Source organism: Prunus persica, chromosome G1 (assembly GCF_000346465.2).
Source record: "Prunus persica cultivar Lovell chromosome G1, Prunus_persica_NCBIv2, whole genome shotgun sequence".
Taxonomy (NCBI): Eukaryota; Viridiplantae; Streptophyta; class Magnoliopsida; order Rosales; family Rosaceae; genus Prunus; species Prunus persica.
Window position 1 is genome coordinate 37,112,700 of NC_034009.1, and position 66,877 is coordinate 37,179,576.

Genomic DNA, 66,877 nt, shown 5'->3' on the forward strand with positions numbered 1-66,877 from the left:
GCACATACCCTTCCAAACGCACAAGTTCTTTGCATCTCTTCACGCTTACTTCACACAACCAAACAATAATGACGACTCTTGCTTCTATCTATAACCCCTTACAAGCAAAAACGTGAATCTAGTTTCAATTTCATTCATAGTCGGATTGTGATCCTTCGCCATTGAACAAAACAATACATGCCACTCATCCTGGTACGTGACTGAAAAGTTTCCGGCTCAAGATTGATTGTTGTTTTTGGGTTTGATGTGATGTGAAGGGGTGGATTGGGTTCTTAATTGTTATTATTAAGTCGTCTGTTGGGGGTGAGCTTAGATAAATTAATGGAGTGAAGAGTGAAGAGGTGAAGAGGGTAGAATAATAAGATAGGGTAAGGCCAACCAAATGAGTAAAGGCTAATGGCTAGAAGACGAAAAATGGGATTAAGACATGTTGGTTGGTCGGATTAAGATTTTGTAGGAGGCCATCTAGGACACTGACGGAGGGTGACAGAAGCCAAAATCCCTTGGCCCAATATTCTCCCGTCTCTCATTTTTTATGGGTGGGATGTATTTTCCAACACAAAATACCACATCGAATTTGAGCAACTTTTCTATCAAATTTTGTCCCAATTCTGCTTCTAGAAGCATGGATAGTCCCCCCACCTCACTTCACTCCACCCCCTCATTTATTATTGGCATTTGCTAAACCGACATCAATTGGAAGGTCAAAGAAGGGTCAAAAGAGTTTCACATGTAAATGTTTGTGGGCGCAATTTCAAATTAGAATGATTTAGCAATCAGTCATGCTATAGTGATGAGGGTCCTTAGGTAAAGTTTTATCTCTTAATTGTTAGATCATGCTAATCAATTTGATTCAATAATTAAGAGATAAAATTTCATCTAAAAACTATATATAAGATCCTCACTATAGAATTATTTTACGATACCATGCTGAATGTACTAATTAGATTATTGGGTGCATTTAGAATCTATTTTTGGGTTGGGCAGACCCAATAAAGGCCCAATATGTTTTTTCGGAAATGAAAGACCACAGCCTTCTGTTTTTATTTCATGGGATTCTAGGCAGTCTTCAAAAACAAAATTCATGGAAAAATAAAAGAAAAAGATGAAAAAAGATCTTGCCCCAAATTGGACCCTAGAAATCCATAATTTAAAAATGAAAAATATCTCTCTAGAACACTCTAGTTCAAAGTCAAATTTCCCTAAATTCGGAACGTTGGTTCAATTTTATTAGGTTGACTTACAAGAGTAATATTTTATTTTGTGAGCAACAATCTTTCATAAAATAGACATTTAATGGTACCTACAAAGGACGTGATCAACGTGTTTAGCCGTGGACTATCTTATTAATTAATCCAATTGTCCAGCTAAGCTAAGTTGAGTTTGCTTAATATTTTCAAAACTTAGACATGAATTAAGGTCTAATAATTATTATCGTGTCGTGTTTCACAAGCAAAACTGACCCATGTATTGCAAGGGGCTAAATGCCAATCGAGCCAATAAGTTGGGCTATATTCCGCATGATGTTTTGCCTCGAGTCAAAAGAGTGGAGCCCACGGAAAGAGTTAAAAGCAGCCCACGTGAAGAGAGATAATGCTGGACCTTTGCGTTATTTTTCAAACTTGAAGCGGGTCCCGCCACTTGTGCAATTCCAAGCCACATGTTTTGTTTTTGACAGAGGTGATGTTCTGGCGTTTGAAATCCAACGGCAAGAATTTGCTTGCGTTCAATTTTTTCTAATCTATACTTAGCCGCCACCTCTCATCAAACAGCCATGGTTTTTTTTTTTCCCTGACTAAATCTAACTTTAAAACAAAATCAAACAATCCAAAATGAAATCCAACGGTCAAAATATTAATATTAATTAATCTAACCCAAATCTCATATGTCCACTTATTTGTTCATAATTTGTGTGGTTTCCTTTTATCTTTATGAATTAAAATTTTGTTTTTGAAATTTGAATTTTTTTAGATTAGAATGTTTAGAAAAATAAATATGATGTTATAAATAAAATTCACATAAGGAAAATTAATGACAAAAAAAAAAATAAGGGTTAATTATTTTAAAACAATTTAACAAAGTTGCAGATTCAAATTTTGAGTACGCATGTGGTTGGAGGAAAAAACTGTGTGAGTCCCGGTAATACATGAATAGTTATATTTAAAAAGATGAAAATTTAGATTTAGTCTCATTTGAGTTGGAGATGGCCTTAGAAGGGCTACAGGCTGGAATGGACTCCAGCCCAGGGCAAGATTTAAAGTTGCTAGACTTTGGTGCAAAGTTCTACAAAGTTGTCCTTAGTCCCACAATATTAGTCTACCCTTCTTTGCCACATATTCTCTTGGGTTGCTTTTTATCTTTTAATCTAATAAACCAATCAAATTTTGCTACTTCTACGTCTTTTGCCTTCTCTCCATCTCTTCTTCATCTTTTTCTCTTCTACTTCTTTTCTCATGTGCTGCATTTCTCTTTTTTTTCTTCTTCTTTATATTCGGCTTATTTTATCTTCTGCTTCGTTCTCTTTCTCTCTTTGTGTGAATCATTGTTCGTCCCCCTCTATCTTTCTCTTACGCTCACCACTCCTCTCACCGACTCTCTCAACTTTACCTCTCCCGACCCTCCATCTCTCTCAACTCTCTCGGTCTCTCTCTCTCTCTCTCTCTCTCTCTCTCTCTCTCTCTCTCTCTCTCTCAACATTTAGGTTCTAGTTGTTAAATTTTAATTGTTATTGTTAGGTTTTTAAGATTTAGGGTTTGGTTGTTAAATTTTTGGGATTTTTTCTTATGCTATTTGAAAGAAAGGTTGCTTATCTGCTTGAGGTTCCGCTCAAAATATGAGGGTGAGGTTCTCTGCTTCTCAAGGTCAGAAAGGGGAGAGAAAATGAGAAAGGGCTTGTTTTATTTATAAAAAAATACGATGATTTTTAGTTTTTAAATATTTTAAAAGATGTTATGTTTTTATTAATTTTTTTTTTACTTGGAGTCCCCAAAGCCAAGAAAATTGTTAGCCTAACCGTAACAAAATTTCTAGGTCTGCCATTGTCTGCTATTCTCCTAATTAATTATGTAAAAAATTAAGGTGTTTTTAATTTGAATCTGATACTTAACTACAATCTGATGACGTGGACAAACCTTCCATCTTGCAAACGTTTGATACTTAACTATAATCCGGCGATAAAAAGTGATCCATGCAGAATGATAAAGATAAGAAATCTTTTTTTCTTCCGTTGTATGAGCCAAATTACGGTAAGATATAAATGTAATTTCTTAGTCATCAATTAATCTAAGGTCTATCAGTTACAAATCAGCCCAGCTAAGCTTTATACCATGAAACCGCAACGACAATAACTGTTAGTTTTTTTATTTTATATATATACAAAAAGCTTGTTAATTACTCCAAATTTCCAATATGCCACCTATTAAAGCAACTTAGCATCCTCTCACCTGCATAATTTTTATTTTTTATTTTTATTTGTTCCAATGGTTGGCAGACATAAATATATAATTTCCTACATTTTGTATTGTTTGTAGTTGAGACATCGACATAACGCAGCTAGCAGCTCACCATCTCTCCTTTGCTTCCAAGCCATATTACTATATGGAGGATCCCAAGGAACCTGTCTGTCAAAGCTACTTTTTTCTGAAGCCTGAAGAAGCAAGTTTCCTTGAGCTCCTTTTCCTCCTATGTTCATCTGATGTGGGAAAAAGAAGATTCATCGAGATCGAGTGCTCGGAAGAGGACGTGCACAACAAGGTCACAGAGTTTAGGCGCAGGTGGGTAATCTTCATCTCTGTTGTGCTGCAATGGAGCTTGCTTTTCTTCAGAGACCCCTTGGCTCGGACTGGGGACGTGTTCGACAAGTGGCTGAATCTTATATCAGCCAACGGTGGATTGCTCATGTTCTTCATAAACCGGCTAAAAGGTAATTCAGCTCTAATTAATTTTCTTATAATAATATTATCCTTAATTCTCCAGCTTAATGACAGTTTGTGCATGCATGCGGGAGGTTTGTAATTGTTTTTCTGAAAAAAGAAAAACGGACATCATTAAAACCTTTCCGTTTGTAATTGTTTTACTTGATTTGATGGGAGTTTACATTGTGGACTAAACTTCCTTCAATTGATTCAAAAGATGATTAAAATGGTTAAGTGTAGTTATTCTTAGGTTATGTGTTCGAATCTCCCTCCTTCAGTATCATATGGCCACACACACAAAAAAAAGCTTAGCGGAATTGAGAGATTTTTACTGGTCAGTACATACAGCCAAAATGGTGAATGACCATATAGCTCAAGAATTAAAACATTAACTTAATTATGGCAACCAGATGGAGGGAATTAATTATGTGATTTTGTTGCTAATTCTGCTGTTTAATTTATAATTAAATGAGTAAAACGGGCGGGAGTGCAGGAAAGGTGGTGAAGCCAGATTCATTTACATCCGAATTATCGGTGGTGGGAAATGTTGATTGGCGAATTGAATTGGACGACAACATCAAACCTGAGGATACAAGATACAAAGGGGCACTGTCCATGATGGCTGTTAAATGGGCGTACGAGAATGAAGACCTCCTTAAAACAGTTGTCAATGATCACTGGAAGGTATGTCTTCACTGGTTTTTCCTTACAATAATGCTAAATTCACCGAATTAATTCAGTGCTCTTTCTCTTATTCCTAAAAGGATTGACAAAAATTGTTCTTTGTTCCTTTTGATGACGATGAAATTGTTTTTTAAGCGATTAATTAATTCTTTGGAGTGCGCAGATGAAATTCTTGCGGTTTTACAACTGTTGGAATGGTAAGTAAGCAGCAAAACCTTGCATTTTCTTTACACAATTTATATGGTTGTTTTATTATTTTTTTTCCTGAGCAAGAAAAAATATATATAAGCTTTCAAAATGTTATGCAGATTACCTGGGACGAGATTCAACACAAGCTTTCTTGTTCCAAGACACAACGTCTGACCCCAACTTGATCGTTGTGGCATTTAGAGGCACCGAACCATTCGATGCCGATGAATGGAGCACAGATTTCGACATCTCATGGTGCGAGTTCTCTGGAGTCGGCAAGGCACACAGCGGCTTCATGAAAGCTCTCGGCATGCAACCAAACTACACCTGGCCCCTGGAGCTCAAAACAGAGCAAGTCAACGTTGACCAACCTCATCGGTTTGCTTACTACACAATCAGGAAAAAGCTGATAGATTTGTTGCAGGAGAACAAGAGTGCCAAGTTTATATTGACAGGCCACAGCTTGGGCGGGGCATTGGCTGTGATGTTTGTTGCTGTGCTGGCAATGCATGGCTATGAGAGAGAATATGAGTTGTTGATGGAGAGGTTGGAGGGGGTGTACACTTTTGGACAGCCTAGGGTGGGGGATGCGAAATTTGGGGGGTATATGAAGGAGAAGCTACAAAAGTATGGTGTGAGGTATATGAGGTATGTTTACTCCAATGACTTGGTGGCTAGGATACCTTATGATGATAAAACTCTCTTCTTTAAGCACTTTGGACCCAGCCTCTATTTCAACAGCTGCTATAAAGGAAAGGTTACTCTCTCTCTCTCTCTCTCTCTCTCTCTCTCTCTCTCTCTTATTTGGCATATAACGAGTGTTTATGTATATATATGTTTTATGCAAGAAGTTTGTGAGAAAAACATTAGGCTTAATATCACAAAATATCCATAAGGTTAACGAAACTATCAGATTGCATCCTTAATGTTTTTTTGTGTCATTCGTGGTCCTCAAGGTTATTATGTGTGATCACAAATGGTCTTTGCCATTAGGTTTCGTCAAAAACTCTATTAGTTTGCTGATGTAGCCCTGAGGTTCACGCACCTATCACAAATGGTCCCTGCGAAATTTTTTAATTTTAAATTCATAAAATTTGGGTTTTCTTTTTTTAAATTATTTAAAAATATATATTGTATTTTAAGTATACATGACACTATATTATTGGAGTTGTAAGCTCCACATATATACCACATCAACAAATTAATGGAGTTCTTAAAAAATAATTTAAAATTCATAAAACTTAAAAATGAAAAAACCAAGGGTTTAGGGTTCATAAATGGTTCTCAAGGTTAAAATCCTTCAATAAATGATTTTTTCATTTTTAAATTTTATGAATTTTAAATTATTTATAAAAAAAACTTCATTAGTTTGTTGATTTTGTATATATGTGGAGCCCACGTCTTCAAAAAAATAATGTCACGTGTATTTAAAATATAATATATATTTTTAAATAATTTAAATTAAAAAAATAAAAAATTTTACATGAACCATTTGTAATAGGTGCGTAAACCTCAAGTATGTTTTATGATATATACATATGTCAGCAAACTAACGGAGTTTTTGACGGAACCTAACGGTATGAACCATTTGTGATCGCACATACTGACCTTGAGAACCATGAATGACATAAAAAAATCATTAAGGATGCAATATGATAGTTTCGTAAACCTTAAGGACGTTTTGTGATATTAATCCAAAACATTATATACATCTTTACACTACTTATATGACTAACAATGCTAATTAAACATTTTGGTTCGAGCTAGGTTTTGGAGGAGGAACCCAACAAGAACTACTTTAATCCGTTGTGGGTCATACCAAAGAGCCTGAATGCAGTGTGGGAGCTGATTAGGAGTTTCATACTACCTTTGAGAAGGGGTTCGGAGTACAAGGAAGCATGGTTTATGAGAGCCCTTAGGGTTGTTGGTTTAATACTTCCGGGATTGGTGGCTCATGCTCCTCAAGATTATGTCAATCTTACACGATTGGGATCCCTTCCATCACTTGCAAACCCTAATAATATTATTCCTCAAGAAAATTCTAAAGTCGATTGATATGAAAAGATTTATAACAGAATTGTACGTGAAGCTCAAGTAGATGATTGTATTTCCATTTGTGCACAAGCTTTCATGGGGTGTGAAAAAAAAATTAACGTAGTATATAATCTGAAGTCTTTGATTTACATACACACAGAAGCATTATTAATCGCTGAATCCGCAAGAATTGCTTACTAGGGTCCTAGTTATCTAAAAGACTGAACCTGAGGTTTTGGTGCTTCATGCCACTGGAAAACTGCGTTGACACTGATTTAGCGTGGAAATAGTAGCTGCTAACTGCTATACACCATTCATTTATGTTCTGGATCCTCCGTTGTTCGTTTACTTCACCTGGAAAGATATGCAAATGGCTGTCAGAATCACAAAAGGTTTCATATATATAGTTCATTAGGCAGATGCCTTCCCACCCAATATCAGAGGCTGTCATTTCCAGTTAAGCTGCATCAGCAGCTAGTTTCATTGATCCCAACAGTTATATTATACATGGTACAGACCAGAAATTCCACAATTTTCGAAAACTTTCTTACTTCTATGGTCACATTATGTTAAAACTTCATAATTTAAAAAATCAACTTTCAAGAGACAAATTACCTTGTTGTATAGCCCAGTGGAGCAACAGGTGGCTAGATGAGGAGTCAGAAAGCATGGCATGTAAAACAACCACTCAAAGAACCCATCTGACGAGTTATACGAATTGATACAGTTCTATGTGAGGTCCCTGCAACTTGTGCTTGGTCGGTTAACACGGAGCTTCTCATGTCTTGAGCCTTCTTCTGAGCCGATCTCAACTTGTTCATGATTTTATCCATGGATGATGATCTCTTCTTTTCCAGCTTCATCTGAAACAGATTAAAGTAAGAGTCAATATTTGCGGAACATATATACAAGAATGGAAGTCTAGAGAGAGAGAGAGAGAGAAACCTCTAGTTTCCGTATTGCTGCCTCAGCTTTCGCCTTCTGCAGGTTCTCCCAAGCAGTGATTTTGGCTTCCTCTCTTTTAACTCTGAAGAAAGACAACAGGTTGACATTTCAATATTAGTATAGATATGTATCAGTCCACATTTTAAAATATCACATCATTTAATGATATTGATCATAAATCTCTATATTTTCGACTAGTGACAATTAGGCAGGAAATTTGACCAAACAAAAGGCCAACCAATCAATATTTATTGAGATCGCAACGTACTTTTAGTGTATGGAAAAGATAGGAATTTACTCTTTGGTTATGGCATTTTCTTCAGAGTTCAAATCAATCCAATTTTCCATACAAAGTTTTTGACACTCTCAATGTATTTTTCTTTCATCTTCTCAGAAATAAATAATGCACAATGGTAAAATTGCGTGGCAAACATACTTTGAAATGTTCTTCGATGAGTCAGAAAGATCCCAAGCAGCAGACCGAGCGTCTGCATCTTTCTTTTTCCAATTATCAATAATATCAGAGCCCTTCCCAGGTACTCGGGATTTATGTTTCTTGGACCACCTTGTCACAGTGACACGGTCATCTACCTGCACATCCCTGACTTCCAACTTCAAAGAAGGGGCACTCTGTACTTCCACAATAGGCAGGCCCGAGGAACTGGAGGCAGAGTAAGAAGGCCCTCCTGCGGGAGATGAGTGAGTGCTATCATCTGGGCTCATCTGCGTTGCCATGTCCCTTCTTGAAACTGCACGAGATACATTGGTAGCTGCATCCTTGACCCCATCAGGTCCATCAAACTTTTCATCTGGTGTACATGTAAACAGACCAAAGACCATCCAGAAATGAGTACAATAGTTCTAGCAATTGTTACACCAAAGACCTAAGTCCATTGTTCAGGAAGTATATACACATCCTTAACATATTTCTAACATGGTAATTAAATCAGCTATGCTAATTATACATTCATGTAACGAATCCAGTTACTATGACTACGAGAATCCATTGTGATTTACTTGGCTCAATTAAGAAAGTAATGTCGAGTGGAAACAAATATAACACTAACCTTGAGAGCCAGGCAGTGAAGACTGCTGGTCCAGCACCTCAGAGCAACCATGCACACTAACCGAACGGGCAATGCAAGGTTCAGCCCGGGTTGTAAAAGCTCCATTTTGGGCACCGGAGTGGAATGCCAATCCATCAGCTGATATAACACCAGCTGAAAACGGAGAAGCAGCCATGAAATTGCTCACATTGGTCCCATCAAACATGGGCATTGCTGGCGAGTACAATGAGTAATACGCAACCCCAGGAGGCCCAAGTGGACCACTCTTCGATTTTGGCCTCCTCTGGGTCTGCTGACACGACGGCCTCACCACACCATCACCCTGAACCGGACTGAAAATCCACCTCTCGGCATCTTCCCATTTCGACGGCAATGTCCTCCCGTTATTAAACGGCAACATTGAAGCCGTCGTATTCTTCCGACCCACGTTGGTAGGCGCCGGAACTCGCTCGGAGCTCCAACCCTTCTGAACTCCGAGACTCGTGTTCCGGTAACTCGGTGTACCGGGACTCGGGAAATTCCCCGATTTCCGAGACGCCATGGAACTCTTCTTTATGTTGCCCAGTCTCGGCGAGGAGACAGAGGCATTGTTCAAATCCAAAGAAGCTGGTCTCGGCCTGTCTAGCTTCTTCGAGAAAGCTTCAGATCTGGAGCGCCGGTCCTGGCATTCTATAGAAATACGAAAAAACCCAAAAGGGTGAAGCTGAGAGCTCAATCTGGTTCGAAATAGATTGGACTAAAATGGTTTTTACCTTTGATGGCCAGAGAGAAAGAGCTCCTAGCCGAATCGAGAACTAAATCCGAGTCAGTGTCTTCCTTTTGAACTGCATAAGCTCGAAGCCAAAAACAGTGAGCAAGTGAGAGTTTGAAAATTGAAAAACTGAGCAAAAGCGGAGAGGAAAGCGACGTCGTATGGTTTCTGAGCTGTACCTTTGGCCTTTTCTGCTTTTGTGGAGAGACGAGAGTGTTTGATGCTGCTGGTGTGGAAAGTTAGGCGCCTGCTCGGATCTGGATCGCGATCTGTACCGCTCGAGCTTTCTTCAACGTGGTGCTCATGTGCAGCCGAGTTCTGCATCACTCAAATCATACATCATCAATCCATGTGCATTCATCATCATCATCAACATCAATTTTACAGAAGAAAGCAATTAAGCATGCAAATCGGAAACTTGAAAGGCCGATTCGGCCGGTACCGGAGAGATCTCGGAGTCGTGGTCAAAGGCGTCGGAGGCGAAAGAGCAGCGGTCAACGCTGGCGGAGGCTGAAGAGAAGAGACTGAAGTTTGACTCGAGGGTGAAGATGACCGAGTCGGGGCTTGCGTCTCGGACTCCGAAACCCGATCTGTGCTCCGGCATTTTCACTTACATATCGCAGATAAGAAGAAACAGAGAGAATCTGAGAGTGTGAAATGGCGGGTATTAGAAGTAAGGGAAGGGAGAGTTGTTTATTTATGGGATTAATTAAGGCAAATCACGTTTAAGAGATTTTGTTTAACGAATCCAAAACACAAAGATGAATTAATTAAGGTTGGATTTTGATTAATTATGCGACTTTGTTTTTGTTCATGATTCATTTCATCCAAATAAATATAAGCTTATCCAAGTGTGGGCTCACTCACTGTGTTTGCTTTGCGCCTTTTAATGTTTGGGTCGTCGTCCTCAGTACGTTTGACTACGAGAAAATGATAGTAGTTAATTATAGAGGGAAAAATGAGACTGGATGTCAGGAACTGGGTCCGGGTGTGGGGTAACATGGACTTCCGGTGTGTAACTTTTGAGTGACATGGATTTTGAATTGTAATGATACAATTGACAAATCAATCATGTTCTTTTCGGTGAATGAATTTCACAATTGATTTTAATTTTCCCGCCCTTGATAATGTTGTCTGATGTGAGTAAATTCCACATTGAGAGAATGTTTAAGGCTTGCATTATATTGCATAACATAGTAATTTATGTGTTGTGATTTTTTTACGTAATTGTTATTTGGTTTTAGATTCAACGACATATGTGTTAGATAATTATTAGTCTTAAATATTTAAACTGTCAAAGAATGAGCCAATAATGTATATTAAGCTTACACCTTTCCGTACGTGCATGCTCATCTACATGCAGAGACGCATACCAATAGAAATAAAGAGACGAACATATAGATTTCCCCTACCCTGCACCAAAAAATTTAAACTATAAAAGAACAAGTCAATAATGTATATCGAGCTTATAATATGTGATTTGTAATACCTAATAATATATGTTGTTACAATGGCAAAGCCAGGATTTCATATGTGTGAGGGCCTCTTCCAAATTATAAAGAATAAAAAATTCGAACTCACAATACATACGAAAAAAAGTATATATATATATATATATATATCAAAATTTCACAAACTAAAAAAAACTTAGGTCCCTTTATGAATTCATATCATATATGAAAAAATGTTATTTTATGTAAAAAATATTGACTAAGTATGAAAAATGATTTTTTGAAATAATCATTTTCTCAAGATAAGTTTTGGCGGCTTTTATTTCTTACACATCAAATAAGAAAACTTGATTTTATGGGATTTTAGTATGAAGTATACATTGACTTAATGAGCCATCATTTTTAACATAAATCGTATTTTGCACTAAAATCAATTTTTCATATTTTGATTTGGTAGGAATTTGATTTTGAATCTAAATAGGGGGTACTTCCTTATTTACATTGTAAACTTAAGTAAATGGAGTAATATAAAAATAAATAAAAGTAAAAGGACAAAGACTTAAATGTTGAAAATGAAAATAAAGTGATCTGTACACCTGAAATCACCACCAGCTGAGTAAAGGATTGAGTGGGGGCTCGGGACCCCACTGATCCCAGTGTGGCTTCGCCCCTGTGCTGTTAGCACATTAGGTTGTATAATATTATTCATAGACGCCCTTCAGGGACGGACCCTAAGTTTGGCTAACTTGGGCTATACCCTAGGTGGCTTTTTTTTTCCGCCCAAAAAAAAAAATCATAACTCACCCAATTTAAATAACCTAGCCTTATTTAATTCTCCTCATTGAACAAAAAAAAAAAGAACAAAGAACTCACACACAACACAACACGTAGAAAAAAAAAAACGTGGTCATTAATTCTCCTCATTTAATTTAATTAACGTAGTCAATAAAAAGATAAGAAAAAAAAAAGAATTCACACACAACACAACATGTAGAGAAAAAAAAAAAGAACTCATATACAACAGGAAGAAAAAAAAAAAAGGAAGCACCCTGCACTTGCACATAGAGAAATAAAAAAGAACGCTCTTGTTGCTGGTGCACTCACCTTCAAGACTCAATTCAAGTGAACCAAGTTCATATATTCGTGAGTTAAGCTTCTCTTAATTTGTTGATGTTTTAATTTGAGGAATTTTTTGGAGTTTATGAAGTATCAATTAGGATTTGCAATTGAAACTTATGAATTAAAAATTAGGGATTTGCAATTGGGGCTTATCAGTTTTAGTTTATGAATTATCAAATAAGATTTGTAATTGATTTTATTGTTCTTGCTTATTAAATAAGAAAAATTAGGTATTAGACATAATTATCTTTACTAATTAGTATTTGAGACAAACAGTATTTCTGTTTTGGTTTTAATACCAAGGAATTGAATTTTGTTTTGGATTTGGCCAAAGTGGAGACCCAAATTCGTTGGCCTACCTTACATTAATCACTGAAGGGACAATTATACCCTTTTTATTTAAAAGCCTGACCTAAATTCATTGCTCTCTCTCTCTCTCTCTCTCTCTCTCTCTCTCTGTGCAGCAATGATGACCACATCGCCATGATCTGCGATCATCGATCCAAGATCGAGAGGTCGATCTGCGATGGAATTCTCAAATTGCTTGACCCGTGGCTCATCCCTTTGACATTCACCGACGACTCCAAGGTCTTCTAGCTCAAGATGAAAGACATTGTGATTGCTATCTTGCCGAGTTCAAGATTGATTGACTTGCGGCTCATCCCTTCGAATAACAAAGATTAGAACATCCAAGGTTCCAATCTCCAGTTTTCGTGTAATGTTTTTTTTGTTAATTGCTCAGATCTTGTGATATTATTTTCATATCAGACTTCACATCAATGTCAAGCCCTGATAATCTTATGACTTGTGTTTTTCTCTCTCTTTGTGAAGCTTATGAAATTTGTTATTTTAAGAAATATTGAACTGATATGGATGCACATTTAACTAGTGATGTTACTTTTGTATAATTTTTTATTTCTATAGAATTTCAGTCTTGTTTATGGTTGGTGTTTTCTATCCCTTCCACATGTTCACCTCACACCTTTTAATGAGATTATCCTTTTCTTTAGCCAGTAATGGCTAGTCATTGCTCTGATAAGTAGGGCTCTTAAAGTGTATCTTCGGGTACAGTTATATATGAACTATCACTTCCTCTTCCAATTTGCTGTCATTTCTTTTAAGTGAAAGTGGCTTCTCAATTGGTCATTTGTTTCTATGAATTGCTTATTAATTTTGTATGTAACCTTCATGTTAGATTTTGCACGTTTGAATTTTCAAGGCTTTTACGCTGCAGTCTTGGAGAAAGATGATTGTTGATATCTGTAGCATCAATCAGGTAGTACTGAAATGAAGCTGTTTGTAGGGAGTCGATTTTCCAGTTTTTCGTGTAATGTTTCTTTTGTTAGTTGCTCAGTTCTTGTGATATTAATTTCATATCAGACTTCACATCAATGTTTTGATCTATTGTTTAAATCTCCACCTTGCATCCTTACTATTTTAGTCGTTGATATCTATTGTCAATGGTATTGCAAAACTTTTTGGTTTAGCTTTTTGGTGCATGGGTTTGAACTTTTTGATTTGGAAATGGTATTGCAAAACTACATTGTACAGGTTCTGCATTGTAGTTTTACACAAACTGCATTGCAGTTTTGGAAACTGTATTTCAGTTTTCATTTAATTACAAATTAATTTTTGTTCTTTCCTTGGCCTTCAACCTCACCAATTTGAAGAGTAGAGGTTACCCAAATGAGGAATTGAGTGGGCAAGAGAAGAGTAGAACTACCCAAGAGCAAGGGAACTCAAAATTGGACTTTCGGAAACTGCATTGTAGTTTTCATTTAATTACAATTGGATTTTTGCTCGTCCTTGGCCTTCAACCTCACCAATTTGAAGAGTAGAGGTTACCCAGATGAGGAATTGGGTGGGCAAGAAAAGAGTAGAACTACCCAAGAGCAAGATAACTCAAAATTGGACTTTTGGAAACTGCTTTGCAGTTTTCATTTAATTACAATTGGATTTTTTGCTCTTTCCTTGGTAGAGATACATTGGAGGTTTTGCCTCGTAATCCATAGGTTGTTGGTTATTGAGTTGTTAAGCTAGTGTCGATTTGATTCCCTTCTCTTTGTACTTGTGGAGTTTGCTATCTAAATTATTTAGTTTGCAGCAATGCATATTTCAATTTTGTTTTGTTTCTAGCTATATTTTCAATTTCGACCTGGAAACTTGAGATCATATTGCGGTTCTTAGGATAGAGATGCTTGTTGTTTATGACATCATTGTCATATGATATTTTGCAATACCATTTAAGCTTTAGTTCAGTAAAATTTTATACAAGTTCTGCATTATAGTTTTGCACAAACTGCATTGCAGTTTTGGAAACTGCATTGCAGTTTTTGTAATTACAATTGGATTTTTGCTCTTTTCTTGGCCTTCAATCTCACCAATTTGAAGAGTAGAGGCTACCCAGATGAGGAATTGGGTAGGCAAGAGAAGAGTAGAACTACTCAAGAGCAAGAGAACTCAAAATTGGACTTTTGGAAACTGCATTGCAGTTTTCATTTAATTACAATTGGATTTGTGCTCTTTCCTTGGTCTTCAACCTCACCAATTTAAAGAGTAGAAGCTACCTAGATGAGGAATTAGGTGGGCAAGAGAAGAGTAGAACTACCTAAGAGCAAGAGAACTCAAAATTGGACTTTTGAAAACCGAAAACTGCATTGCAGTTTTCATTTAATTACAATTGTTTTTGTAGCTGTTTTTGTTTTTGTTTTTGTTTTTTTTAACATAATTGATATCTACATTATATTTTTGTTGCAGTTTCTGTTTTTATTTGCAGTTTTTGTGTGAATAAGTGTTGAAATGCTTTTTATTTTTATTTTTATTTAATAAAACATTGATTGTTTATATAAATATTGTATAATTGAATAAATATTACAAAATCAAGTTTGGTGTAGTGGTTTGTGAGTGAGTCTTCCACCTTTGAGGGTCAAGGTTCGAGTCCATTCAATGACACAATCTTTTTTTTAAAGGTGAATAAAGGGCAACGAAGTTGGTCATCTACAGACGGTGGCAGGCGATGGCGGCCAACGGTGGTGGTGGCAGGTGGCAGGCGATGGCGGCCAACGGTGGTGGTGGCAGGTGGCCGGCGGCGGGAGTCCGACGGTGGTGGTCAGCGACGGGCGGTGGCGGCCAACGGTGGTGGTGGCAGGTGGCCGACGGCGGGAGTTCGACGGTGGCGGTCGGCGACGGGCGGTGGCGGCCAACGGTGGTGGTGGCAGGTGGCCGGCGGCGGGAGTCCGGCGGTGGCCGGCGGCGGGAGTCCGGCGGTAGTGGCTGGCGGCAGAAGTCCGGCGGTGGTGGCCGGCGGCGAGATATGATTGGCTAGATATGGACATGTGGCATAGTATGCTTGCCTTAGAAGGAGTGGCATTGTGTGTAATTTTGATATGTTTTAATGATATTTTTGTAAAATTAGGTACCACAATTTGGTCTTTTGCCTTATGCTAATTAGATGAAATTGTATTACTATCTTCCAAATTAGTAAACTATATTGTGTTTTAAAACTAAAGCTCCCTATTAAATAGGTGTATTTTTTTTTTTTTGGTGTTATCAATGAAATTACATGGTATTGTTGAGTTTTCTATCTACTTAGTACCTTTGTACGTAAAGTAAATTTAGCCCATCCCATTTTGAAATCCTGCGTCCCTTCATACATTTGTGAATACTGTGGGATTCACCTTTTGATATCTCCTCATTTGGTTACAAATCCAAGGTCAGTGGTGGTCATTATCGTTGAAATTATAGGAGAGTTGATGTAAACCAAGCAATACAATAATACATACAACCCAATGTCACAGATTAACAGGACGAAGTAAGAAACTGTTCGCTTCTTGTTTATTATTTGTCACAGCAAAAGGCAGCTGCGGGTTGGCACTTGGTAGCTATATCCAACATCTTTATGTCCACATCACCAACCAAGGTGACCCATATTTTATAGGCTTATTTATTGTAGTGACCCTTGAAACTTTGGTCATATCTCACTTTGATTCTCAAAGTTAAAGTGGCTCACTTAACCTTATTGACCGTAATTTTGTATTTCACTTTGCTCCCACCTTTATCTCATTTAATAATTCTGTCAGTTTGATGATGTGACATAGTTATTTTAGTCTTTTTATCACAAGAGATGATGTGTCACATAAAGGGCCCACTTTTTTTTTGTTTAAATAAAATAAAATAAAAATAAAAATACTTGTTTAATTAAAAAAATATATAAAAATAGAATAAATAATAAATAAAAATCTTTCTTCTTTATGCCTCTCCATCTCTCTCTCTCTCTCTCCCCCCTAAAACTAACCAAGGCTTTCCAACAATTCTCTCAAATCAAATCATCCCCAAATTCCAGCTTTCAATCCCCACATTCAAACCCAAAATGCCCTCATTCTAAACCTAAATTGAAACATATTTACTCCAAATCAAATGGACAGACCTTAAATCACTAGCTTTTTAAATAATAATTCAAAACAAAAGATAGAAAACCCTGTGGACTAAGCACTCCGATGTTATTTCGTCCATCCACGCCCATGACGACAACTCCGTCGTTGCCAGCGTTGATGGGTTGGTATACATTAGGTCAGTGGACGAGACAATCAAAGTGTGGAAGAGAGAGCAGACGTTGCTGAAGAAAGAGGGCGCGGTGGCAGCACTCATCGTCAACGTCTCGGGCTCGATCATGTACTGCGGGTCCTCTGACGGTATGGGTTGGTATGGTTGGTGGTGGGTTTGGATGGTTATGGATGATGGTGCGGTGGTTGGTTGCAGAGTAAGGAGAAAGGAGGAAGGATGAAGCCATTCTTTGGGGATAAGGATTGATATTTTATTTTATTTTTTATGTTGTGGAAATTGGAAGGAAAAAGCATAGAGGAGTGCAGTGCCAAAGCCAAGATTTCATGTGTTTGGGGGCCTCTCACAAAATATAAATAATAAAAACTTCGAACTTACAAGACATCAAAACATCAAAAATCTTATTGTCTATATTGTTAATTCATTACAATCATAATTGTCCTTGATGAGTTTTCATATTTTGAAATCGTTGCATAACAACCTCGTAATCTATACTATTAAAAATGTCTTTCTCAATATATGCAACCAAGCAATCATTCATCCACAAATCCCCCATTCGATTGCGTAACCGATTCTTCACAATATTCATAGCAGAAAATACTCAATCCACACTTGCAGTCGCAACAAGTAGGATTAGTGCTAGTGTCAGAAGCAAGTACACTAGGGGTAGATCTGATCTTCTTTTGTCTCAACCATCTTTTGCGCAAAGATCAGTAATTGATTCTTCACAATATTCATACATAAAATATTTCCAAATCCTTTTCCTTTTGGTAATCTACACATAAATTGAAAGACCCATTAAAATCAATAGAAATAAAAAACTTGATAATATAATTAGAATTTGAGAAAAAAAAAACTCACAAGCAACTGGCTAGTATGGTTGTGTTTATGACCTAAGAAAAGAGAAAAAAGCTTAAGTTTATTGATTTATATAAGAAGGCAATATATAATTATAATAATAATAATTTTAATCCTTTTAAGAATGGGTAGCGTATGGTTGTAGGAAATTGGCTGGTTAATAGGGCCCATATGGTAATGTACTTTTGGCTGCTCTATGTGGTAAGTGACATTTAGGGGGGTGTATTCAATTGAGATTTAAAAAAACTATTTTGGGATAAATAAGTCTTGTGGTATTCAATTAAGACTTTTAAATAATCTAAACAAGTCTTGTGGTATTCCATTAAGACTATTATGATTTTTAAATTAGGGTGTCGAAATCTAGTGATATTCAATCAAGACTTTAAACAAGTAACAAAAAGTTTTATGGTATTCAAAAATTTGCTAATTTCAACAGATTTTTTTAAATGTAAGATTTTGTGAGATTTTTTAGTGGGAGGTATAAATATCAAGCCCTATCTCAAATCCCACCCTAACCCATCGGATTTTTCATGTGGGATATTTTTTTTTTCTCTCTCTCTACCTGCTGAAGAAGATGAACAACAAAGCAAGCAGCAAGCCCAAGCCGAGCTTTTCCCAGACACCCACCAACTTCAGATGCTAATAACAACGGAGAATTGTTAAACTCCTTGGCGCCAAGCCAAGGCACATGTTCCCCGGCCAAGAAACCCAAAAAACCCAATATTCCAACGCAAATCAGAAACAGAAAAGAGAAAGTAGACATTTGACCTGAAAATCTGGCATGGTAGGTGTTTGTGATTATGTCCCAATGACCCAGGTTCCTTGTATTCTGAACAGTGCTTCCTTTTTGGTTGTGTTCGATCAAGATTCATGAAAAGAGAGCAAATGTGTTTTTGGAATGTAATTAATAGGTGCATTCTTTGCTCTGTGTCTAGTAGAGCAAGCAACATAGAAAACTATTCCAGTTAGCTTTAGCTTTACTACTAGTGAACCTGCAGGCTGCAGCTACCTAGTTTGCTTTGTATATATCTTATGTATGCTCAACCGATTTCAAGGCAAGTTATTTTTTCTCATTATTTGACGATGTCTTGATGCTGCGTGTTATTGTTCAAATCAAATGGTAATTGTATGGGGTTTGGAGGAAGGAATGAAAAACAGAAAACACAATGACTAGGAAAAGGGTGATGATAAATTAAAAAAAAATAATGAATAATGAATGGTTTCTTGATATACAACTTGGCTAGATGGTTTGCAGTTTGCCAACTTGGTTAGTGTGTCGTCCTATTAGTCAAATATATGAGGGTGCATGTGATGTTATTGTTGACCTTTCTACACATACCAATAAGGCTTCAAACCTATCTTCCTTCTCAAATGCAAGTTTTCTGCAAAAGGAAATGAAACTAACGAAATAAACAGCTGCTTGAATATGAGATCTGCACTGGATTAGGCGGAGGAATCAACAAATTGCTGTTTATTTTGAGCAATATGATTCCGATTCTGAGGGGACTTGGTGCTGGACAGCAAAAAGTGAAGAATGCCATCCAAGGCATGTGATATATTGTGTTTGAATTAGTATAGTCTATGGCATGTGTAAATAATTTGACTAATTTATTACACAATGCAAACTACGAAAAATGATGAATAGATAAATCCATATGATCTTTCCAAATCTAATCAATCCTATGATGTAAATCTTTAAAATTCAAAAGTAAAAATTCTTGATTATAGAAATTCATTAATAAAATCTTATAAATCATTACATTCTGCTTAAATCCAGTGGAATTTTTTTTATCCCTGAACAGTCTTTTAAAATCCAATTGAATACACCCCCTTTAGCTTAGAGGAAATTGGGCTGCATACTAGTACTTTATTTTTTTATAATTTTTTTTTAGTGGGGGCCAGTGCCTGCATTGGTCCCCGTATGCCTTCGCCATTAGAGGAGTGGAGAGAGAGGTTGGGGAAGCTGCTTGGGCAGGTGTTGCTCGGTAGAGTTGGATCTGAGTAGAATTTATTTATTTATATAAAGCATAAAGAAGAAAAAAAATTATTTATGTGATTTTCCCACTCCAATTTTATCCACTTATACTCAATTTTATAACTAAAAAAGGAGTGTAAGTGAATAAAATTGGAGTGGGGAAATCATTACCCTTATTTTTCTATATATATATATTAAATTAAAGAATTAATTACATTATTTTATTATTTTATTTTCTATTTAATTCAAATTTAAAAAAAAAGTGGGCCCTTCACATGACACATCATCACTTGTGGTAAAAAGACTAAAATTGCCATCCCACATCATCAAAACTAACAAAGTTATTAATAGAGATAACGTTGGGGGTCAAGTGGAACACAAAATCATGGTCAAGGGGGTTAAGTGGGTCACTTTAACTTGGGGGGTAAAGTGAAATTTGACTAAAGTTTTGAAGGCCACTACAGTAAATTAGCCTATTTTATATGCCATAATTTGTCCTTGTCATCTTCAAGGGAGTATGTAAATGAAGTAGGCAAAATTGTACTATAACAACCTAGGCAGTATGTTGCCTACCCATTTGCCTTATGAAAAAAGTTGGTCACTCACTCTAAAGGACTAAGCAATGCAAGTTTACAAATTATTATTATATTATTTATTTTTATCTTTTACTATTATATTTTATAGAAAGTAAGTGAGAAAATAGAGATGAAATTTTATTATAAAAAGCAAGTGGGACCCAATATTCTCTTTGAAGTAGACAATATTGCATTGTTGGAAAGAGTAGGTATATTTTGCATACCTATTTTGCCTCTTCCCTTGGAGCATTAAAATGCTGATGTGGCAAGGCAAATGAGGTTTGCCTACTATTTTGTCTCTTCCCTTGGAGATGCTCAAACCTTCTAAATTTTTTTTTGGAACTGCTTTGCTTCTTTCTCTAGAATTCCTGTAAATCACGATTTAACACATGTGCAAAAATACTTCATCAAAAATACAAAAAAACGTCTACATACATGCCATACTGTCATTGACAAGAATATAGGCGTTGCTATTTTTCATCACCGTCAAATCACACTTGGGACAACAAATGGATATAATTTGCTAGGATGGTTTGCTGGGGTGGGTAATTCAAAGTTTATGAGAAAATTGAGCCATAAAAGGGGGGAATATTTTGACTCTCGAGAAAGAAGTCGAGCCATTATTATGTCCAAACCCACGCCAATGGGCCATGGCAGCTATACACAAACCTGAATCTGTGCCGCTCAAACCGGATTTATGCAGCTCACAGCATGTTACAAAATCCGCATATGCTCCACTGTTTTTAATGGAAAATTTCCAAATCTGACTGAAAAAGGTTATCAACAACAAACCTCAAGAACAAGTAAATCTGAACTACGTCTATAATCAAGTCAGAGGGTAAAAACAACGTTTTCTTGCAGTAAAAGTTATGTATGTATTTCAATCAGAACACAGCTCATTGATACATGACTCTTACTTTTACAACATGACTTGAATTGCATCACACTAGCTTAGATGACTGTACAATAATACAGAGCTGAAACTTTTCATCTCACCAATAATAGTTATAGAGTGAAAAAAGTTCAATTGCATGAGGCTCCGGCCAACACAAGGCAAATGGTTTCTGCAATTCAAAATCAAAACTGCAATTGCATTAACGTGCACCCTTGAAAGCTGCTCAATATTCATCTCTTATGAATAAAGCTAAAACTATCATTGTCTTCCAGTCATGTCGCTGAAGTAAGCAGTTATTCCCTTCAACTTGCCAGTTAAAAAATTTTTCTCGACCTGAAACCAAATACCCCGACACTCAGATTAGAGTGCCATACTCTATTTGGTCATAGATTACAGTAAAGAAATTAACAATATTCGTGGCCTAACAATTACAGCAAATGAAAACATGAAATTGTTATTCTCAATCGATGGGTCTCTCCAGTGGTGGAGTGTGGGGACAGAGTGAAATCTACCTACTGTCAAGAGCTCACCCCCAAGTTCAAGCCTCAATGCCGTGTTGCTTTGCCAACTAATAAACATGTACCCAATGATCTACCTCTTTTCTTTCTTGGTATGCAGTGATTTTCCTTTTGTCCTTTTAGTTATGATCACTTTCAGATCTCTGAAGGATTTTCATTCTGTCTTTAGTTTGAAAATGGCTCCACAATCTTTTTATTAACACAACTACTATTCAGCCATGTGATAAGAGGGGTGGTAGGGGCCAATAAACTTGAAGGCAGTTTGAATTTGAAAAACAAAAAGATAAGAAAGTACCTCTAATGACCATGGTCGACTCCCTGATAAAGCCAACTCTGCTAATTGGTTGAGATCAACATTTCTCGGAAGAAACATGACAATCCTAGAAGCAACTTCTTTTGCAGTGTTAAAGAGAAAATATCTGCACAATGAGTATGAGTAATAAAGGATGAGAAAAATTAATAGATTTCAACTCAGGAATTTAAAAGAATAACAACAAAAAAGGAAAAAAGGGGGAGGAAAACGCACCCATCATGTGGCTTAAGCATCCTAAGGTCATATGTCTTTACTTTTGCATAATCAGGTCCTCCCCACGGAGGTGACAAAAAGACTGTGTCTGCCTGCAGTAAAAGGAATATTGATAACTGAAGAAATTCAAAAAAGCTAAAAATAAAAAGTCAAGTATATAATTTGTTTACTAAAAACCTAATGACTTCAAGTATAATTATGTGGCATATTAGGCACCTATTACATAAACCGGCAGAGATAAGTCTAAAAATTATTCAACAAAACTATGATAGTGTCAAAAACTACAGCAATTCAGAATTGCCACCACCTAGCATTGGCTAATCAATAGCAAAACAACAGAAATGCCAAAAACCTGCTGAACAAAATATTGTCAAAGGTACTCCTCTACAAATACAACCGAGGAAATCTACCAAAACACAAGGTCTAGTAAAGCATAACAGAAAGCATTTTGCAATCCCAAACATACAAAATACAACATTGAAAATTGTTTTAGTACCTTCAGCTTTGGTGCCAATTCGAAAAAGTCCCCCTTTATGAAATCAATCCTGTCATCAACCCCATAGATGGCAGCATTATGGTGCGCATAATCAATCTTCTTTGGATCAATATCAATTGCTATCACATGTTTGCTTCTGCAGTATCACATGTATATGAAAAACTAAATAAATAAAAAAGCAGCAGCCTGGGTCCTGCCTAAAATCTCAGACATCAGTTCATCAATTTTAAAGGTACTAAAATTATTCTTTATCAGTCCACTAATTAATAAAATAAATAACGAAAGAGTACCGGATTGGCCAATTGAACTGAAAATATTATAATGTAAAACAGGTGGTCAAACTAGCATACAATTAATGTTATGCAATATATCCATTAAAAACACATGTTCTTCATCAACATGAACCACTATTATGCATCATAACATGTCTCAATCTGTTTAATGTCAACAGTATGAACGCAGAAAGTAACCTACTGGGAATTTTGAAATGATAATGTCAGTGAGATGAAAGAACATAAGTCAAGGGATGAAAATCAGTGATAACGTCAGCTAGAACTAAACCTTTCAAGGGATGAAAGAACATTATAAACTATTAATCATCTATTTTGATGGTGCCTCCCCTAACTGCAACTTCAGAATCAGACGCTTACTTGAATGCTTGATTAGGCCAGAAGTTTTTACTACCAAATATACATCAGTACATGCATAGACACACTAAAATGCATGCAGGCACGTAAATGTGCTTGTGTGCCTGTATTATGTACCTAAAAAGTTAGGTCTTCTTTGATAACTGAACTGTACTTAAAAAGTTATCATTCAAAATATATTTTTTGGAATTAGTAGTTTCTAGTCTTAGGATCACAAGATCAGACCCACTGTATAAGATAACACTTTCCAACAAGTTTTTTCCTTACCATAAGATTCATCAGGTTTACCAGGAGGAACTTTGGAATAACAACAGAAAATTGTAAGACATTCACTGTATTACTCACATATGTGCAAATTGGATGGAATTCCCACCAACTCCAGTAAAACAGTCAATGATGATGCCACTACCACAACGTTCTGCATGATGCCTAGCTAGAGGCTCTGGAGTAACAGAGAACCATCCTTCCTCATCCATTTTTATACCATCATCGTATCTGGAGAATAATAGGTATCTCTGACACCAATATTTGCCAATATCAGCTGAAAACTCTTTGAATAACCCTTGAAATAGAAGTTCTACAATACGAGAATGGTTCATCAGAAAGGATGCAAATGCAGAGAAAAAAAAAATATATAAATGCACTAATAGTAGCAAAGAAGTTAATTCACTAACCTTCATTAGATAATTTCCTCTGAATTTTCATTCTTCTCATTTTCTTTTTCCGTTTTACTACAGAAAGGTCATGATGCATTTCCATCTCATTTATTGCAGGAACTCCAGTTCCTGAATGCATATTATAATCTTCAGAAACTTCTTCAGTGTATGTATTGGACAAGCTGCAAACAAAAAAGTAGTAGACAAAAGTTCATATAGGTTTCAAGAAAACAAAACAAGCTGAAACAGCGCCAATCAAGGCCTTATTTTGAATTCTACCTGCTCATATCTAATATTTGAAAGGCGTCATCACCTTCAAAATCTTCAAGAGTTTCCTCACAAGAGTTAATTTTACTAGGTTCATTATAGAGATCAATAGTATTTGGTTCACCAGTTTTTTCTGCAAGAATTGGTTCCAAATCATTTTTGTAGACCTCATCAGCAACCAACTGCTTGGTATTGTTTCTGAAACTGTGAGCACCATCCAATGAAAGGTCTCAGGGTCGTCATTTAGTAACATTATCAATAGAAAAATGAATTTCAATGGGAGAAGAAGCAGATATAAGAAGATAATATACCTAGCAAGGTCCTGGACATTTGATAACAAGTATGATGCGTTTCCATCATTACCGGTGTTATTGCTTTCATTAAGTTCAACTGAATGTTCCAGACATCTGCTTAGACTGACAGTTGGCAAAGTTGCATTGGACATAGAATTGTCAACAGTGAGTTCAAGGCCCCCCGAGAGCTCACAATATGGCTGACCCTGTGAAACATCATCACTGATTGCTTCTTCAAATGATTCAGTTTTACTCAAACCACATAAATCTGTTGTCTCTAAATCAGTGGTAACATTCATATCAATTACTTGAGCAGTCATTTCATTTGACTTATATGTAGTGTCAACAGTTGATATATGTTCCATGCCTTGGGGTGGGTGCCATGTCGAAGTACGTGTTCTGATATTATAGAAGTAATTTCTCATGTAGTAAGAATCCCAATATACCATCCAGTCTCCAACATCACCGTTGTCCTGGCTGTCAGTTCCATCATGGTCAAGCACTTCTGAACACGTGGAATATGAAACTGATTCAGAAACACATGGTTTCTCGGGGACATAATCCTCGCAAATCTTGGCACCTTCTGCTTCATGCAAAGTCATCAATGAACACTCTAAGTGATCATGCTCCATTAATCTTTCACCTGGTTCCTGGCTAATAGCAGCATCTGTTGAGCAGCTTCCTGAGAAAATTCCATCATTTAAATCAGTAGTGCTCGCTGAAATTTTCATTGTGTCATTGACCACAGCACTGCCGTGTAAAGAATCACAATCCTGGCCATCATTACAAACAACACCCAATATTCCATCACGATCTTGTTCCTTGGAAGCATCGCTAGTAATCTCAGTTGAACTTGCTGGATTATCTCCTTCAACAGAGAGGCTCTGAAATTTAATGGCATCCGCTGCAACATCAGAGGAAGATGATTCACTTTGACCCATCATTGACATACAACACAAAGAACTGCCTGTGTTACCATCAAAATTAACGGGAGATACAATCTTCCCCACACTCACTTTGGAGGACTCCAGTGCTTCCACCACATAGCCTTGGGAAGTGACTGGATGCTTCAAGCGCATACCATTTCTTTTGCCTTCCGCCTTTCTGTTCCTCTTCTGCAAATGGGTACAAATCAACAGACCAAAAATTATCACTTGTCCTTCTGGTAGTAGATGCGAATGCGGTTTAAGCAGTATTTTATATTCAATTGAAAGACATAGTTCTACATAGAAATGTTAACTTACTTCCTTATTTGTGAGGAATGAGACTGGAAGCCCCAATGCATTCATCTGTTTAGTAAGCTCCATATCCTCTGGCAAAGTTCCACACTCTGAAACACAGAAATTCCCACTAAAACTTATATAACCAATTGAGAGTAGAGACGCATAACTTAATTATAGCGTTAAATGAAAGTGAATAACTAGCCTGAATCCAGAAGGTTTGAGCCTTCACCACTACCGTCGCGAGCTGGTTTCTGAAATTACAGGGCGAGATTCAAAGCATTCAACAGAAAGTCTCAAGCTTTCAAAAAGAAAACTGCAATTGAGCTAAAAAAACCAAAGACTTACAGTTTGTCCCATGGAAAAGGACCTGTCTTTCGTCTCCTTCAAACCATCGTCCCTGCCAAAGCATACGCGGACTTAGAAAACCGAGTAATCACGGTACACAGAGAGGCAATGCCCTAATATTTGGTCAGAGAGAAACAGAGGCAAAGAGACGAACCAGAGAAAGACTTCGGTGAGCTTCAAGAGAGAGCCGAGAGCTGTCATGGCAGGACCTTGCTCTTCAAGTTCTACCATAGTCACCATGGCCGCAGAACAGCTTCAAATTACTCGGCGTCCTGCCTTCTATAGCACCGCCGCAATATTAAACGACGCCGTTTCGCGTGGGAGGGAAATAAAAAAAGAAAATATTTATAAAGCAATTTCTTTCTTTCTTCATTTGTATTATAAAAAAAAAGGCAAAAGACAAAGCGAAGACACAGACACGCAGCGAAAGCAATTGAGGAGAAACATGGAAGACGATGAGATAGAGGAGGGGATGCTGGTGGAGGAAGAAGCTGTTCAGACGCAGAAGAAACCAGAGAAGTCGCCGTACGAAATGCTTCAAGAGAGCAAGTCCTCAGTTGAGGAGATAGTGACAAAGATGCTCGCCATTAAACAAGAAAAGAAACCTAAATCGGAGCTCCGCGAGCTCGTCACTCAAATGTTCCTCAATTTCGTCACCCTCCGCCAGGTTCTGAAACTGTCTTAGGGTTTCCCATTATTCAAATTTTAGGGTTTAGGGTTTTTGTTGAATTTTGCGTTTTGTTTGATTGAATTTGCAGGCGAATCGTTCAATCTTGCTCGATGAAGACCGAGTGAAAGCCGAGACGGAAAGCGCGAAGGCACCGGTGGACTTGACGACGCTGCAGCTCCATAATCTGATGTACGAGAAGAGTCACTACGTTAAAGCCATTAAAGCTTGCAAAGACTTCAAGTCCAAGTACCCAGACATCGAGCTCGTGCCTGAAGAAGAGTTCTTTCGCGACGCCCCTGGCCATATCAAAGCGCCGACATTGTCAAACGACGTCGCGCACGACCTTATGATGAAGAGGCTCAATTTTGAGCTGTTTCAGCGGAAAGAGCTCTGCAAGCTTCATCAGAAGCTGGAGATACATAAGAAGGGTCTGTTGGAGACGATTGCGAATCGGAAGAAGTTCCTGTCGAGTCTTCCTTCGCATCTGAAGTCGCTGAAGAAGGCGTCGTTGCCGGTGCAGAATCAGTTAGGGCTTCAGCATACCAAGAAGCTCAAGCAGCACCACTCGGCCGAGTTGCTTCCGCCGCCTTTATATGTAGTTTACTCTCAGTTCATGGCGCAGAAAGAAGCGTTTGATGAGCAAATTGAGTTGGAGATAGTGGGAAGTGTGAAGGATGCTCAAGCTTTTGCTCACCAGCAAGCAAATAAAGATACTGGTAACTAATGCTCGACTCTTAATATGTAGTTATGAACATAAATTTGGATGCTTTCAATGGGCATAAACTTGCCCAGATGAAATTAATCAATTTATGAGTGCTGTGGTTTTTGTTTTTGGATTTGGTTTTCAGTCTGCTCAGTCTAAAAATAAAAGAAGAAAAAAATAGTTAAATACTAATGTTATGTAATGGAACAGGCGTTTCAACCAATGCAGAGGCTAGTAGGCTGGAGGATGATGCACCAGATGAAGAAGATGATGGGCAGAGAAGGAGAAAGCGGCCGAAGAGGGTTCCAGTCAAGCAGAACCTTGAGCAATCAGGGGTATATCAAGTTCATGCGCTGAAAATCATCCTTCATATTCATGATGATGAGGCTTCTGATCCAAAGTCTTCAAAACTTATGACCCTCAAGTTTGAGTATTTGTTGAAGTTGAATGTTGTATGTGTTGGAATTGATGGATCCCATGAGGCAGCGGAGAATAACATCTTATGCAACCTATTCCCAGATGACACTGGCCTTGAGCTTCCCCATCAGGTAGTAATGTTTTCTTCTTCTGTTTTCTTGGTGGTCTTTGGTTATCTATGTGCCGGTTTAAGTCTTATCCCTCTCCATCCTCTTTGTCTCTCATTCTGCCTATTCTATTAACAGTTCATATAGTGCTCATATTTATTTTGTACTTATTGATGCAGTCAGCCAAGCTCATTGTTGGTGATGCTCCTGCCTTTGATGAAAGGAGAACTTCCCGTCCATATAAGTGGGCTCAACATTTGGCCGGAATTGATTTCTTGCCTGAGGTGTCACCTTTGCTTGCTGCCCCTGAAACTCCAAGTGGTGATACAGCTAAACATGATGTTATATCTGGTCTGTCACTTTATCGCCAGCAGAATCGAATACAGACAGTTGTACGAAGAATTCGCTCCCGGAAAAAAGCTCAGATGGCTCTTGTGTGAGTCACTGCTCAGTATATTTAGCATCTTGTATCATCAAGAACATTCTAGAAAATCTGTAGGATAAGGATACTACAATGTGATCAAATCAGAATGTTAGCCCTAGTGGTTTTGTTCTACTTGGTTGTGACTGCTATTGGCACTTCTTTTGGTATAAAGTAGCTAGTTTTTGTGTTGTGTTTGTGTGTGTGTGTGTGTTTTATTTTATTTATATTTTTAATTCCTTGTCCGTTTCTTTGGAACTTAAATCTGCTCTATCTGTCTATAACTTTTATGTGTATTTGACGGTTTTTCTTTCTATTGGGAAGTCTCTTAGTGTCTTATTTGTGAGTGTGGTAAGGTATGCCCTATGTTGAGAAGTTGGCATTCTTTGATTGGCTTACAGGGAACAGATTGAATCACTTATGAAGCTTAAATGGCCTGCTTTGTCTTGGGAAAGTGTTCCATGGGTTTTGCATACCCCTTTGTGCAAATTGCATGGTTTTTCACCTCTAGGACCTCCACCTAATCCGGCATCATCTTTGTCTGTCATAGATAAGGAGCAGGGTCAGGAACCTATGGATGTTGATTTGGTTGGACGTTCTGGTTCTTCAAAGGAAGAGCTGGAGAGTATGAGGGAAGATGGGGAACTTCCGTCTTTGGTTCCAGTTGCATCAGTTTCCAGTGATAATAAACTTGCTCACCAAAAAGGAGCTAATCTTGACCGCTCCAGGCGGCTGGCTTTACTTTCAAAAAGTCCTCCTATCAGCAAGGCAAAATCGCTAAGTTATAAGAAACATGATGAAGATTCAGATCTTTTGCTGGATATTGAGAGTGATCTTGACGAACCAGCACATGTTGTGCCAGAGGAAGAAAATGGAGTGCCTATTGAATGCTTTGAGGTTGCTGGAAACTCATGGATGGATTTTGGGGTCAGAGAGTTTTGTCTTGTTTTAACCAGGAGTATAGACACGGATAAGAGGAAAGCGAAGTTAGAAGCCAAGGTAGCTTATAATTCATCCAATCATATTTTGTCATACTTTGTGCCAAATTTTCCATTATTTCTTATCATTTCTGTTATGGCAGATTAAGATCAGCACGGAGTATCCTTTGAGGCCTCCTTTTTTTGCATTGAGTCTTTGCAGTGTATCTGGAGACAACCATAAAGAGAGCAATGACTCTGAGTGCTATAATGAACTCCGTGCAATGGAAGCAGAGGTAAGCAGTTGACGTAGCTATCATTTGTAAATCAGTAGGGGGTGGCATTTTGTTCTGGGCTCTGGGTTCTTCAGGACATAAGAGAAATGAGATGGCATAGTAGTTTTCTGTACTATATTTGCTCCCACTTGAAAGATTTTTAAACGCAAATCAAGATTAAGCATTTTCTGCTGAGTTGCTTTCGGTGAAAGCATATTAACATCTAGTTTATGAATTATTGTTTCTATTGTCTCAATCTGTAGTTCAATTCCAGCACTTTCACTAGTTAACCATCTAGGCTGTATTTATTTTATCTGCATCGGAGCAGTATGATGACCTTTTCCTTGTTTGTGGTGTATTGCTTAGGACTACATATTTTACTTCTCTCCTGAATGGGCACTGTAAATTGACAATTTCCTTTTGCATCTTGCAGGTCAATCTGCACATAGTGAAGATGTTACCTCAAAGTGAAGAAAATAATATCTTAGCTCATCAGGTTTGTTGTCTGGCAATGTTGTTCGACTATTACATGGATGAGGCATCCCCGTCTTCTAAAAAGAGACTGAGCACTTCTGTGGTTGATGTTGGTTTGTGTAAGCCTGTTATTGGTCAGCTTGTTGCCAGATCTTTTAGAGGAAGGGATCGCAGGAAGATGATATCCTGGAAGGACATGGAATGCACTCCTGGCTATCCTTACTAGACTGAGTCTCGATATCTGAATATGAAAAAAACTGTTGCTGCTGGACCACTGGAGCAGCCTATCAGCCAGATGCTGGAAGAAACTATCGGAGGATATTTATTTGATCAATTCAATGGCAAAGAACTTTTCTTGCTCATTCAAAATGTTATTCACCTGTTCAGTATTATTTCACAACTAAGCATGCAAGGTTGACAACGACCATAATTTTCTGGGATCATCAAAATGTATCTCCTATAACTGATGAGTGTGGAGTTTATGAAGAGAGCATCAGTGACCTTTGGGTCCACTGGCACAGCATCTTTTCGGAAATAGATTGAGCAACATTTGGGTGGCACCGTGCTCAACCGGTAACTATTTCTTGTTTGAAGAGAGATCTTCTGTTCATTTTGCAGCGTGAAAATTAAGCTGTCTTGTTGATCTAAAGGCTAAAATCATATTTGCCTTGTCATATTTAAACTTGTAAAAACACTCATGACTGTAACAAAGGGATTGAAGATTGAGGATTGATAGTTTATGTTATTTTGATCATTGTGCATGCTTCTCTTGATTATTCACTGGATAGTATCCTTCCAAACGGAGATCACGTGACATGAGTTCTAGTATATTTTAGGCATCACTTCACAGAACTGTTTTCTGGATGCAGAGACTACAGTTTTGTATGCCTTTAACAAGTTTAACTCAAACCCTGCCCCAGGAAGCGAAGACCTCATAAGAAAATAGTTTGTCCCAGTGAACTCAAGCTTATGGAGCAACAGTATTGAGAACATCTTTGAATCTTGATTATTTCACAACTTTGTTGTCCAAAAATTAAAACAATAACATTTAATATATATATATATATATATAAAAAGATTACAAACCAAAAATACCACAAATGGTTTGAGTTACCACACAAGATATGCTGTTAAAATATTTGTTTGACTAATGTTGGAAACTAAACATGCTCTGAAATATGGACCAAAGGATATCTCCTAACTGACCATATTTTGCTTCCCCTCCCTACCTACTCTACTCATAATATTCAAAGGAGAAAGCATATGAAGAAAAATATAGATGCAAGTTCATCCTACAGCACACTAAACCTCTCAAATCTACAGCAGAGACATGCTCCTGAAATATGTACAGCCCATCTAATCAGAATCCTCTTCCCTCCTCTGCACTTTACCATGGACCGGTCTGCGTTCTTCTCAAGCATCGCTTCTTACCTCGTTGAAGATTTATAATCTCCATATCCTGTGAAGTGACCAAGTTCCAAAAATTGACAAATTATAATAAATTGACAAATTATAAAGTATCAATGTAGCCTCATTCATGATCTTCTTTAAATAAATAGTTAATCTGAGGACCTCATTTGTGTGTGTGCGCGCGTGTTTGTGTAACTCATTGTTATCTGATAGCCTTCCTATAAGCAACATCCTACCATGCAATTAAAAATTCTTCAATACCCCACAACTACATGTTTGAGAAATACGACTATGGCAACTGGTTACATCAGATTGCAAAAAAGTCTAAATGTTGTTCTGATAGTAGAAATACTGCAACAGACATAGAAAATATTTTAGATTGTACTTTTGGCAGATTGCTGATGCTCCAGCTAGTTTTAATGTATGGAAACATGGAAATAAAAGCTGGGACTTATTCTTTCACACTTGCTCATGAATGGTTCATGTACGTATGAAACCCAATTCCAGAGGAAAGGATTGGCAGATTCCATGCTAGACTGCTACTAGGCGAATACCATTCCCAAGTTAAGTATGAAAATTTTCTCTACAGGTTTCAACTAAACATACTTAACCCAACTAGGTATGCTTTTTGGGCGAAGCAAAAATGCAACCATCATTCCTGAATTCATTTCAATTTTTTATTTAAGAGAAAGATCAAAGTACCTGATTCTTCTGCATTTCCATCATTTCAGCCTGCGGCAACCAATGAACAGTAAATAAGGGTCAAACACTCTAAGTTTATTACATCCGTTAATTCGTGTTTCCAACAACTATGTGACACAACAACAAAACAAACCTGTTTTTTCTGCAACTCTTGGTTCTCCTCCTTTAGTTTTGCAACTTCGGCTTCCAACTCCATTGTGTAAGCCTGACAGAAGCACAAGAAAGAATATATAAGAAACATTAAGAAATTGTGAGATGGATATCTCAATTTTTCAAAGCAGGTGTAGCATCTTTCAAAGCAGAACTAAGATCAAAAGGTATGGAACTTATTCAACTTTTTAATGATTTTGACATCATACACCCGACTTTATGTCATGTTCCTTAAACAAGTGTTCCATTACCTTGTAATAAACTGGATCCTTAAAACTTCTCATGACTGTAACTTCTCAAACTTTCATCTCTTGTCATGTCGAATCGCTATCACATTACCATTCTCCCGCATGAATCTTTCATGAAGTTTTGGGATACAAAAAGTCATTAGATGAGAAATGCAGAAGGTCAATGTCTAGCAAAATTGATAATGCGACAACAAGACGAACTTGTTTAATCTTGATGTCATTATATATTAGTTCTTCTTTAACCTTCTCCAGAATAATTATTTCTAGAAAATACTAAACACAGGAAAAGAGAACGGTACATAATTTCTCTTATAACAAGAGACTAATATATTAAGGTCTGGGTTCCCCCTCATGTGGTGAAAGTATATTTCACACGATTCTCGACATTCTTGGAACTTCAGTCACTCGATTTTCATCCACCATAAGTTTTCCTCTATAACTCAAAACTGTCAAGTTATTAAACCGATTATAACAGATGCTACACCTGATCTTAGCCAAAAGGCCGAGAAATGTATAACTGTTAAGAGTCAGCAATACTTTTCCATTCTAGACGCTGCATACATAAGGGTCTTTGCCCACGACTAAAGGACCTGGCAGCATGTTGGAATCAACTTATAGCCTTCTACTGGGAGGTGGTAATTATATTGATTTGAATCCAATCACATATGTTGGCTTAACACACAGTCCACAAATCTTAAACAGTCAAGATGGCAGCTTTTGTGTCTAAAGGCCAACTCATACAAACATACCCATCATTCAAGCATGATGAGTGAATTGATAACATTTCACACTTTCATTCAAAAATTTATCTTTTTATTTATTACATTTCACAATTCTGGTAACTCTGTATTCTAAAAATTAATAGCTTTAATTTACTATAAGCTGAAACCATATGCCTATCAAAGCAGTAAATAATCAAAGACATATTCACCTGCTTGCGAGCTCGGGACCTGGCAGCTGATTCTCTGTTTTTAATCATTCTCCTCTGTCTTCTCTCCACAACCTTCTCCACGGGGCCACCGCCTTTCCTCCCCCTAAAGCCACCATTAAACACATAAGGCACCGGTGACACAGACGACGTATCAGTACCATTACTCTTCCCAATTCCATCAGATGACAACTGGTTCGCAGGCGACCCCGTCGCCACTCGAACAGCCCCTGCAGCTCCTAACCCAACCATTCCCATCCCTGAACTCTGAACCAGAGTACCATTCAGACCCTGATCACCAATTCCCATAATCCCACCCCTCATTCCAGGACTACCCAGTTGAGCATTTGGTCCCATAGGCAATGGAGAAGTGTTGTAAGTGACAGGTTGCTGCTTGGGAAATATTTGCTGCTGCTGTGGTAACTGTTGTTGTTGCTGATTTGATCTAACCCCATTAGCATTCAATGGCAAATTGGAGGCCTGATTAGGAACTTGACTATTGGTCTCAGAAACTCTATTCCCCATAACCCCGACACCACGATTCGTTTGCTGAAACTCAAAGTCCAAATTACCGCCAGTATTACCAAAACGAGATAAGTCACCAAAAAACCCAGCACCATTATTAGCTGGCTTTGGAGCTAATTGAGCCTCTTCTCTAACAACCCCAGCTTTGACCAGAAACTCCTCCAAAGTCATCTCTCCCAAGGTCTGTTGCCTCTGAGGCATATTAGACCCACCAGGACCAGTCCCTTCTTTTGAGATGTTCTTCCAGACCTCATCAACAGTTTTCTGGCTCAGCGTTCTGGGCAGGGTCAGCGAGCCCTGTCGCTGCAGAGACCCGCCACCGAGGCCAAGCCCATTCTGACCACCAGCTCCACCACCAGATGGAGCCATAATCTGAGTCTCTTCAGCCGTCCATATGCTCTTCAAGAGCTCGTCCATGTTCATGGACCCAAAGTCCTTGCCTGAGCCTCCAATGGTGTTCTGCAACTCCTCAAACGTCAGCGAATAGATCGAAGACTGCCTCGCTAATGGGTTGATTCCTGGTGGGTCGTTCCCAAATCCCTTGAAGTTCATGTTGGTACCCATTTTTGTAAAATCTGAGTGAAACACAGACCCAAAAAAAAAAAAAAAAACAGTTGAGAACTTCAGATTTCGTCGAGTTTGTATTTCCTACGACTGTTTACTAAAAGAGCTTCCTTTGAGTTCACGGAACTTAACATTGTCAACTTTCAGCCAAACAAAGACTCAATTTCAGCTAACCCCTAATCAATTTCCAGGTCACAGAGTTTTCGTTGTGCAACCAGAGCTCAAAATTTTCATGCAAAACAACAAAACCACTCAAAAAGACTGAAACTTGTCAAACCAAAACAACAGATCAACAGATCAAGAAGCAGATGAACAAGAAGCAAAGACAGAAACTTGAAGAATGATATCAACCCAAAATGCAAAAAACGCAAAAAATTCTACTTGAAGATGCTGTGTGTTTTTACCTTCTTTCTATATCGGGGAATTTTGAAAAAAAATGTTGGTGGTGGTCTGGTGGCTGCGGTTCCTCCTGCTTCTTAGGGCTCTGGTGGATGCGCCAAGTGTCTGTTGTCCCTTTGCCCTCCTTTGCCTTTTAAGACAACGAGGAGTGGGGAAGGTTGGGGCTTATCATTGTATAATACAGAAATTAGTATAATAATGGGCGGCGTGGACCAATCAGGATGGGGTAAAGAGGATTTGATGTGACATTTGACCAATCATTTTAGGCGATGTGGGAGCATCCTGGCCGTCCACGTCGCTCGAAATGAAGGGTTGGATGGGGTGGTTTGAATTATAGTGGTGGGGATGGGGATAAGAACTAGCGATTGTTGTACGCTCACAAAAAAAGGGCATGGTCCCACTTAGGTTAGGTGCGATTGGATCGGAGCAAGTCCGGGGTAATATCGTCCATAAAATTTATTTATTTATTTATTTATTTGTCTAAAAAGTTATTTTCTTTTTGGTGCACGTGAAAGCAATGAGTCGACAAAAGTCAGGCTCAGCGCAAAACGTTCAGATATTTTCTCACCAGCACAAGTATATTCTAAACTTGTCCTGTTGGACAATAATGCCCTTCTCATTGTTCTTAATTAACTCACTAATTATTATTATATGTAATTTTATTGAAAGCCTAAGAATTAGTAAACCGTGGATTTTAGGTGGAGACAAGTGGAGGAGCGAGATGCAACAATAGCTCCCAGCGCAGTGGGCCGTGGACTATGATGGGCAAGGGCAAGACCGTCAGTCCATAAAGCTTTTACAAAAATAAATAATCGAATTAAAGTTTTCCTTAAAAAAAAAATTTTAAGAATTAAAAAGTTAGGTAATGGCTCTTTTAAAAGGTTTTGGACCGAGTACAAGAGCCGGCCGTTGATCTACCAAAAATAAGCCGAATGGGCTGTCGACAAACCTATAAAAAGAAATTTACTAATTAAGTTGGGGTTTCAAATGGCAATATTTATTTACTTTTAGCCACATTTAAGTGTTCATTTTGTTAAAAAATGGGTTCGAATCTCATGAATAACAATTGTTAAAAAAAATAGATATGAATTTAGCCAAATTAGATAGATCAGATGTGCTTTCCTATTTTACACTCGAGTTCGAATCTTCATTCCCATAATTTTGATTAGATTAAAGTAGAATTTTATTTGTATTAAAAAAAAATTAAAAAAAAAATTGTTGAAATAATAATTTTAAAAAAACCCCGAAATAGAACTTGTTCAGTACGGACGTGTGAGGGTAGGGTTGAAAAGTCAGTGTGATCCAAAGAGTAAACAAGATTAATATTGAAAGTCAGCTAAGTAATTGATGATATGAAACACTAATTGATATAAATTAATTTGATCAGAACACTGTAGCACACGCAATTATATAAAGTTGTATGGCTATAATTGGTTGATGGAGGCCCGTTCATGTTATTATATTTGAGCAAAAGAAGAAAGTAAGAAGCCAATAGAAGCTGTTGATATTGACAATCTATCTCATTACCTGCTCACACAAACCCATAATTTATTCATGGACGGTGTGAATTCTTAGACTTGATTGCCCGTCTGATCACACACAACCTCATTTTTTTAAATTAAAAAATAGAATTATTATTATTATTATTAGTAAGAAAAGTCATTAAATTTTCAATCCATAGTTATTTTCAACTTAAGGTCCAAAGAAGGCCAGGAAAAGTGAAAAGAAAAAATTTGCAAATTATTTTGTCTTATAAGGTGGAGTTTTCAAGGGAAGATGTGGATGAGGATGTAGGGTTTTGTTTGTGGACTAATTAAGGCCTTTTTTACAAAGGACAATGAGTACATAGCTATCTTCGCATTCAAAGCCACATGCATTATGATTGTTTTGGATATGAATTGACGATACTATGTCGAAGTTAAGAAGAGAAGGAGGGAAACTCACACATATGGGGTACTATGAGAGCTTGAATTCCAAACCACTTAAAGGCACACAAAAAATTCAGGGCCAATCCAGCTAATACAATGGTTAGAATTGACGATATTAAGAGAAGGCACATGGTGGGTTTAGAAAATGGAGAATTGAAATATATTCCATAATGGCATAGTTGCTTCTGGCAATCTGAGATTGGAAGCGAAGAAAATGGAAAAAGCTGTCAAGCATGCGCCTTTCCTTGTGCTAAAATATTGCCTTAAGCGAACCCTTTGCTATAGTGGCTGCTTGCATAAATTTTCCCCTTTTGGATTGGAATTTTATCCTTGTGAAAGCGAATGTCAAGATAATATGTAACTAAAGGAACACAACCCGACAAATTCATCATGTACTATTCTATTCTTTGTTATTTTCACTCACTCGTTCATTGAATTCAGATATTTACTCAAAGTCTTGGTGAAAGAATAAAAGGGTTCTTCGAGCAATAAAGAGCGAGTTTTTCGTCCTTTCAAAATGCAAATAACAGCTCTCTTACAAAATGTCAAAAGAACTTGCAAACTTGGACAGTCGTGTTGTCGTCACTCATCCGTCATGTATCTCCCTATCGCATTCAAAAGAACCCTCTAGGTCCTGTTTATTTTAATTAGCAACCTTTAAATTACTGGTAGCAGTTGTAATTTGGGTGGGAAGCTTTTCAGGCGTGGTTGGGGAAAAAGTTGGGGTTTTTATAGCAATTATGTTTTGTGGTATTTTGTTCATAACATGGTGCCAACGTTCTTCTAAATGAACCCACAATTTTGAAAGGAAAAAAAAAAAACATTCTCATTTCTCAGATGCTAGTGCTTTCGTTTTTTAGGTGTGATGTGAATGCATACCTGCATAATGAATACGTGTTTCATATCAGACACTTCCTACACAAATGGATGTCTACGAAGCCTCATCCCATCCGAGAAAAAAGCCTCGCATTAAGTCGATTGATGTGCCATTACAAAAGGGGTCCATGTTTATGAAGTGCAGGAAGCAGATTTTCAACGAGCTTTGTTTGCTTGGCACTTGGCAGTGATGAAGTCACAAGAAACTGAAAATCTAGGAGATTGAATGCCTTCTGGGTCCTCTCTAATTCAGAAAAACTTACTTCAAACGGGGATTGCTATTCTAATATCATAACACTTGAAAAAATTATCTCATGTACCATTGTGTTATTGACAGAGGTATCAAAAAGTGTATCCCTGTTGCATGAAATTGTTTCTCCCTCTAATTGCATGCTTGATCCCCTTGTCGCCAAATGATCTTTAAGAGAGAGAGAGAGAGAGAGAATACCACCCACTCCATTTCACTTAAGAGAATATATCAAAGGCCAAATACAGTTTTTGTGCCACAGCATTTGTTACCGTAGTTTCATTGTAACAGGTGCATCTCTCTACCTTGAAAGAATTTTCAATATCTACTACTGCTACTTTCTTGACATTTAATCTGACAATTAAAACTGGCATATACCAAGCAATATGGAGGCAACAAAAATTTTCTTTAACATACAGGTTATACAAAGTCAGATGGTTTGATTATCTGGCTTCATAAACCGCGTCTGCGCTTTCGGAAATGTCTGAGGATGAAGCTGTCTGCGTATAGAGGATAGTTCTTCCTGATCAGCCCCTTTATGCACTTCCAGTATGAAAAGTCGACCAATGTTCCATCCTTTTGAACAATGAACAAACATCTTGAGCTTTCAAAATCAGGATGATAACCAACCTGTCAACCCAAAAAGAGAAATTTGCATCATTTTAGGAAATCCAATTCACTTGTAAAACACTAATATCAGATACTTAAGAAAACCAAAAGGTGCTCATGTTTGACAAAGTATCGAATGCAGAAGAAGATTTCCATATTTGGTTTTAGAATTCAAACATGACTGCCTGATGTCAAGTGCCACCATTTTGGATGAATGTTGTTGAGATCACACAACCTACTTTTCAACATTTCAGGATTCTAGGAGTGGATTAAAACGTCTTCGGTCAACTAACTGTTCATTATTTGTGTTCTGAACACCAGAAAGTAACAAGTAACAATTCTTACTTATCATTCACTGGTGAAGCTCATACCAGAAACAATACAGATAACTATATATCTAAAGGGAAGTAGAGTGACTGAGCCCCAACCCCATTCTGCACTGGAGTGATGGAGCGTAAACACTCCCACACCAGAGTGCCAGAGTTCATTGGGGAAGCATTAGGAAAATGCATATCCGATGATGGAGGACAAACATTACATGCATAAGCTAACATAAGCCCCAAGTTCCTATAGAACAGTTGTTAGAAGGAAAAAAGAAAAAGATGGCTGATCCTTAATGAGCCAGAGTTGAATGATTCATACAAGATAAGAGTAGTAGAAATTCAAAAGCAATGCAGTCTGATCAATGGCAAAACAGAAATGATTGATATACACAGTTTAATTACAAAAGTAACAGGCATATCCAAATAGATAATAACTCATGTTTTTCAAAATTCTCAGTTGCCCAAATTCTCTTACTCATACCCTCTTCTATGGAAAACGATAGTTATATGGAACAAATAAAAAATGGGCAATCAAGCAATCCAAACTGAGACCTATATGGAAACATCCAATTATTAAATTTGGCACAACAAAATCCACACCCAGAAGAGTAAAAGAAGCTAAATTCGAGAGAATTGAATAAAGGAAGAGATTTTACTGTGATATAATCAATCCCAGAACCGATCTTCTTCTGAGCTTCAGGGTGAAATGGAAGCAACCTCTCAAGAACAGTCTTCTCATGCTCAGGGCTCAATCTATCTCCGCTCTCGTATTTCCCAGAATGAAGTATCATCCTCACGAACCCAACCAGAGGAACCGTGTCTTCCAAAATCTTATCTTCCCAATCGACCCATTTCCCGTCTTCTCCTTCATCTTCATCCGAAATTCCATCCATGTCCTTCCCGGACGACACCACCGGCTTCCGAAGCAATCCCGGGTCGGGTCCCTGCGTTCCTGGCCTCCCGGTTCTGCTGCCCCCGTCCGCCCCGGTCTTCAGGGCACAGAGACGGGCCTGGAGCGCAGTCGTTTTGAGGAAAGGGAAAGATAGAGTTACGGGGCACGGGTTGAGAGTGAGGGAGTTTATCTGGTGGTGGACTAGTGGCGGTGATCTAGAGAGAGATGCCATGGCTGTGCCCTAGCTTCTACTAGCTTAAGCTCTGCTGTAAGTAACTGTGCTCTTTTATTTATCAATTCTCATACTTCTTCTTCAAAGTTGAAGCCTTGAAGACCCATTATCAGTCACAGTCAGCGCCTGTAGATGCTTTAGCAGATAAAGAAGCAAAATGCCCGCTCGGTTCTCCACTCTCCACCTCTACCTCCAATCCTTTGGGCTAGCATGGGTTTGCTACCAGAAGCCCAAAGCCCAAAACCCAATTCTGAATTTTGGCTTGGGTCAACGGTCAATTGTTTGACCCTCCATCAGTGCCTAGGGATCACAATTTCGGAGACGACTTGAAAAGAACAAGAAATAATCGAGTATAATACCTATAACATGATAAATATAGGTATAAATTACTTAAACATTAAAGTATATGATCCTTGAAGCTTAGTTTTAGAGAAAATAATTTGTAAACGGGTTGTGGGTATTATCTTGTGTCACACATGTAATATTAATAATCGTGTCGTGTTTGTGTTGACCCTAATGCAACATGAACACGAATTTAACACCCTAGCATTCCCTCTGATTCACTATTCAACTCAGAAATTGAGCACCACCAAGCTTTCCCATCTCTTCCTTCTCCTCCTGACTCAAAGTGTCTCTGTCGAAGAAGAGATTAAGAAGTTGAGGAGCAAGAGCAACAGGGTCTTCATAGATTAGACTCTCTGTCACATATATATACCTATATATATATATATATATATATATATATCTACTCATCTATATACCAGTTTCTGAGAATCTGCAAATATAGTTCTGAGAGGCAATGCAGAAAGTTGTCTGATAGAAACAATACCCTCACTTGTTTGTATGCTTAGCTTTTTTGCATGACCATTCTGAGATGCATTTTGTTTGAATTTGATATGCATATAGGGCAGTACTTAATAAAGAAGCAAGACCAAGCTTGGTTATTGACTTGAATTCAAGACCTCAAACCAGTTGGGAGCTCATTTCTCATTCCTCTATTTCTTGCCCTCATGTTGTACAGCTTGTTACCTGAGAATTGAAATTTTCTTTCCATTTAACAATTATCATGTCTCTATCACATACTCATGTACAAATCTATTTCTGAGAATCTAACTATATTCTTCTCAGAGGTAATGCAGGAAGTCGTCTTAATAAATAAGCAAAACCAAGCTACCAGAAAAACAATGATATGTTGACTTTCATAAAATATTGCACCCAATAATAAATCAGGAAACCCAAATTTCAACTAAAAAGAATTAGCTACAGCCCGCTAACAGCCAGGGGAATGCAGAACCCAGTACAATCATTTTGAAGGGTCATGGAAACAATGACAATAAAAAAAATTTCAGCTTTGAATCTTTCTTGATTGCCCGTCTACCAAAAGTCAACTCATTCAAGCTCTCAATAAGATACATGATACTATATATTCCCATTATTCTCCAAAGGAATAGCATTGAAAAGCAATATGTCTGGTGGTCTTTCTTTCTTCTTGGTATTGCTATCGTTGGTGAGTTCAGTCAAACCTGATGGAAGTGAGGACAAATGTCAAATAACCCAACAGATAACTGCAAGAGTTGGTTGTGTTATTGATCACAGCTCTCGAGTGGGAAAAGAACAGAAAGTAGTCATGGAAATGGCTATTCAAGATCTTTCTAAGTCAATCTGCGCTAGAGTGGATTTACACCTGAAAGATTAACATGGGAACTCAGCTCGAGCAACAGGTGCAGGTAAAGTTGTATCTACACTCCTAAACTGTTATATTTGCATGCCAATTTCAGCAAAACTTTGGTTACTTCTCTCTGAAATGAAAAAGTATTTTGTTTTGCAGCAATCAGTCTTCTCAGTAGCAAACAAGTTGTAGCCATCATCGGAACACTGACCATGCAAGAAGCAGCTCTACTCTCTGAGATCGAAAATAGTTTTCCCATCATATCCCTTACTTCCACCGCCACGAGCCCACAATCAGAGTCACTTCAATGGCCAATTTCCATCCAAATAGCTAACAACATTGCCTTCCATATGCAATGCGTTGCGGCCTTAGTTGGTCATTTCCAATGGCAAAAGGTGACTGCAGTTTACGAACAATAATGAATTTTCCTCTCATTTAGGGATCATAACTCTCCTCTCTGATTCACTTAGATTAGTCAACTCAGATATTGAACACCACCAAGCTTTCCCATTCAAGCCTTCTGTCTCACACCCGGAGGCCCTTGTTGAAGAAGAGCTTAAGAAGTTGAGAAGCAAGAGCAATAGGGTCTTCATAGTCATGCAGTTCTCTTTGCAGTCAGCTGTCATTTTCTTTGAAAAGGCAAAGCAGCTGGGCATGATGGACAAAGGCTATGTGTGGATTGTCACAGATGAGATTGCAAAACTTCTTGATTCTGTTGACACATATGACAAGTATAACATGCAAGGTGTCATTGGTATTAAAACTCACTTTGCAGGAACCTCATTCAAGCAGTTCAAAACCAGATTTCGCAGGATATATGGACTACGGTACCCTGAAGTCCTAGTATCTTCGCTCTCCGAGCTAATGATGCAATTTGGGCCACTGGTCGAGCCATTAAAATATTGCAACAGGGAAATGTTACCTCAAAAGAACTGTCTCAAAAAATTCTGTCGACTGCTTTCCAAGGTCTAAGTGGCATGATAGAGTTCAAAAATGGAATGCTATCACAACCACCAACCTTTCAAATCATTAATGTGATTGGCAGAAGCTAGAGAGAGATGGCATTCTGGTCACCAAGATACGGTTTCTCAGAGAACTTGATGAAACATACTGATATGAATGCTTTTGCTGAAGTTTTGGGTCCAATCTATTGGCCTGGTGGATTACAGACAACCCGAAAGGGATGGACACCTGTTGATGTGGTGTTAGTATGAAATTTGTATTGTCATTTCTTAGACTCTAGTATAGGTGAAATTGGCACTACTCATTCAATCTCATACTTCCGAGGTATGACTTGACCGATATGAGAAACTGATTTCAGGTAAATCATGACATAATCATGCATTCATTATAAGATTCCTAGTTTGAGTTTTTTTTTCAATCAAGTATTTTTATGTTAATCTTATTTTTAATTAGATTAGACTTTATCTCTTAAGATTACTTTTCTAGTTAGACTCTATTTTGATTTAAGTTAAAATATTATCTTTTCCTATTATGACTTGCACGTTGAAATCTTCCCTTACTTGATTGGTCTAATTCATTTGTTTTAATAGATATTGTTTTTCTATTAAAAATTGGATGGTTGTCGTTTTTCAATAAGAATCCATATTGAACTAATATTCATGTTGGAAAACCAATTGTGGTCTTCATAAGAGTCCAAATTGAGCTAAAAGTTCATAGTAATAATTGAAGTGGGTTTGGTACTCGTGTGCTGCCATCTGACTAGGTATAGGAAGCTTTGAATAAAAGAAGCTTGCCTCTCCTTGGTTTCATAGAGCTTTTGATATTTGTGTTGAGCACATAGAATTCTTAAGCAAAAGCTGTTGTGCATATATTTGAGATAAATCATCAAGTGTTTCATGTTTTTACTTGGTGATTTATCAAACACTTTAATCATTCATATTGCATTCATTTGCATTGTTCGGTGACTTATACGGTTGAGGGCACAAAGACCGTGGTAGCAGTTTTCCTCTGGCGAGCTTGAAGCAATCGTGGCCAGTATTGCGTTCAACATAAGGAGTGTCAAAGATCATCCCGTGACAGAAGTTGAGTTACGAAGAAGTCGGTAAACATCATCTAGAATGTGTCTAGGATAAATGTGTGAGTACTTCTTGTAATCATCGTTTTATAGTGGATTTGTGTTAGACTGAGGAGTCCCGTGGATTTTCCCCAGAGGTGGGGTTTTACCACGTAAAATAATTCTCTGCGTATTCTTTTATTTTATGCAACACGTTTCAGGATTGATAAGCCATATCAATCATGCTACATAAGTTTATTTTTACTTATTTGATTATAATATTAAATTGACCTATTCACCTCCCTCTAGGCATTTTTAGTCATCCTACAAGTATTTTCATGTGGATAGAGCCTTAAAGATAGGGGTTCCTGCGATGGGTGCATTCACGCAGTTTGTGAAAGTAAGATATGACCCGGACAATAATGAGACAGACATCTCAGGATTTTCAATTGATGTGTTTGAAGCAGCTGTCAAACATCTCCCTTATCAATTGCCTTACGAGTTTGTGCCCTTCAATGGCTCATATGATGAGATGGTGGAACTGGTCTCCAATAAGGTAGAGATTCTTTTTCTTCTGCACTAATTCCACTCCTAAGATGACCACCATTTGCAACATTGAAGTGTCTTGGCTTTATGTACTAATGCTGTTTATGCAGTGCTCAATTCTATATACAGCCATGCATAAGCTCTGGGCTGGAGATGGTAGTCACTGTGAAGCCAGATAAGCTGAAGGAAACAGAGATGTTGGTGTGGCCTTTCACCAGAGAAATGTGGTTCCTCCTGTTTGTTACACACCTTTCTGTATGCTTGGTCGCCTGCTTAATGGAAATTGTACATGGACGTAGCTTAGAGGACATTGGAGCCTTTTGGTTCTGCGTTGATGTCCTGTTTATTTGCACCGAGTAAGTACTCATAAAAACTAAAGAAATCATACTTATAGTACTTGTCACCTTACTGGCACCCTCTATAACATACAGCCTCATATGATCTCCTACATTTGTACAAAATGCAGGAGAACAATTTAAGAACCCTTGGGCTCGGTTGCTGCTGGCTCCATGGCTATTGGCAATTGTAGTTGTAACAGCTACTTTCACTGCAAGCCTCTCCTCCATGATGACCGTCTCTTGGGTCCAACCATCTGTGCTTGATATTGAAACACTAAAGATGACAAATGCAACTGTTGGTTGCAATGGAAACTCTTTTATTGTGAGGTACTTGATTAATGTCTTAGAGTTTAGACCAGAAAATATCAAGGGTATTGCCTCCATAAGTGACTACCCAGAGGCCTTTGAGAGGAAGGATATTACAGCAGCTTTCTTTGTTTCTCCCCATGCTAAAGTCTTCCTTGCAAAACACTGCAACGCTGTCTTTACCAAAACAGGATCGGTGTACAAGCCTAGTGGTTTTGGATTTGTAAGTTTCTCCCCTTCCTCTGCATTTCTTTAAGTAGTGTAGTCCATGTTTGTTTTGTTCATAAGATAATGTTGCATTTCTCATATCTGCTGCAGGTTTTTCAAAAGGGTTCGCCTCTGGCTACTGACATCTCAGAGGCAATGTTAGAGGCAACTGAGAGTGGACAAGTGGAAAAGTTAGAAAAACAAATGCTCTCCTCTTATGATTGCTCCTCTCCAATCAACTCAAACAATGGTTCAATAGGTCCTGGACCTTTGTCTGGCCTATTTCTACTAGCAGGTTTGGCTTGTGCATTGGCATTTTTGGTAACAATTGTGCGTTTAGTGCGTGAGCATTGGAGGAATTTTCTTCCTGGAATCATGCTTGTGGAAGTTGAGCTGCAACCCAACCCTGTTAATTAACACAAGAGTTTGGAGAGGGGATTTTACATAGCTGTGTGCTGTGAGAATAATCACTTTTAGGATTGTCGTGAGAATTGTCACTCCTAGTAGCTCTGTGAAGAAAAGCAGTTAAAGTATTTGACAAATTGTATTTAAAAGTGCCATAAGTATGTTGAGCATTGGATAATTTCAATTTCCAAAGGGTTGTGGCTGTGTATGATGGCTAAAATGAACATTATACTTGAGAAGAATTTTGCATCCGTAAAGAATACAAATTATACAACCCTTATTTTATTTTTCTAAAACATAAAAACAGGCTAAATAAATTGCTTTGGTGAGGAACAACTAAACAAATCCAAGGACTTGGATTTTTTTTTTTCTTCATTCAAATCCAAATTCAAGCCACGCTTCCTAACTGGTCTTATGACATGTCTCTATCACATATACATATATATATATATATATATTTCTCAGAAGTATGCAGGAAGTTGTCTGATACAGACAGACAGAGGTCACCATTTGTGTTGAATTCTTGGTTCTGACTAGAACTGAAGATCTCAAAAATGTCTGGAGCTATTTACATTTGGGGGAGGCGTTTTTGACGGGCCAACCTACAAAGTCCCCACCTGGCCAATTTTTCAACTCAGCTAGCTTCGAGAAAAACAAAGATATGTTTGGTGCTGACTTAAATTAAATATATAGTGTTAAATTTCAGAGAGACTGGCCAACCTACAAAGTCCAAAAACAGAGAAGCATTCTTTTATTAGTGGATAAATGTCTAGCAGTCTCTCTTTCTACTGCCAACCTAAGCAAAATGTCTAGCAGTCTCTCTTTCTACTTGGTTTTGCTGTTGTTGGTGGGTTCAGCCAAGGCTAGTGGAAGAGGGAATAAATGTCAAATAACTCAACAGACAATTGCAGGAATAGGTGGTGTTGTTGATTACAAGCTCTCGTGTGGGCAAGGAACAGAAAATAGCCATGAAAATGGCTATCCAAGACCTTTTCCACTCAACCTGCGCTAGATTGGATTTGCACCTTGAAGATTCACAAGGCAATTCAGCTGGAGCAATAGCTGGTGGTAAAGTTATAAACTTAATGTCACAAACTGATATAAACGTTAGTCGTTTAATGCTCTTGAATTTGCATGCCAATATCATCAAAATTTGGTTAGTTGGGTCTAAATATGGACATGTATGTTTGTTTTGCAGCAATCAATCTGCTCAATAGCAAACAAGTTGTAGCCATAATTGGAACACTGACCATGCAGGAAGCAGCTCTAGTTTCTGAGATTGGTCATAATAACACCAAAATATTTCCCCCCGTCATATCACTTCCTTCCACTACCATAAGCCCACCAACTGAGTCTCTTCAATGGCCAAATTTCTTCCAATTAGCTAACGATATCCTCTTCCATAAGCAATGCGTTGCAGCCTTAGTTGGTCATTTCCAATGGCGGAAGGTGACTGCAATTTACGAGCACAAAAATGAACTTTCTTCCGCTTCTGCAATCATGATTAGTATCCTCTCTGATTCACTTAGATTAGTCAACTCAGAGATTGAGCACTACAGAGCTTTCCCATCCCTTTCTTCTCTCTCTGACCCGGATGGCTTCGTTGACAAGGAACTTAAGAATTTGAGAAGCAAGAGCAACCGGGTTTTTATAGTCATGCAGTTTTCTTTACAGTCAGCTGTCCTTTTTTTTGAAAAGGCAAAGCAATTGGGCATGATGGACAAAGGCCATGTTTGGATTGTAACAGATGAGATTGCAAGCCTTCTTGATTCTGTTGATTCTTCTATCAAATACAACATGCAGGGTGTTGTTGGTATTAAAACCAACTTCATAGAAACTACAAAGACTTTCAGACGGTTCAAAACCAGATTTCACAGAATATACGGACTACAATACCTTGAAGAAGAAGAAAATTCTAGTCCTAGTATCTTTGCTCTTCGAGCTTATGACACAATCTGGGCTATTGCTGGAGCCATGAAAAATGTTACCACAAAAGAATTGTCTCAAAAAATTGTGTCCACTTCTTTCCAAGGTCTAAGTGGCAAGATAGAATTCAAAAATGGCATGCTATCACAACCACCAACCTTTCAAATCATTAATATTGTTGGCAAAAGCTACAGAGAGATAGCATTCTGGTCACCAAGATTTGGTTTCTCAGAGAACTTGATCATGCACAGTGACATGAAAGAGAGGATTGAGAATGGTTCTATTCAAGTTTTGGGTCCAATCTATTGGCCTGGTGGCTTGCTAGCAACCCCAAAGGGGTGGATACCAGTTGAAGGGGAAAGACCCTTAAAGATTGGGATCCCTGCAAGGGGTGCCTTCAATCAATTTCTGAAAGTAAGCTATGATCAGGAGAGGAATGAGACACAAATATCTGGATTTTCAATTGATGTTTTTGAAGCAGCAGTCAAACATCTCCCTTATCAATTGCCTTATGTGTTTGTTCCCTTCAATGGCTCATATGATGAATTGGTGCAACAGGTCTACTACAAGGTAGATGTTCTTCTTCTTTTGAACTGTATTTGACCTTATTATAGCATGACAATTTGATTCTTTGTACAATAAGGCTTGGATGCAGCTGTTGGTGATATAGAAGTCGTAGCGGATCGGTATCGTTTTGTTGAATTCTCACAGCCATATGTGAGCTCTGGACTTGTGATGGTAGTCACCGTAAAGCCAGATAAGCTGAAGGAAAAATGGATGTTCATGAAGACCTTCACCAAAAGCATGTGGTTCCTCTTGATTGTGGCGCACCTTTCTGTATGCTTTGTCGTCTGGTTAATTGAAAATGAACATGGAGACAACCTTGAACTAAAGGGCATTGGGGCCATCCTTTGGTTCTCTGTCACTATCCTGTTCTTTGCACAGAGTAAGTACTGAATCCCAAAAGCTTACGCTGTTTGAAAATGGACGGACAATGTATATCAAGCTAACATCCTAGATGTCGATCTAAAATATGCAGGAGAACGAGTTCAGAGCAATTGGGCTCGGTTGGTGCTGGCTCCATGGTTAGTGGTGATTCTAGTTGTGACAGCTACTTTCACTGCAAGCCTCACCTCCATGATGACTGTCACTCGAGTTCAGCCGTCTGCGCTTGATGTTGAAACACTTAAGAGAACAAATGCAACTGTTGGGTGTAATGGTAATTCTTTTATTGTTAGATACGTGATTAATGTTTTAGAATTCAAACCAGAAAATACCAAAAGAATTGCCTCAATAAGTGACTACCCAAATGCCTTTGAGAGGAAAGATATTGCTGCAGCTTTCTTTGTTGCCCCCCATGCTAAAGTCTTCCTTGCAAAGTACTGCAAGGGATATATCAATTCAGGACCAGTTTACAAGCCTAGCGGCTTTGCATTTGTGAGTCTCTCCTTACTTATGTTTAATTTGTTAACCAATCTTTAATAAATAAAACTATTATCAGGTTGATATACATTGTTGACTCCTCTTCTGATAACCTCTCCACGTGCAAAATGGACTTGCACATGAATTCCATACACGTGAGATATGCAATCCGTAATACGATCAATAATTACGATACATGTAGAATGAGAATCATTTATGTCAACATGTCATATTTTACAAAACATTACTCATGAGTCATTTTCAATCACCTCTAAACTTATCTTATTCCTGCATTTTTCATTAAATGTTTCAGGTTTTTGCAAAAGGTTCTCCTTTGGCTTTTGACATATCAGAGGCAATCCTAGAGACCAATGAGAGAGGACAAGTGGAACAACTAGAAAAACAAATGCTCTCCTCTTATAACTGCTCCTCTTCAACCAAGTTGGAGAACGAAGATTCCATAGGTCCTGGGCCTTTCTCTGGCCTCTTCTTAATTTCGGGTTTCGTTTGTGCATCTGCATTTTTCGTCACAGTTGTGCGTATAGCGGGTAGGCATGTGCAGAACTTGAGCTGCATACGAGCAATGTTGATCAACACAAGAATTTGGAAATGGACTTCTATATCCTTAGCCATGAGCTGCAGAAAACCTAAAAGCTACTGCTCCACAAGAAGCTCCATGGTGAAGCCAAACAGCCAAGGAGAAAAGCTTGATGAGCTAGAACACAATTCAATGAGTACTGGAATGGTAATTATTACTCAACACTGAAATTAGTTTAACAATTTGTATGTTGCAAAATCAAATTCTTCCATGAAGAATTGTAAATACAAAGAACTTAACTTGTATACTAGAAGATTCAATGAAGGTTGTGTATAGTTTTATCCTTTCTGATGCAATTCAAATTTTCTCAGCAATTATTATTAGTCAAGTCCTAATAATTGACCACACTTTTGGAGTTTACGTTTAATTGTCTAACGATGAAATCTTACTATCTTTTTGAAGAAGAGGATTCGAACTTAGAACCTCTTGCAATATTAAGATAAGAAAATCATAAGGATTTTCTAAGGTTTTCTTGGGGCTGTTGGCCCTTTTTGCAACGATAATCAAAGAATTTTCTAAGGTGATCAAAGGGCAAAGTAATGGCTAAAACTGGTAAAGTTGGTGCATGCACTATTTTTTATGAGTGATAAACTATAGACCACCTTTCATGGAACTTTTCTCTTTTTTTTTGGATGAAGGAACTTTTCTCTTTTAATTACCCAATGGGCATACAAAGTGAGAATTCTTCGCACTTCGAGGAGGAAGGAAAAAAAAACAATTGAGTGGCTGGCTCTAACAATTAGAATCATGATTAAATGCACAAAATGGTAATGATTTTTTAATTCTAAACAGTCCAATCATAATCCAACGGTCATGATCAAACCAATCAGACTCCCCCACACGATCCCCTCGTGACGCACACGTTTCAGCGCCTTGACCCCGGGACCACGAAAAGTTAATCAAACCACGGGTCACCTAAATCCAAATCCCAAAACGCAGACCGGCACAAACTAACACGACACGGTCCCAGCAAGTCCAGGCTCGAAACGTTAGTCTCACGCACCGGATCGAAACCCGTACAGTACAGCCAATTCAGATTCACAACCCTCTTTTGCTTGTTAAATTTGCAATGTATAGATCTCCGCCGACACAGCCATCCACCAATACAGTGTCCTTTTTTGTCTCTCTCTCTCTCTCCTCTTTCTTTCTCTCTCTAAAAAGTCAGAAATGAAAAATAATTAAATAAAAAAATTGCCTCCGAGATTCCAGTTCATGCGAGGAAAACGATGGCGTCGATTGCACTCCATTCCCTAGAAAGCCAAAAACAAAAACAAAAGCAAAACAGATTAACATTTTTAATTTTCCATTTTATATTATCCAGCCAAGCATATAAATAGAGATTTTATTTACATATACTACGCATAAGCCAGTGCATACTTTCGAGTATCCTTTTGCTTGCACTCTTACTCTGTCATTTTCGCAAACACTTGGCTCGCCAGATCTCTCCTCGAATTCTTGCAGCCGAAGCTTCTTCATTTCGTCGCTGAAATGCTTCACGGATTGAGGTTTTGATCTGGCTTTGTGGCTTCTCAGGGTTGATTTGATCGGGTTTGTTGTTGGAGAAATGGACGGCGGCGATGGGACGATGAGGCTCGGCGCTCTCAACTTGAAGCCGGATCGGGTCGGCGGCTTCGATTCGGGTCCCGACGTGTCGGTTTCGTCGCCGGTGACGAGGCAGAAGGCGGCGGCGGCGAAGCAGTTCATTGAGAATCACTACAAGAATTATCTACAAGGACTGCAGGATCGCAAAGAGAGGTAGTTTCTGATTCGTTTCCAAGTTTTCGATTGATTTTGGGTCAAATTGTGATCGAATTTTGAAGTGCCAGCTTGTTTAGCACTTCAACTTTGTGCGTTTATCATTTGTGTCAATTTGAAGGTTGGTGAATAGAGTTCTGCTACTATATACGCATTGTGTTGTGTTATATGTGCTGCATTTGTGTCCATGCTCAATTTTAATTTCCTTCAATTTTTTCCTTTTAATCATAGTTTCCTTTTGTCTTTGCTATTTACGGTTTCTGTTTGGTAATTAGGAAACTTCAGCTGTGAACTTTAATTTCCATTGTTCTCATTTATGGTTCGGTTCCAGTAAATAGCTAAGTGCAATAATATATTGAGCAATGTTGCTGTGAGTGCTGTGAGAAAGACTATTTAGCTTGGGCAGACCTTTCTTGTAATTTGGACAACAAGAATAATTTTGTAACTCAACTCAATTACATATTTCTCTGTTTTAGACGCCGAGCACTTCAAAGGAAAGCACAAGAAGATCAGATACCAACTGAGGAACAAGAAGAGATGATGAGGATATTGGAACGCAGAGAAACAGAATACATGAGGCTGCAAAGACGTAAAATCGGAATTGATGATTTTGAGCAATTAACTGTCATTGGTAAAGGGGCATTTGGTGAGGTATGTAAAAACATCGAGTTACTTGACTTCACAGAGCTTTTTTGTTTTCCCTTATAAACACACGTACATGGTATTTTTCTGTCCAGTTTTCATTACAAAAGGTTTTATATTCATTTCAGATAGCTCTAGTATTAGCTTTATGAACCATATGAAGCCCCTTGACGTAGCTTTGATAGTATTATGTATATTATAGAATTATGGTTTTAGTTCTGTTGATCATATAGATATAGAAATGGGATATACGTTGTAACATATAAAATATGACACTCATCTCTTAAGTGTTTAACAAACGCAGGTAAGGTTATGTCGTGCTAAAGGTACAGGAGAGATTTATGCCATGAAGAAATTGAAGAAATCTGAGATGCTTAGCCGAGGACAGGTGACAATTTTCTAATTTAAAGAACTTTAGGTTATGTCCTGATACTGCACCATGTACTATATCATTGTGCATCATGATATATTGTTAATAATTCTAATGCATTTTATTTCCGCCTTTTAGGTTGAGCACGTGCGTTCTGAGAGGAACTTGCTTGCAGAAGTTGATAGCCGGTGCATTGTAAAACTTCATTATTCATTTCAAGATTCTGATTTCTTATACCTTATCATGGAGTACTTACCTGGTGGTGATATTATGACCTTATTGATGAGAGAAGATACTCTTTCCGAAGATGTTGCACGTTTTTACATAGCAGAGAGTATTCTGGCTATTCACTCAATCCATCAACACAACTACATTCATAGGTATGACAATTGTGCACCAATTCTGTTTTTTTTATTTTTTATGAATAGCAACAAATTTTATTTTCTTTCCTTTTTATTTTATTTTATAAATGAATAGCATTCTTTAGTTCAATATAAAGATTATTTGAATGTTGTACGCATTTGAGTTTCCTTGCTGGTTCTTCTCGAAAAACATATTCATAGACACAAAAGGGGCGTACACACACACACACACACACACACACACACACACACACACGAAAACACGTGTAATTTTGAAAATGTACTTGTTTCGAAGTAAAAGGATGTAAACTTATATGTGCTGTGACTGGGTTCTTCTTACAGGGACATAAAACCAGATAACCTGATACTGGATAAAAATGGCCATTTGAAGCTTTCAGATTTTGGCTTGTGTAAACCTCTGGATGACAAGTATTCTACACTGTTACTGGAAAATGATGATTTAACCTCCCAGGAATCCATATCTGAAACTGAAGGACACTCTGGCTGTGATAAGGTTCCTTGGTTGATGCCAAAAGAACAATTACAACAATGGAAACGTAATCGTCGTGCCCTGGTAATATTTATCCCATTTTCTTATCAACTCTTCCTCAAATCTTCAAATCCTCATCCAAAATATTAGATTTAGTATCCATGCATATCAAGCAGTGATGTCCTTTCTTACCTAGATTATTGGAAATTTGAAATTTCGAACTTCTTAATTTTGTAGTTGTTGAGTGATTAATTTGTACATATTGTGAGTTACAAAGACCATCCATTTTGTTCAGGCTTATTCAACCGTTGGAACTCTTGACTATATGGCACCTGAGGTGTTGCTCAAGAAAGGATATGGAATAGAGTGCGATTGGTGGTCCCTAGGGGCAATCATGTATGAGATGCTTGTAGGCTATCCTCCCTTCTGCTCTGATGACCCAAGGATCACATGCCGCAAGGTAATATCATCATGGTTGTCTATGAGATGTTTGATGCAATCCTTTATAATTGGAGAGTAGATAACATTACCCTTTTTCTTTTTTTTTCTTTTTTTTTTTGTGTATAGATAATCAATTGGAGAACATGCCTGAAATTTCCTGACGAACCAAAAATTTCGGATGAGGCAAAGGATCTGATCTGTCACTTGTTATGTGACGTTGAATCAAGGCTTGGGACACATGGAGCAGAAGAAATTAAGGTAACCAGGTTTCAAAGAATTATGATGTTCTTTACAAGTATGTTAAAACTTCAGAAAACTACTTGTTTTTGTGATAGTAGTGACTGTACATAAGAAATTAAAGTAATGACTTGGTGGGTGTGTTGAAATAGTTATGGTACTATACATTAGTAAAGTTCCAGATAACCATCTGGTTCTTCTACTATTAAAGTTCCAGATAAGCATATGCTTCTTCTTAAAAAAATTTAACTCATGCATGTTAGCAGTTAGCACAATGTTGTAATATATTCTTGTTCGATGTTTGTTCACTTAAAAGCTAATGTTTTCTCAGGCCCATCCATGGTTCAGATGTGTTCAGTGGGACAGGCTGTATGAAATCGAAGCTGCATATAAACCTACAGTAATTGGAGACTTGGACACGCAGAATTTTGAAAAGTTTCCTGAAGTGAGTTCATTGAAAATCAATGAGTTGGAATCTGCTATATTTTTAGTGGGACATGATTTATTCGAATGAAAAAGGCTGATATTCTTGCAAATTGTATTTTTTTAATAGGCCTTGGTACTATCTTTTTGGGTCCGCACTTCTATCTTTAAGCATATTTTTCGCTAAATCAAAGCCAAATCATGTTGATAGTAGTTGCCATTTTTTTAAAAAAAATTTCCCCCTTTTTTCCCTATTATAGGTAGAGGGTCCGCCATCTACAATGCCAACAGTGGGACCTTGGCGGAAGGTAATGACTTCATGTTCTCTCCTATTTATTTAAGTTTATGTGTGAAGCTTGTGCGATTGTTCTAATATTAGATCTAATGTGATATCTTTTGCTTGTTTGGTATTGCAGATGTTAACGTCGAAAGATACCAATTTCATTGGATACACTTTTAAGAAATCAGATGTCCTCAGATCACTTGAAAGTTCAGGTCTGCTGCTTCTACAGTTAGATTGCTTTCCTTTATCAATTTGGATGCTAATTCTCATTACACGTCTGACCATATTGGCATATGATCTGAAATTACAAATGAAGAGAGCTCTATACAATAAAGAATTCGGACATGAGCATGGATCATATCTTATGAAGATGTCGCATTATTCTTCACGCCTCTTGCAAATATTGTTCCTAGACTTAAAATTTGGGCATGCATTGTAGGTACAGACATGAGATCAAATGGTTCTGCAAAGGCCCCTTCTCTGATTTCCTTATTAGGTACGTTTATTAATTTTTTACAAGCACAAGCTGGCAACCAGCAGCTGGCTTCCTTTTACCTTACCTTTTCTGCTTCCTGCTAATGCAGGTAGAATTGACTTGCAAGAAACTGCGATACCAGAGGGAGATCAGAAGCAGGAAATTTAAGTATTGTAAGGGACTGAGAATTATTATTTTCCTCTGGCGTGTAATCTGCAACAGAAGCCGTTGTTGCTAAAGCTATGCAAGATTTGTTGTAAACATGAAGACATGAATAAAGAGGTCAGCTTAAAGTTGATATGATCTTGGGTGGTATTCTTTATCACTCCACCCCAAATACGCCTTGATGTATAACTGCTGCTGTAAAAACCATCATTCTTAAATTCAACCTTCCCCCCCCCCCCTATGTTTCCTGAGTTTTTTGTTATAACATATGTATTCCCTTATTTTTAGTACAAGGAAAATTTGTACATTAATTATACCAACATCTTATTCAGTTTTGTCTATCAGAGTGGATACATCATCGAAATATCTATTACATTATGGATGCTTTGGATTTGAATTTTTTTCTTTCTTTCTTTTGTCCTGAATTTGAATTTGAATTTGAATTTACAAAAAACGAAAACACTTATAACGACTTGTTCTAGCCCAAAAAAACATCACTTATCTACTTGTTCACCAATTGTTAAACTACACGTGGCACCAATAAACCTTGATGCATGCAGCTCCGAACCCTCCATGTAATTTACTTATACTCGAGTTTTCGTGTTCCATTTCCCCTCCTCCAATGTTATCGAAGTGGTGACGAAATGAAGTTGCTTTTAATTGTAATGATGTAAAGCAGTTCTCATCCAATAAATATACTAGAATGCAGAATTAGGATAGATATTCATTGTACCTGAGACATACAGTGATTTGACTCTGACTAGCCCGATTATCTCCCAAATTATTTTGTATGATCAAGATAGCAGCTCAATTATGTGGACCCACTCAAGATATTTTCTTAGCCGATCTACATCTTTCACATTTTTTAAATTCCCATTGTTCTTTCTTTATATTTTGTCTATAATTTGTTTTCTGATATTATCTTCTTTGTGTTACACCTAAAGGACACATACGATAAATTATAGGATGGTTTTGTAATAAGGTCACGTGGTAGCTTGTATATATGTTATAATATGAGTGAACGACATGATGGATATTTCCCTCTTTTAGAAAATAATATCAATAAATATTCATTTATATTATAACATGTGTTCGTACTATTGTACTACACTATAACTACTCAACTCAAAGAATTAATTTTAAAATATTTTTCTTTCACCAATAGAGTATAACTTAGTTGGTTGAGCTCTTTCACCTCCACTCATGTGGTGGACAGAGGTTTAAAACTCTCAAAAATCCATTAAATAATAGGAGATTCACTATTATACCCAATGTAGGGGCCCAAATTATAAAAAATACCCTATATGAAATGGACTTTAGAAACACGCCCAAATATCATTTACAACATAACAAAAAGGCTTTTAACTTCTTATAAATTACAAAACTGCCATCAATTTCTTAAAACAAGTCCAACTTCAAAACCTCATAAAAAAAACCCAAAATACTCAATAGGGTATCAAAGTAATTTAATAATCCAACTTAAATTCAATAGAACCAGTTATCATTTTTGGGGTTTATTTATAGAAATTCAATAGTATATAATTTATCTATATTATTAGTGCTAAGAATGAATATATCACTAAATATCTCTTAAATATTTGGATGAAGACCCTAAACAAAAAAAGTTTTTCTTTCCTTTTCCTTAAACGAACAAATAAAAAAGGAATTCTTATTTGGTGAGGCAGAACCATAAATAAAGTGACCACATCTCTTTATCTCGACAGGTCCTTTTCTTCTATATTTCGAAATCTTTAATAAATCACAGTGATTTCATTGGACCTCACCAAATTCAGATACTTGAATATTTAAAAAATTGTTTTTATTAACTAATATCTTGTACCTCTAAACTGAAATTGCAAGGAAGAAAAGAAATATCAAAGACGAAAACGGCACGAAAGGGGTCGGGCCAACAACCCGACCCGAAAGTGAAAAGAGCGCGCGAAGAGGCGACGTAGGTGACAGTTAAAGGGCGGTGCCACGTAACCCAAAGCCGAAGGCAAAAGACAGGAGATATTTTGGAGGCTCCAATAAATATCTTGGCATCGCCACAGCGCCCATCAAAACCTGGGAGTGACGTGGCAGCGCCATGGCCCCATGACACGTGTAAAAGGAGTGACAACTGTACCGTTCTTTTGTTCCCATCACCGCCTCCAAAGCCTTCATTCCCTTTCGTTTCAATTCCAACCATCTTCTTCTTCTTAGATCACCTGAATTCTAGACCTTTGAAAAGCCATAGAGTTTCGAGAGCTGGGTTTTCGTTGTAATTTATGGATAATTTCAGGGCGAGAGAGTTGCAGATTTCTCAGTTAACCGTTGAGAGGCCAAGCCAGTTTGCTGCGCCGGACGAGGACCCTCCATCAGACCTGGTACTTTTCTGCTCTATATTTGCAGAAAAATCCGTACTTTGATCTTTTGGTTCGTTTCTCTTTTCTTTATTTTGAAAATTGGAACATGGTTTCTCCATGTCCCTTCCCAAAAAAACCCAATTGACGCTTACTTTGTGTGATTTATTTTCATTTTTTGGTTGGGATCTAATGGAAATTGGAAGGGATGGGGTTGGCTTATTGACAAGCTTTTTTGTAATGATCAAAATGGAAAAGTCGTCTTTTATTAATTAGAAATTGTGGGTTTTTTATCTTCTTTCTTTTCATGAAAATAATGACTGATATTTGTTATAGCGTTGCTCATTTCGTAGGGGATAATTGAAATATAGGAATGCCAATGCTTCCTTTTGCACTATTATGGAAGTAATATTGTGTGTATGAAATGGTTTGTGTTTCAAAAACTGAGAGGATGGTGTTGTCTAAATTTTTTTTGTTTCTCTAGTGACAACTTTTAACCTCTTTTTTGCTGGCAACAAAGGTGAAATGTTTTCTGCAAAGACATGCATATGTACATGTATGTGTGTGTGTATTTGTGTATTTGTGTGTAGTCTGATTTAAAGATTTCTGATCATAGTACATAACTTTATTAGGGTACTCCGGCCACAACAGAAACTATGTCTACAGAATGGACGGATGAGAAACACAGTATGTACCTGAAATCTATGGAAGCATCATTTGTTAACCAGTTGTATAGTTCCATGGATTCGCGGGGTTGGCACTCACAAAAGGGAAGTTTTTTGCATCCCAAATCATTAAGGCAACCCCAGTTCAATTCTCGAGCCCCTTCTGGCCAGGTTTTAGTCTGATCTATTTCTTGTAATGGCTATTCGATTGTATTATATAAATATGTGAATTAATTGGAACTTAATTGTTTGTTGCAGTTTAAGGTACTTCGAGGTGGCTGCTGGCAGAAAATCAATTTTGTAAGAGCTGAAGCTGAATTAAATAAGGCAGATGGATCTTGTGGTGATCTTCTGGAAAATCCGTGGGTGCTGCACTTCAGATCTTCCTGCAAGACCAAAGAAGTTGAATCTCCCATTGTCCAAGAAGCAGTTGCATCTGTAAGTGAGGAAGTTGATTCAATTGGGAAGAAGGAAATGCCCTGTGCACCAGCTACTTGTTCAAAGCATTTTCGTGCATCTCGCTCTCAGTTGTGCCATCAGGATATGGTTGGAGGCAACACAGGTGCTCTCAGCTATATTTTGGTGTGTTTGCTGAAAGATTTTGCCTAACTGTGTCTTGCAATGATTTTTTCCTCTCCCGCTATTGATTTTGTGTTTTAGTGTGCTTGTCTTGCATTATATGCTCTCTGTTGACAGTCTTTACTACACAGAAGAAACAAATACTTTCACCTGACATGGATTTTGATTGAATGGAGTTTCAAATGCTTAAATTGATTTAGTGAAATATCCTGCCTCATTCATCCAGTATTGTTTCTTTTATCCTACCCTTCAACTCCATTCTGTCATCTAGAGTATTTATGGAAATTTGGAATTTGAAAGGATAAGATGTAACCTTATAAACAAAATGACAGATGAAGTAGTTGGATGTGGATGGCACAGACATAGTTTTTACTGGTATATCAATCAATGGTAGAGAATAATGGGAGCCTGTTATGTGGTTGGATTTCTTTTATGCATTTTTGTACATGAGATTCATTTTCAGTGTTGCAAAACAAGAATATATTCTATTCTGTTGAGGCCAAATAGATCATAATTTGTACTTGCACTCTAAAATTGTCTGAAATAAGACTTCTAAATATATCTTCTAGCTGCCAAAAATTCATAAATCCTACTTTATGCTTGCAGAAGTGTCAGACCAGAACTTTGTTGATGAAGATATCAAAGAAGAAAAAACTCTTGGTTCATGTGATGCTAAGAGGATGAAAGCTCTTATACTCGATGTTGCAAATAACGATCAGGTAATGTACAATGCTTTATGCCTAAGACCAAATTTAGGTTGTTCTCCATCATGTGGCAATGGAGTCTTAATTTTGTTCTCTCTTATCTGCACTTTTAGGTTGTTCCACTGCGCAAGCCTGCTGATACCTGAAGATGTAACTAAGAATAATATTTCTAGAGCTAGATGAAGGGGACCCTGTAAGAGACAATGGATGCATTGTATGATTACGTTCTAACCTATGAATAATGGATGGAGACAGCATATTGACACTAGAGACCAAGTTTTAAGGTGTTGTTGTGTAGAGGCATACTTGTACATGTATGTCAGAGAGGGATAGAGATAGAGAGAGATTAATCAAGGCATTTATTCATATGTTTTGAACATTAGTACGAGTGGCATCAGTGCGACAAGAGTAGGAACAGGGCGGCAGAATGTGCTGTTACTATGCCTGTACAGATTTTGTTCTCACATTTTAGTCATTATTGTTAGTACCATTGCTAAGCTCTAGCACTGCTGTACTGGTGGAATGTAGTGTCTCATTTTTCTCTCTTCTTTGGCGAGGCAGAAACCCAGAGTTTAGACATGCTGATTCTACTGCAGATCGGGACTTTCTTCACTGCAATGAATTTTGTACTAAGCCATGATGAATGTATACAGTTGTATTGATTTTGCAAATGGGTCACAAACACAATATACGTTGTGTGGGGGGAGAACAGAATTCATCTGTTCAAGAAGTTATTGTTCATGTAATTTATGTTGGGGTGACATGCAAGATTGATCTGAGGTTTTAACAGTTTAACTGATACAATTGTGACGGACAACATGTGGGAAGTGAGACATAAGTTCAAATGTGGTAAGAACACGTATGGAGAATGGAATACGAATGATGGTTTGTGTATTTCTAGAGTGACAAAAGATTACAAATTAAGGACGTGCAAAATTTTGAATCACGAGGTACGTGAGATGTCGAATGTCAAAAAGAGTTTCGATAATGCATCAGAAGCAGCAAGTTATTTTCATTAGGTACAAAACTTGCATGTGACGTGGTTACATTATCGCCTAATCATGTGTGCTAATATTGGGAGAAAGACGAGTGTATACACCACCAATACATACACGTTTTCCTCCGGTCAAACACTGAACCAAAATCCTCCAAATTGATCACGGCAACTACTTTGATATCTAGGGTCATGGATGGATATTTCAATATTTTGGTGTCGAGCATTTTCAAGAGAGAGACTTTTATGCAATTGGGATATCACTTTTTGTTATCTTTGGCGAATAACACAATGACACGTAGGATAACTTTTTCACATGTCATTGCATTATTAATTGGAAATAGACAAACAGTGATATCTACATCACAAAAAAGTTTTTCTAATTTTCAAGGGATGAGGTAAAAGCGTGGGCAAACTTTATTTGCCTTACCACATAAGCATTTTTATGCTCCAGAGAAATAGGTAAATGGGTTGGCAAAATAGTATTCCCAACAAGGCAATGTTGATTACTTCAAAATAAATAGGTATATTGAGCCTCACTTATTTTTTACGATAAAATATCATCTCCACTCTCTTACCTATTTTTTATAAAATATTATAATAATTTGTAGAATTGCTTGAAGTAATCAACCTTTTTCATAAGGTAAATATACCACCTAGATTTCATTTGCATATTTCTTAGGAGATGCTCTATGATGAAACGTAAAATAAATTCATGAGATCAATTAACCCAAAAATCAAAAACGAACCCTGACGAAAAGCCGAAAACGCATGCGTATCATTCGATTTTGGTCCAGCCCCGGAGTCTAATCCCTTGCCGTCTGAGACTTTCGCGGTAAGTCAATTCGCCGCCTTCCTTTTCTCACGTAAATCCCTAGCCCCTTGGATTTCGATTTTCAAAAAATTCCCCAGCTTCCTTCGTCTCAAGCTTTCCAAATATTTGGGGCTTTCAATTAGGGTTTCCCAATCGTTAAAATTCACAATGCCGCCATTCTGGTCGAGCACGACCTCGAAGGCGGTGGGGTCCTTACTGTCCCGTAGAATCGGCCCGAGGCATCTGATCCGGTCCGGCCGGAAATACGACCCGGTTCGATGCTTTAGTAACATTGCGGGCATAGAAACCCCATCGTCGATCCACAAGTGGACCGGCGATTCCCGACTGGATTATAATTATAGGTCACGGAGGCAATTTCTCGGCTGCGGCGACGGCGAAGAAGGCGGTGTTTTATCCAAAGTTTATGAGGAGAAGCGCGTCTTGGGGTAATTTAGCTTCAATTTCACTCTTTTCTTGCGTTCTAATCATTCCCAATTTCAGCTACTTTATATGCTTTTGCTTGTATTTAGAATTCGTTGTTGCAATCCAATGGCAATGGAGTTCCTGATATGCTTTGGAATATTACAATTTTTTACATTGGCTTACTTCATAAGCTAATTGCCCACCAGGAAAGAAAAATTGGGTCTTGAATGCCCTGTTTCATTTTTGCATTATTTTGCTCTTTTTCCCGTTTTGATTACTATATGGGAGAGGCATGGCCTGATGCACTATCGGATTCTAGGTATTCTCCAGAGCAATTGTTCGATGTGGTTGCTGCTGTAGACTTGTATCATGGTTTTGTCCCCTGGTGTCAGCGGTCCGACATAATCAAAACCTTTCCGGATGGATCATTTGATGCTGAGCTGGAGATTGGTTTTAAATTTCTGGTGGAAAGTTACGTTTCCCATGTCGAATTAGAGAGAGCAAAGCGTATAAAGGCAATCATTTTCCTTCAAGTTTCGTATGATTCTTTCTATAAGTTTTCTTCAGCATTGGTTTGCTCACTTTTCTACTTGCTGACAGATAATCTATTGTATTGCAATGGCTCACAAGTGATCTTTTCTGATCTGGATAATTTTGAAATTGAATTACCTGAGTCTTACAAGTGTGACCGTATGTGACACCAAGTGTTTGGCGTTGCCCATGCGTGGTAGACATTAGATTTTAATGGGGAGTGTGAGGATTTTCTTTGGATTAGTTTAAGGAGTTTGGGTTGGGTTTTATGTTGCTAAAACACTTAGGGGCTTGGTGACATTGTGCATTTGGCAGTGTTGGGTTTTAGAGAATGAAGACCATGTACCTACTGAAGGTGCACACTTGAAGTTTTTAAGTTGAGCACTAACGTGGCATGTAAATGGATATTGTGCTTAGGAGTGACATAGCATGTATCAGCGTTTGTATGCTTTTTGGGATAGAAAATTTTGATGGAAGTCTTCCTAAAAGTTACTTTTTACTTTCGGTTATACCTTGATAAATAAGAACAATAATAGGTTGCTGGTGGTGGTGGTGTTAAAGATTAACTTCGGTACTGTCTCTTTTGTGAGTCATTGGGTGGCCTAATTTTGATTTTCACTAGTATCTTGTATCATTTATTGATGTTATTTTTCTAACTATACATTTATTTGAAAATGGTTCTTACTGATTTATTAGCATGAATTTGTTTCTTTACATTGTTATTATTGTTTTTGGTTTTGTTTTCTGATTCCTATTTATGACAATCTTTTTTTCTTGTTTAATTCTAGACCACTGTGTCAAATAGTTCCCTTTTCGATCATCTGATAAACATCTGGGAATTCAATCCGGGACCTGTTCCTGGATCTTGCAACCTTTATTTCTTGGTGGATTTCAAGTTCCGATCGCCAATTTACCGACAGGTGAGGTCCTTTTTTCAGTCTTTAACCGTGTTCTGTGGCAATTATTCAATCACTTTTCAGCCATAAGATGGACCACATATTAATGATCTGAACCCTGCATGGTCTGAAATTTGGGGATTGGAATTTAAAATCGTGATGAACTGCTGATCAAGCATTTTGATGTTGCAATGATTTTTGTCTCAGGTGGCATCTGTGTTCTTTAAGGAGGTGGTCTCTAAGCTTGTTGGTTCATTTAATGAGCGATGCCGTTTGATATACGGACCAGGAGTTCCAATTCATGAACATACATATGGACAAAGGGCATGATAGTTGATCATTTTTACCCATTAAAACAAGGTGTGAATGAGCTTCTGTGGAGTGCAGTCCGCAATACAACTGAATTCAAATTAACAGTCCCTCATCCCCCCCTGGGTAGTTTTTGTTCCATATGCTGCCCAGAGTCCCATTGATCATGTGTCACTGCTGAAGCCACATGGCGCAGAGGATTTCTTCTCTTATATCCCAATTTTCCATACATGTATGTACTCAATGGGATGAAGTTTAACATTTTAGCAGCATCTCCAAATAGTAAAATTATGTTGCAGTGGTAAAACTATCTTATAAGCTAGCTTTTCTTGTGTGAACAATGATCTAACCATTTATGCATTTGTTCTATAAGATTGGAAAAAGCTATTGTCTTTTGTCCATTTTTGTTTGCCACCACCCATATATGGATCAGCAGCTATTACATTACATACCTGTGATTCTTGCCAGGCATTGGTGTATTTTTGTAATGGGTCTGTAAAGTCGACAGAAACTTTCTTCATTTTAGTTCATGCTTGCTTAGCAATATCACAGAAGTGTGCATGGAACTCGTTGTGTGGTGGAAAAACCAACACGGATCCACGAAAAAAAAAAAAGAATCCAATGTAGCAGACAGTGGTGGTGATCTCATGGATGACGAGAAATACTTACCATGTACCGTTTCATTGCCGTCCCTCTCTTTATATATCTCCTCTTCTAATAATGACATGAGAAGAGAGATAGAGAGGGGCAATAAAACCCTCTCTTTATTTCTCTCCTCTTCTAATAGGTGACATGAGAAGAGAGAGAGAGAAACAGGCATGACAGACCAAACACAGTTAAGACGAAATTGAGATAACAACCAAAAGTAAAGAGTGGCCGCAAAGGAGAAAATGAAAGGTTAAAAAGGGGTTCTTTTCTCTGGTGAATTATTGTTAGCAAAACTTTCAAGAATATGCTTGAAAATAAATTTGAAGGAAAACCAAATAAACCTAATGATTAGGAATTATGAGGCATTTGGGGTGTAAGAAATCTGGATATTCGAACCGACATTGGCCTGTCTGGTTGTAGCACACTTTGATATTGTGATGACCCACAGAGATCAAAAAGATCATGGAAGAAATTTGGTGATGTTGTTGAGCCCACTTTGACTGTGCAAAATTCAAGTATTTGATTTGATCCATCAATTTTACCAAGAAGAAGAATAATAGTGGAGGCAGTAAGGAGTTGTCACAGTCTAACCAAAGCCCATAGAGACTGTAGATTCCTAAATACCTCAAAAATTAACCAATAATTCAAGCACTTCTGGAGATTCGCCAGCTGGAATTGTGACGTGGCATGTTGAGACTTTGATTTCGGTCCCACTAGGATCGTCTTATAATTGGTTGAGGAGCTATGAATTTGTGCTCTGAACCACAAAATTTCATTTCCATGACCAAAAAGAAAAAGAAAAGAAAAAAGAATTGGACTGCCTGGAAACATGAACACAGCTGGCTACATAGAATATCTTTTATCTTCTCGACCGCCGATTGATTGATGGTTGCTCAACAGATAGCATCTCCCGTGTGTTAGCAAAAAAATTAAAGCATCCAATGATCCAACTTTCTTTTCTATCTTTTTTTTTTCCCTTTCTTTTTCTTCACTATCAATAATTGTACAATGATGCAGTTTTCAATTCTTGCCAAAAAGGTGTTTCACAAATGGAGAAGATTTATCTATGGGTAATCAATCATAACTTTATTTATTTTTATTAATCTAAAACATCATTTATCAGTCATTTTGTAACGCATAAACATAGCAAATAACGCATGAGAGATATATACGCACACGCATATATTATATACACATAAGTTGCTGCGGATGGTATGATGAATCAGAAACTTTATTTGTTGCTATTAATCCACTCAGTGATGACTGTTTCTTGTTGCATTGTGATCTTCAAAGAGATTGAAGAAGATAGGGTTGCCGACTTGTGTTGGATAGAAGATGTAGATAAGCATAATGGGAAAGATACATATATATGTAACATATAGAGCTAAAGTCAAACCAAAAAAGATGCAAAAGCTGCAGATTTAGTTAGTCGTTAACACAATATATATATATATATATATATATCTTTCTTATCTTTTCTTTTTTAGGCAAACAAAGTACTTTTCTTCTCGTACAAGTGGTTTTCAACTGAATTTCGTTCATGAAAATACGACATAACTCCATTGTATTGTACAGTATAGTCCACGCATTCCATGATTCTTTTGAATAAAAGGCCAAGAAAAGGTCTGGATGTTCCCTGTGGACTGCAACATTATTATATTCGAGTTCAATTAAATAATAATCACCCACAGCTCAGGTACATGGTATAATATTCATATATAAAATAGAGTGCATGCATGCCTATATAGGCTAGCTAGCTAGAGGTGTGAATTTTTGGGGTGGCTATTCTCTCTCTCTCTCTCTCTCTATCTGTGTCTGCTGCAGGTATGCATGGATGCAGATATATAAATTGATGCAATGCAACCCAAGAAGCGACCGAGTGACAGGGAAAATATATTTTTGATGATGTTGGATGAAGAAGATCTCAAAATCTTCATCGTTTTGCATGCAATGCATAGAGCAAATCTATAGTCCATATCTGATATCTATAGCCCCAACTTTTGCTCAAGGCACACACCATAATGCCTCCTATGAATTTCAGTCCAAGTATATCTTTCTTCAGCCTTACCTGGATTCGACTAGATCTCCTACAATAGATAACAATGTCGTAATTATGCTGCTCTCAGATCACGCTCGATACTATTTATGCACCAAAATTGAAAGTCCTTTTTATGGCTGAGTAATTTGAATGAAAAGCATACTCATATATTTCTTTTTTGGACGAAAAAACATACTCATATATAATTAGCTTGTAAGTATATAGTTGTGTGTGCATGAACATCCTTCTAGCGCCACAATCTAGTACATGGTGAATAAGCTAGGGTAGTGGGTGATTGTTAAAAACACAATCTTTGTTCCCCACAGAGAAGTCGGTCTTAGGAGCCATGAAGATAACTCTTCAAAAAGTCGTTTCCTAGCCACACATGTGCATGGTAATGGGTGTGGTAGCTAATCCATCAACCTAGCACGTCCTCCACACATTTACCTTTTTCATCAACTGATGTTATCTTGTGAGATTGTTGTTGTCGAATTTGAGTCTTATATATATCCTGATTTTTGTTATAAAGTGTTTATTTATACGATTCAAATTCATAATTTGATAACATGACATATGTCTAGCAAGATAATCTTATTCAAAAGATAGCTATAAGTACAATATAACATTTTGATTTTTTTGAAATCTCAGCCATATCTAACGCACTACGTGAAATCGAAAACGCATTATACCCTTTCAAGTTAAGGCCACGTAAAGTGTACCCTCTAGCTACAGTGTTCAATATTACCTGATTAAAGCACCCATACAAATCAAGTTTTGATTAGATTGGCACCACTATTTTCATCACCAAACTTGTGCTTAGAATATATGCAATAAGTGGCATGAGAAGTACAC

At 37.6% G+C, this 66,877-nt stretch overlaps 11 protein-coding genes across 21 annotated transcripts; 7 read left to right on the forward strand and 4 right to left on the reverse strand.

Annotated features, from left to right (window-relative positions):
• Positions 2,315-6,974, forward strand: LOC18790825. 5 transcript variants are annotated; one of them, XM_020570589.1, is made up of 6 exons: positions 2,315-2,641; positions 3,531-3,922; positions 4,408-4,598; positions 4,762-4,795; positions 4,907-5,544; positions 6,555-6,974. In XM_020570589.1, the coding sequence occupies exons 2-6, from the start codon at positions 3,598-3,600 to the stop codon at positions 6,840-6,842; spliced, it is 1,476 nt and encodes a 491-aa protein (XP_020426178.1). In that variant the 5' UTR covers positions 2,315-2,641; positions 3,531-3,597; the 3' UTR covers positions 6,843-6,974. The 5 variants fall into 5 exon arrangements, with proteins under 5 accessions (XP_020426178.1, XP_020426174.1, XP_020426189.1 ...); XM_020570585.1 differs by lacking the exon at positions 2,315-2,641 and adding an exon at positions 2,704-3,245; XM_020570600.1 differs by lacking the exon at positions 2,315-2,641 and adding an exon at positions 2,704-2,861.
• On the reverse strand, positions 6,840-10,497 carry LOC18790547. The gene is made up of 8 exons (XM_007222783.2): positions 10,027-10,497; positions 9,764-9,902; positions 9,586-9,657; positions 8,834-9,502; positions 8,203-8,575; positions 7,767-7,848; positions 7,437-7,684; positions 6,840-7,175 (listed from the first exon to the last, which is right to left on the reverse strand). The coding sequence occupies exons 1-7, from the start codon at positions 10,186-10,188 to the stop codon at positions 7,481-7,483; spliced, it is 1,701 nt and encodes a 566-aa protein (XP_007222845.2). The 5' UTR covers positions 10,189-10,497; the 3' UTR covers positions 6,840-7,175; positions 7,437-7,480.
• On the reverse strand, positions 20,957-26,266 carry LOC18789316. 3 transcript variants are annotated; one of them, XM_020564760.1, is made up of 13 exons: positions 26,143-26,264; positions 25,989-26,040; positions 25,846-25,894; positions 25,665-25,750; positions 25,437-25,535; positions 24,439-25,304; positions 24,140-24,331; positions 23,879-24,042; positions 23,550-23,781; positions 22,558-22,693; positions 22,062-22,153; positions 21,831-21,954; positions 20,957-21,350 (listed from the first exon to the last, which is right to left on the reverse strand). In XM_020564760.1, exons 1-13 carry the CDS (start codon positions 26,226-26,228, stop codon positions 21,276-21,278), a joined length of 2,253 nt encoding a protein of 750 aa, XP_020420349.1. In that variant the 5' UTR covers positions 26,229-26,264; the 3' UTR covers positions 20,957-21,275. The 3 variants fall into 3 exon arrangements, with proteins under 3 accessions (XP_020420349.1, XP_020420347.1, XP_020420344.1); XM_020564758.1 differs by having other exon boundaries at positions 22,558-22,606; positions 24,439-25,535; positions 26,143-26,266; XM_020564755.1 differs by having other exon boundaries at positions 24,439-25,535; positions 26,143-26,265.
• On the forward strand, positions 26,370-30,730 carry LOC18791628 (THO complex subunit 5A). Its single transcript, XM_007225206.2, has 7 exons — positions 26,370-26,655; positions 26,747-27,374; positions 27,572-27,909; positions 28,065-28,321; positions 28,708-29,305; positions 29,388-29,519; positions 29,932-30,730. Exons 1-7 carry the CDS (start codon positions 26,434-26,436, stop codon positions 30,196-30,198), a joined length of 2,442 nt encoding a protein of 813 aa, XP_007225268.1. The 5' UTR covers positions 26,370-26,433; the 3' UTR covers positions 30,199-30,730.
• On the reverse strand, positions 31,006-35,050 carry LOC18791667 (ABSCISIC ACID-INSENSITIVE 5-like protein 5). 2 transcript variants are annotated; one of them, XM_020570271.1, is made up of 5 exons: positions 34,904-35,050; positions 33,414-34,510; positions 32,218-32,289; positions 32,085-32,114; positions 31,006-31,431 (listed from the first exon to the last, which is right to left on the reverse strand). In XM_020570271.1, the coding sequence occupies exons 2-5, from the start codon at positions 34,497-34,499 to the stop codon at positions 31,360-31,362; spliced, it is 1,260 nt and encodes a 419-aa protein (XP_020425860.1). In that variant the 5' UTR covers positions 34,500-34,510; positions 34,904-35,050; the 3' UTR covers positions 31,006-31,359. The 2 variants fall into 2 exon arrangements, 1 of the variants encoding a protein (XP_020425860.1); XR_002272893.1 differs by lacking the exons at positions 31,006-31,431; positions 32,085-32,114 and adding an exon at positions 32,486-32,590 and having other exon boundaries at positions 32,259-32,289.
• On the reverse strand, positions 38,139-40,147 carry LOC18789228 (protein DCL, chloroplastic). Its single transcript, XM_007225746.2, has 2 exons — positions 39,538-40,147; positions 38,139-38,579 (listed from the first exon to the last, which is right to left on the reverse strand). Exons 1-2 carry the CDS (start codon positions 40,003-40,005, stop codon positions 38,403-38,405), a joined length of 645 nt encoding a protein of 214 aa, XP_007225808.1. The 5' UTR covers positions 40,006-40,147; the 3' UTR covers positions 38,139-38,402.
• Positions 44,065-45,505, forward strand: LOC18792178 (glutamate receptor 2.1). The gene is made up of 4 exons (XM_020557509.1): positions 44,065-44,247; positions 44,367-44,532; positions 44,704-45,104; positions 45,200-45,505. Exons 1-4 carry the CDS (start codon positions 44,065-44,067, stop codon positions 45,503-45,505), a joined length of 1,056 nt encoding a protein of 351 aa, XP_020413098.1.
• Positions 46,468-49,607, forward strand: LOC18793627 (glutamate receptor 2.5). The gene is made up of 5 exons (XM_020557515.1): positions 46,468-46,561; positions 46,692-48,014; positions 48,063-48,365; positions 48,459-48,856; positions 49,155-49,607. Exons 1-5 carry the CDS (start codon positions 46,468-46,470, stop codon positions 49,605-49,607), a joined length of 2,571 nt encoding a protein of 856 aa, XP_020413104.1.
• On the forward strand, positions 50,496-55,479 carry LOC18790762 (serine/threonine-protein kinase tricorner). The gene is made up of 12 exons (XM_007222558.2): positions 50,496-51,194; positions 51,671-51,845; positions 52,141-52,224; positions 52,345-52,586; positions 52,911-53,142; positions 53,354-53,518; positions 53,626-53,757; positions 54,068-54,181; positions 54,420-54,467; positions 54,576-54,654; positions 54,882-54,938; positions 55,027-55,479. Exons 1-12 carry the CDS (start codon positions 51,004-51,006, stop codon positions 55,083-55,085), a joined length of 1,578 nt encoding a protein of 525 aa, XP_007222620.1. The 5' UTR covers positions 50,496-51,003; the 3' UTR covers positions 55,086-55,479.
• Positions 57,161-60,133, forward strand: LOC18793850. Of its 2 annotated transcripts, none has more exons than XM_020555879.1 (5): positions 57,161-57,448; positions 58,057-58,260; positions 58,348-58,671; positions 59,275-59,387; positions 59,486-60,133. In XM_020555879.1, the coding sequence occupies exons 1-4, from the start codon at positions 57,350-57,352 to the stop codon at positions 59,350-59,352; spliced, it is 705 nt and encodes a 234-aa protein (XP_020411468.1). In that variant the 5' UTR covers positions 57,161-57,349; the 3' UTR covers positions 59,353-59,387; positions 59,486-60,133. The 2 variants fall into 2 exon arrangements, with proteins under 2 accessions (XP_020411468.1, XP_007227548.1); XM_007227486.2 differs by having other exon boundaries at positions 57,171-57,448; positions 58,348-58,651.
• LOC18793883 (coenzyme Q-binding protein COQ10 homolog, mitochondrial) lies at positions 60,991-63,786 on the forward strand. Of its 3 annotated transcripts, XM_020555145.1 has the most exons (5): positions 60,991-61,201; positions 61,324-61,626; positions 61,923-62,136; positions 62,923-63,054; positions 63,238-63,786. In XM_020555145.1, exons 2-5 carry the CDS (start codon positions 61,349-61,351, stop codon positions 63,358-63,360), a joined length of 747 nt encoding a protein of 248 aa, XP_020410734.1. In that variant the 5' UTR covers positions 60,991-61,201; positions 61,324-61,348; the 3' UTR covers positions 63,361-63,786. The 3 variants fall into 3 exon arrangements, with proteins under 3 accessions (XP_020410734.1, XP_020410733.1, XP_007227558.1); XM_020555144.1 differs by having other exon boundaries at positions 60,992-61,626; XM_007227496.2 differs by having other exon boundaries at positions 60,998-61,626; positions 61,923-62,118.

Bases quoted from the DNA above. Each gene is read 5' to 3' on its own strand.
- LOC18790825 (XM_020570589.1), top strand. From the start codon at position 3,598: ATGGAGGATCCCAAGGAACCTGTCTGTCAAAGCTACTTTTTTCTGAAG. The intron at 3,923-4,407 runs GTAATTCAGCTC...GCGGGAGTGCAG, and splicing joins CTTCATAAACCGGCTAAAAG to GAAAGGTGGTGAAGCCAGAT. The intron at 5,545-6,554 runs GTTACTCTCTCT...GGTTCGAGCTAG, and splicing joins ACAGCTGCTATAAAGGAAAG to GTTTTGGAGGAGGAACCCAA.
- LOC18790547 (XM_007222783.2), bottom strand. From the start codon at position 10,188: ATGCCGGAGCACAGATCGGGTTTCGGAGTCCGAGACGCAAGCCCCGAC. The intron at 7,849-8,202 runs GTATGTTTGCCA...GTCTTTCTTCAG, and splicing joins TCATCGAAGAACATTTCAAA to AGTTAAAAGAGAGGAAGCCA. The intron at 7,685-7,766 runs GTTTCTCTCTCT...AATCTGTTTCAG, and splicing joins CAGCAATACGGAAACTAGAG to ATGAAGCTGGAAAAGAAGAG.
- LOC18789316 (XM_020564755.1), bottom strand. From the start codon at position 26,228: ATGGTGACTATGGTAGAACTTGAAGAGCAAGGTCCTGCCATGACAGCT. The intron at 23,782-23,878 runs GTTAGTGAATTA...CTCGTATTGTAG, and splicing joins GAGGAAATTATCTAATGAAG to AACTTCTATTTCAAGGGTTA. The intron at 22,154-22,557 runs GTACTAAAACAA...CTTTTACTGCAG, and splicing joins AATTGGCACCAAAGCTGAAG to GCAGACACAGTCTTTTTGTC.
- LOC18791628 (XM_007225206.2), top strand. From the start codon at position 26,434: ATGGAAGACGATGAGATAGAGGAGGGGATGCTGGTGGAGGAAGAAGCT. The intron at 26,656-26,746 runs GTTCTGAAACTG...TTGAATTTGCAG, and splicing joins ATTTCGTCACCCTCCGCCAG to GCGAATCGTTCAATCTTGCT. The intron at 29,520-29,931 runs GTAAGCAGTTGA...TGCATCTTGCAG, and splicing joins TCCGTGCAATGGAAGCAGAG to GTCAATCTGCACATAGTGAA.
- LOC18791667 (XM_020570271.1), bottom strand. From the start codon at position 34,499: ATGGGTACCAACATGAACTTCAAGGGATTTGGGAACGACCCACCAGGA. The intron at 32,290-33,413 runs GTGAATATGTCT...TGCTTCTGTCAG, and splicing joins GGTCCCGAGCTCGCAAGCAG to GCTTACACAATGGAGTTGGA. The intron at 32,115-32,217 runs GTTTGTTTTGTT...TGGTTGCCGCAG, and splicing joins AAGAGTTGCAGAAAAAACAG to GCTGAAATGATGGAAATGCA.
- LOC18789228 (XM_007225746.2), bottom strand. From the start codon at position 40,005: ATGGCATCTCTCTCTAGATCACCGCCACTAGTCCACCACCAGATAAAC. The intron at 38,580-39,537 runs GTAAAATCTCTT...TTGGGTTGACAG, and splicing joins CTGGGATTGATTATATCACA to GTTGGTTATCATCCTGATTT.
- LOC18792178 (XM_020557509.1), top strand. From the start codon at position 44,065: ATGGGTGCATTCACGCAGTTTGTGAAAGTAAGATATGACCCGGACAAT. The intron at 44,533-44,703 runs GTAGCTTAGAGG...TACAAAATGCAG, and splicing joins AATGGAAATTGTACATGGAC to GAGAACAATTTAAGAACCCT. The intron at 45,105-45,199 runs GTAAGTTTCTCC...TATCTGCTGCAG, and splicing joins AGCCTAGTGGTTTTGGATTT to GTTTTTCAAAAGGGTTCGCC.
- LOC18793627 (XM_020557515.1), top strand. From the start codon at position 46,468: ATGGCTATCCAAGACCTTTTCCACTCAACCTGCGCTAGATTGGATTTG. The intron at 46,562-46,691 runs GTAAAGTTATAA...TTTGTTTTGCAG, and splicing joins AGCTGGAGCAATAGCTGGTG to CAATCAATCTGCTCAATAGC. The intron at 48,857-49,154 runs GTGAGTCTCTCC...TAAATGTTTCAG, and splicing joins AGCCTAGCGGCTTTGCATTT to GTTTTTGCAAAAGGTTCTCC.
- LOC18790762 (XM_007222558.2), top strand. From the start codon at position 51,004: ATGGACGGCGGCGATGGGACGATGAGGCTCGGCGCTCTCAACTTGAAG. The intron at 52,587-52,910 runs GTATGACAATTG...TTCTTCTTACAG, and splicing joins CAACACAACTACATTCATAG to GGACATAAAACCAGATAACC. The intron at 54,182-54,419 runs GTGAGTTCATTG...TCCCTATTATAG, and splicing joins ATTTTGAAAAGTTTCCTGAA to GTAGAGGGTCCGCCATCTAC.
- LOC18793850 (XM_007227486.2), top strand. From the start codon at position 57,350: ATGGATAATTTCAGGGCGAGAGAGTTGCAGATTTCTCAGTTAACCGTT. The intron at 58,261-58,347 runs GTTTTAGTCTGA...TGTTTGTTGCAG, and splicing joins CTCGAGCCCCTTCTGGCCAG to TTTAAGGTACTTCGAGGTGG. The intron at 59,388-59,485 runs GTAATGTACAAT...CTGCACTTTTAG, and splicing joins ATGTTGCAAATAACGATCAG to GTTGTTCCACTGCGCAAGCC.
- LOC18793883 (XM_020555145.1), top strand. From the start codon at position 61,349: ATGCCGCCATTCTGGTCGAGCACGACCTCGAAGGCGGTGGGGTCCTTA. The intron at 61,627-61,922 runs GTAATTTAGCTT...ATCGGATTCTAG, and splicing joins GAGGAGAAGCGCGTCTTGGG to GTATTCTCCAGAGCAATTGT. The intron at 62,137-62,922 runs GTTTCGTATGAT...GTTTAATTCTAG, and splicing joins AGGCAATCATTTTCCTTCAA to ACCACTGTGTCAAATAGTTC.